This window comes from Dipteris shenzhenensis, chromosome 20, assembly GCF_047967505.1.
Source record: "Dipteris shenzhenensis isolate YYH24624 ecotype China chromosome 20, Dip_SZ_1.0, whole genome shotgun sequence".
Classification (NCBI taxonomy): Eukaryota; Viridiplantae; Streptophyta; class Polypodiopsida; order Gleicheniales; family Dipteridaceae; genus Dipteris; species Dipteris shenzhenensis.
Genome location: NC_141615.1, coordinates 16,610,057 through 16,682,145, shown reverse-complemented (window position 1 = coordinate 16,682,145; position 72,089 = coordinate 16,610,057). Strand labels below are relative to the sequence as shown.

The 72,089-nt window shown below is 44.3% G+C and overlaps 2 protein-coding genes across 3 annotated transcripts; both read left to right on the top strand.

Moving 5' to 3' along the window:
* Positions 1-30,758: 30,758 nt before the first annotated feature.
* On the top strand, positions 30,759-32,182 carry SLP2 (Calcineurin-like metallo-phosphoesterase superfamily protein). The gene has a single exon (XM_087391598.1). The coding sequence runs from the start codon at positions 30,782-30,784 to the stop codon at positions 31,958-31,960; it is 1,179 nt and encodes a 392-aa protein (XP_087247724.1). The 5' UTR covers positions 30,759-30,781; the 3' UTR covers positions 31,961-32,182.
* Positions 32,183-54,578: 22,396 nt separating this feature from the next.
* Positions 54,579-62,828, top strand: LOC147889348 (pentatricopeptide repeat-containing protein At5g27110-like). 2 transcript variants are annotated; one of them, XM_087391748.1, is made up of 4 exons: positions 54,579-57,018; positions 57,255-57,719; positions 61,470-61,576; positions 61,668-62,828. In XM_087391748.1, the coding sequence occupies exons 1-2, from the start codon at positions 55,114-55,116 to the stop codon at positions 57,345-57,347; spliced, it is 1,998 nt and encodes a 665-aa protein (XP_087247874.1). In that variant the 5' UTR covers positions 54,579-55,113; the 3' UTR covers positions 57,348-57,719; positions 61,470-61,576; positions 61,668-62,828. The 2 variants fall into 2 exon arrangements, with proteins under 2 accessions (XP_087247874.1, XP_087247873.1); XM_087391747.1 differs by having other exon boundaries at positions 54,579-57,719.
* The last annotated feature ends 9,261 nt before the right edge of the window (positions 62,829-72,089 follow it).

Sequence of the window (72,089 nt, the reverse complement as noted above, 5' to 3'; positions counted from 1 at the left end):
CCGAGGCTTTTTGTCACCTATAGATATATCAAGGTTGTCGTTTGTAGTATACGTGTAGCTTAGGACCTCGAGTCGTGTTCTAGTGAGAGACGTAGGCTTAAGTGTGGTAAGCAAACATAGTGCATGCATGTGTAAAAGAAACGTGTATCATCATGGTTGAGATAATGAAGGCTTTCGTCTTCACTGGGGGTTGCAGGGTTTAGGAGGAGTTTAAGGGTTAGAAGGAGGTTCCAGGGTTTAGAAGGAGGTTCCAAGGTTTAGAAGAGGTTCTAGGGTTAGAAGGAGGTCCAAGGTTTAGAGAGAGGTTCCAAGGTTTAGAGAGAGGTTCCAAAGTTTAGAAGAGGTTCCAAGGTTAAGGGTAGAGTACGTGGTGGAGAACTTGTCTCCCTTGTAGATCATGGAGGTTAAGGGTTGAGGAACTAAGGGTTTAGGGGGAGCATAGGAGTGGGAGAGGAAGAAGGTGTAAGAGCATAGGGAAAAGAAGAGAGAGGAGCAAGGAGGAGGAGGAGGGAGAAGGAGGAAGGAGAGGAAGGAGGAGGAGGAGGAGGGAGAAGGAGGAACAGGAGGAGGAGAAGGGAGAGGAGAAGGGAGGAGGAGGAAGGAGGAGGATGGGGAGAGGATGGGTTGCAAGGTTGGAGGAGAGGGGAGGAGGAGTTGCAAGGTTAGGACATGCTTTTGGACATGGAGTGCAAGGAAGCATGGACACTTGAGACACTTGCTTGGAATACCAAAGTAGAACTCAACACAATGCCCCAAAGAGTGTGGCCTTCATTCCATCATGGGGTATTTGTACAAGTTGGAGAGCTTCTCTCTCTGCATGTAGGAATTGTAACACATTCTCTCTCTACATGTAGAACTTGCATATAGAATATATTAAAGCAAATGCAAGTGGCAAGGAGAAAACATCACCTATCTCGCCAAACAAAAGAAGGTCCTAGTCTGCATGCTCTCTCTCTCTGTCTCTCTCCCTCTCCGTCTTTTTGCATCCATTCGCATCATCCCCCCCTCTCAAAAGAAAACACTAAATAAAATTTTCTCTTTTTTTAAAAAATTGTGGTGCCGCAAAGGCCTAGTTGAAGAGAGGTTTGCATATAATAAAGAATATAAAAGGAAAATTTTAGATAATAATCTAACATACTTTAAATAAAAACTAAAATAAAAACTAATTCCAATTTTCATTTATCATTTATCTATATATTATTAAAGCAAATGCAAGTGGCAAGGAGAAAACATCACCTACCTCGCCAAACAAAAGGAGGTCCCAGTTTGGAGCGCTATGGCTAATAGCTCAATGGAGTGCCTGCAAAAATAAAAAATAATATTTAAAAACAATACCTTTATAAAGAATGTTTGCTAATAGCTCAATAAGGCCCACAATACACATCCACTCATCATTGCTAAAGGTCAAGGATAAGAGAAATGGCTAAACATCATTTCCGATGGAATAGAAAATGAGTTACGCACACACACAAAGACACACTCACACATGCATATAATAAAGAACATAAAAGGGGAAATAAATTTCAGTTTGCAATCTCTCCTAACAAACCAATCTTTGTGCATCCATCCACATCATCCCTCCCCCCCCTCCTCTCCCCCCCCAAATAAATGCTTCTCCTTTTTTTTAAACTTGTGATGCCGCTAAGTTCTAGCTGGGAGGTGAACGACATAGATAGACAATAGATCAAGACATGGCACATAATTTATCAAAAAGAAATACTTTCCAAAACATCGCACATATGCATATAATAAAGAATATAAAAGGGAAAAAATGTTCAGTTTGCAATCTCTCCTAGCAAACCAATCATCCATCCACACATCCCTCCCCCCCTCCTCTCCCCCCCAAATAAATGGTTCTCTTTTTTTTTTAAACTTGTGATGCCGCTAAGGTTTAGCTAGGAGGTGAACGACATAGATAGACAATAGATTAAGACATGGCACATAATTTATAAAAAATGAATACTTTCCAAGACATTGCACATATGCATATAATAAAGAATTCATAAAGAGAAAAATGATCAGTTGCAATCTCTTGTAACACCTTCTTGTAACATATATCCAAGTAGAATACAAATATTGGGAAGAGAGAGAGAGAGAGAGAGAGACAGAGAGGCAGAGAGAGACAGAGACCGAGATAGAGAGAGAGAGAGAGAGAGAGAGCCTCTAACACACTTTAAATAAAAACTAATTCCATTTTTCATTTATCATTTATCTATAGATTATTAAAGCAAATGCAAGTGGCAAGGAGAAAACATCACTTACCTTGCAACAAGACCGGCTTTGTATCGATCTATGCTGCCATCAGATTTCCTTTTTAATTTGTAGACCCACCATTGCTAGGGCTTCTCTTTCTGTGGTCGTATAGTTGATCTCTGTATCATTGAGTTGTTGACTGGTGAAGTAGAATGGGTAGTCTTTCTTATGTTCATCAGGTTGACAAAGCACACTCCCAATTGCATACTTGGATCCGTCAATATGAACATGAAAATAAATATCCCAATTGGGAGATATAAGGATGGGTGTTATGATTAGGCGCCACTTTAAAAGCTCAAAGGCTTGGTCGCACTCTTCGGTCCCTAAGAATTCCACTAATAATTTGTAAAGTGGTCTAGCTATCATGGCATACCGCATTATAAATCTTCTATAATAGCCGGCATGTCCCATAAAGACCTGTACACCTTTGGAATTTGTAGGAGGAGGCAATTCCATGATGATTCTGATTTTGCCCATGTCAGTGGCAATCCCATGCTAAGAGATGATGTGTCCCAAAACAACTTCGTGGGTGACCATGAACTGGCATTTTGTTGGATTGAGGGAGATGCCATACTCCCTGCATTTGATTAGTACTGCTTCACAACATTTGAAGTGGTCTTGTTTATTTGAATGGATGCACAAATCATCCAAGAACACCAGTAAAAACTTATTTAGAAATGACTTGAAGGCTGTGAACATGATTCACTAGAATGTGGCCGGGGCATTACAAAGGCCGAATGGCATGACTCTATATGCAAAAATACCCCATTCTGTAGTAAATGTTGTTTTTGATTGGTCTTTAGGAGCGATTTGCACTTGGTTATAGCCACTGAAGCCATCCAAGCAGCTATATATTTCTGAACATGCCACCTTTTCCAACACTGTTTCTGTTAAGGGTAGGGGATAGTGATCCCTAATTGTGGCGGCATTCACATTTTTTAAGTTTACGCATATTCTGAGTTTCTTGTTGCATTTAGGCACAATGACACTGGGTGAAACCCAATCAGTGTGCTCTATCTCGTAGATGATCTGACATCTAGGAGTTTTTCCAGCTCGTCATAAACCATGGTGCCATATTTAGGATTTGTGTGATAAGGTCCACATACCTTAGGGTGAGCACCTTCCCTTTATGAGTGCTTTGAGTTTGGTTTCATCTTCTTGTCAAAGCTGTTTCCCAATGAAAACTAGTTTTTCTTCCTCCCCTTCAAGGGCGAGGTTTATTGTGCATGTTTTTGCCGGTCCCTCATAAATTAGAGATTCTCCAATGCTATCAATTTCTTGAACTTCAGATTCTCTTAGTGGTCTTGGCATTGCTATTGGTGCACTGCCACTTGTGTAATTCTTGAAGTATTCCAGCACTTCTCGAAGATCGACCTCTGATGGTGTTGAACTAGCTTGACATGTGTCATGTGTACTGGGTGGCGTAGTTGCATTTACTAATTTGTTAGGCTCTTCTTGGCTATCTTTTTCTGAAGTCTCTTGATTGAGCTTCATCCGTACATGTGGCTTATATTTCCGAAACTTCTTAAGTTGGGAACTGTGGGGTAACTTTTCCATTGGTAAGGTTTTTCCAAGTAAGGGTTCATTTGCTGCACATACTCCTTCCAGTCCCTCAGGGGACTATTCAAGAGGCGGTGGTTCTAATTTTGAGGGAGCTGACTTTGCAAGGTACAATTCAATGATCCTAGATTGGACTCGTTTGAATTTATTGAAGTGCTTGGCCTTGGCTTTTCTGCGATTTTCTCCTTCAGCTTTCTTGTCGGATCTTCTGCTATTATTCAACTTTGGAGGTTCAACTTTTGGGAGCTCGACTGCCATTAGGGCATGCAGAATGGCTAGGTCATTATCAAAGATTTGACCTTCAATTTTAGCATTCTCAGCCTCTATTTCAAGGTCCCAAGGAGAATCTGAGTCATCATTGGTATGGGTACCTTCGTGAGGTTCATTATCCCACTCCAGGTCAGCCATAAAGAATGGCATCTCTAGGTTGATTGGTTCTTCATGTGGGAGTGGAGGATCTACCTGTAGCGCCTTAGCATCTGCCTGTAAGAAGATGGGGTCTAATGAATGGCAGTTGTCGATGGTTGCCAATGTTTGTATCCAGTTATTGACATTGCTTTGTGAGTCCCCTGCTATGGCATGCTGTTGCAAGGGAGCTGATTTGCTTGAGATTGTTGTTGAAGATGTGTCATCCAACGCTCTAGGCACAATTGGTTTTATAGCTCCTGTCCCCACATTCACCCTGACTGCAGTGTCTCGATTCTGGATTGTCAGTCTATCAGTTCCCCAGTCATGGAGGATTGATGCTTCCCATAACCAAGGACGTTCCAGTAAGATTTGATAGGATTTTTTGGGAAGATCCAAGATTGTGAATTGAAGGGAAAAGCGGACACCTGCGATCTTTATGGACATGCCATTCACTATTCCCAAAGGTTTAGCCTCTGAATCATTGGCAAGGCGTATGTTGAAATTAGCCTTTTGCATTGGTGGGAGACCCCATTCTTCGTAGAGCTCCTTTGATAGGACATTTACACCTGCTCCACCATCCACTATGGCTTGGACTTCATTATATGCCTTGTGCATCAAAGGGCACAGTAATGTTGCGTATGTCATCTCTCTCACCCATCCGCACAGGGATATGTTCAATGTCATTCATAGGTGGAGGGGGATTTGCGAGTTCAATCTATCCTTTGAAACTCTCCTAGAGATTGGGACAATTTTGTAGGAGGATTCCGATGGGAATTGACACAGGGCAACTCAAGATGCTAGAGAGTGTGGCTCCTTCAAGTTGACGTGGTGGTACATTATGTTGTGGAGTCTATTGTTGGAACAAAGGCTTGAGTACAGTATCAATACTTTGTGGGGCCAAGTCATGGATTGGGTCTTGAGCTTGTTTCTCAGTCTCAAATTGAGCTTGTTCATTTTGTACCCATTGTTGAAGTGCCTGAAAACGAGCCTTCTCCACCTTTGCATTTGGGTATGGAGTTTCTTTTATTTGAGGCTCGAGAGTTGATGTGGATGAGCTCGACTGCTCATTGCTTGGCGGAGGTGGAGGCACTTGTGCTTTCTTTTTAAGAAGTCGCTTTGGTTTGATTGGAATGTTAGGGTCCTTGGTGGCCTCTTTCTGTTGGTGTGTAATTACATTTATAGGTTGTGATTTTACACTTGTCGGACCCAGACTTTGATGATCCACCCCAATGACGCCGATGGGGATGTCAAGCTTAATTTTTGTTTGTTCTAAGACCTTATTTTTCATGGGACAATCCATACAGGCATGTCCTATGCCACAATCTCTGCAGAGTGGTTGGAAAGTAGCTGGGCTACCACGATGAGGGCACTCTACAATCCGATGATTTTCTTCACAACCGTAGCACTTGATTGGTGCATGATATGTGTGGGGACGTACTTGATTTGCACAAACTGGTATTAGACCCTCTGCACCTTCTACATAGTACACTAAGTACTCGGCTTCATACTCAAATGGCAAATCTACTTCCTCGGCTTGTAATTGACGTATTGGAACTGCCTAAGGAGCTAGATTTGGTGCTCTTGGATATGGTCATCGATTTGGATTCCTGAGTAGTTATGGGACATGTGTTCGAACGGGAACAAGATTTAGCCTCGAGCTAGGGGTGCTTGTGCAAGTGCCGGTTGCTTGTATACTGGTATGGGTGGTGCTTGGTATTGTTGAGGTCGAGGCGGATTGTTGCGCATGTTGAAGATGCAACTATTCTCATCATGGCCGCCGACGATGCAGATATGGCACCACAACCTTGGTGGTGGATTTGCTTGCGCAGTGATCCTGGCTCTTAGGACCGGGCACTCATTTGCTGTATGATTGGCCATGCAATGTGGACACTAGATATTTTCTCACTGTGGATATGTCTGAGTTTGCAGCTAACACAAGTGAAGTTTTTGTTCCATGGCCTGCATCATCTCTTCTTTTAGCTTCAGGGTCATGGCCTCTAGGCGATGTTCATTTGATGTTTCAGTAGTGGCCTTTGATTTGTCCTTTTTTGAGCGCTTATCGCGTGTACTAGATTTGCCGTCATCACTGCTAGTGTCTGAGTCGGCCTGTCTGAGTCGGCCATGCCATCCTCGATGTCAATGGATACCGCATGAGCAGCACTAAATGTTTCATAGCTGCTCATCTTTTTCATATCCTTTCGGATTTTCTTTCTTAGTCCTGCAATGAACCATGCCATGAGGTACTTTGCATCTGGGCATGGCTCACATTTGGCGATTAATCTTTTCATCTTACCCAGGTACGTGCGTACATCTTCTCGGCGGCCTTGTTCGAGCTTCCTTAGTTGGAGAGCAGGATCATCTTGTAGCCTCTCTGTTTGAAAGCGTCTTTTAAATTCCGTCTGAAGTAGGTCCCATGTGGCGCGCTCTTCCACTAGAAGGTCTAGGAACCATTCAGACCCTTCATAAGGCCATGGGAAACCAAGCCACCTTGGTTTCATGGGATTGATCTCCACCTGCGCGGCATGCGGCATCAAAATGCTGGAGGAATCAGGCTGGATCTCCCCTACCATTATATTTGGGAAGTTCCAGTTTTCCTAAGGGGCATCTGCCTTGATTGTTATTATTTCTTCGATTAAAGAAATTGTCAGCCTCTGCATCAAGGTTGATATCCCCATCATTGTCGTGATGGCGTCCAGCCATGTTGGGGCGTGGAGGAGTTAAAGGGAGTGATTGAATTTCAGGGGGGAATTCGGGGTAGAGGATTGGCAAGGGCAGTGGTTGCAGTGGAGTTGTATGCAGATGTGGTAAGCATTGGAGTCAGAGGCATTGGTCGAAACATAGCTACATGTAGATTGGGCGAGATTTGCCAAGGGTGTCTCTGCCACAAGTGCGGGTGTGGATGAAGTTGTGTTGGGAGGGTTAGAGTGGTGTTAGTTTGTGTAGGGACCGTCATGTTAATAATGTGCCTAAGATTGTAGGGAACTATGCCGGTGCAGACGGATCATTAATCGGAGGTCACGACGTGAAGATATGAGCGAATTTGTGCGAAATGGGACCCACACAAGGGCGTGAATGAGCGAGTGCTAGGGATGCCGAAATGGTGTGCGATGGGCTGGAAACATACCCCATAACGTGGTGTTTCCGTGTGTGAAATCTGGGTTCAAACGGGTTAAGTTTGGGTCCCAAACGGATGAGTTAGGAGGGATTAAAGAAGGGGTAAAGGTTGCTTTTTTTGGGGGGTGTTTGGTCTTAAGGTTTGGTGTGAAGGGGCTTTAAGTCCAACTGAGGGGTTGGAACCAAGTGACTCTAGTTAGGTTAACTAACTTAGATCCTCCCAGTTACTATAACTAGGAGGTTAACCTAACTAATTTGACTAACTACAGTTAGTTACTGACTAAAGATTAGTTAGACTAACCTAACTGTCAGTACTAATCGAGGTTAAACTAACCTAACTAACCTAACCTAACCAAGGTTAATGAAACCAACTAACCGAACCGAACCTAGGTTAATGAAACCAACTAACCTAACCTAACCTAATCTAGCCTAGGTTAACTAAACTAACTAAGGTAATCTAACCTAACCTAGGTGCGACTAACCTAATCGAGGTTAGTCTAACCTAGGTTAGTTTAGTGGTTAGTTTTTTTTTTTTTTTGGAACTGTGTGGGGGGGGGTTCCCTGGCAATGGCACCAAATGTTGGCTCTTTCCTACTGCTTTCATAGGAAGAGTAGGGTTTTCTCAGTATGCAGGGTTCCGAGGCTTTTTGTCATCTACAGATATATCGGGGTTGTCGGTTGTAGTATATGTGTAGCTTAGGACCTCGAGTCATGTTCCGGTGAGAGACGTAGGCTTAAGTGTGGTAAGTAAACAAAGTACATGCATGTGTAAAAGGAACATGTATCATCATGATTGAGGGAATGAAGGCTTTCGCCTTCATTGGGGGTTGCAGGGTTTAGGAAGAGTTTAAGGGATAGAAGGAGATTCCAAGGTTTAGAAGGAGGTTCCAGGACATGGTGGAGAACTCGTCTCCCTCGTAGATCATGAGTTTAAGGGTTGAGGAACAAAGGGTTTAGGGGGAGCATAGGAGTGGAAGAGGAAGAAGGTGCAAGAGCATGGGGGAAAGAGGAGAGAGGAGGGAAGAGGAGGAGAGAGGAGGAGGAGGAGGAGGGAGGAGGAGGAGGAAGAGGGAGGAGGAGGAGGAGGGAGGAGGAGGAGAGGGAGAGGATAGGTTGCGAGGTTGGAGGAGAGGGAAGCAGGGCTTGCAAGGTTAGGACATGCTTTTGGATGTGGAGTGCAAGGAAGCATGGACACTTGAGACAATTGCTTGGAATACCAAAGTAGAACTCAACACAATGCCCCAAAGAGTGTGGGCTTCATTCCATTATGGGGTATTTATACAAGTTGGAGAGCTTCTCTCTCTGCATGTAGAAAGTGTAACACATTCTCTCTCTACATATAGAACTTGCATGTACAAGTCGTATGTAGAACTTGCGTGTAGAACTCGCATGTATAAGTTGTATGTAGAACTTGCATGTAGAACTTGCATGTACAAGTCGTATGTAGAACTTGCATGTACAAGTCGTATGTAGAAGTCGTATGTAGAACTTGCATGTAGAACTTGCATGTAGAACTTGCATGTACAACTCGCATGTAGGAGTTGTATATAGAAGTCGTATGTAGAACTTGCATGTAGAACTTGCATGTACAACTCGCATGTAGGAGTTGCATGTACGAGTTGTATGTAGAATTGCATGTAGAACATGCAAGTTGAATTTCTAAGAGGGATTATTTCCAGCCTATGCAAGTACAAGCGGAGCTTTGCCGCTACTCTACACACACATTCTATTCTACGTAAGTCCATGTTGGCCGAGAGACAACAGGAACTAAGGGTTTAGGGGGAGCATAGGAGGGGAGAGGAAGAAGGTGTAAGAGCATGGGGGAAAGAAAAGAGAGGAGGAGGGAGGAGGAGGAGGGAGGAGAAGGGAGGAGGAGGGAGGAGGAGGAGGGAGAAGGAGGGACGAGGAGGAGGGAGGAGAAGGGAGGAGAAGGGAGGAGGAGGAGGAGGAGGAGGAGGAGGAGGGAGGAGAAGAGGGAGAGGATGGGTTGCAAGGTTGGAGGGGAGGGGAGGCAGAGTTGCAAGGTTAGGACATGCTTTTGGATGTGGAGTGCAAGGAAGCATGGACACTTGACACAATTGCTTGGAATACCAAAGTAGAACTCAACACAATGCCCCAAAGAGTGTGGGCTTCATTCCATTATGGGGTATTTATACAAGTTGGAGAGCTTCTCTCTTTGCATGTAGGAATTGTAAGAAATTCTCTCTCTACATGTAGAACTTGCATATAGAACTCGCATGTAGGAGTTGCATGTAGAACTCGCATGTAGGAGTTGCATGTAGAACTCGTATGTAGGAGTTACATGTAGGAGTTGCATGTAGGACTCGCATGGAGGAGTTGCATATAGAACTCGCATGTAGGACTTGCAAGTAGAACTCGCATGTAGAATTCACATGTAGGAGTTGCATGTAGAACTTGCATGTAGGAATCGTATGTAGAACTTACATGTAGAACATGCAAGTTGGATTTCTAAGAGGGACTATTTCTAGCCTTATGCAAGTACAAGCGGAGCTTTACCGCTACTCTACACACACATTCTGTTCTACCTAAGTCCATGTTGGCACAGAGACAACAGTGAAATATATGAATATAAGTGCATAACCTTGAATGATCCTAGGTCCTTCAATTACATTTATTTAATGCGCGCTCTTTTCGAGTACATATTTATGTTAAATTACACGGCGCAACGGAATAGAAATCGAACAAAGAATAGAGAGTACACAGCAAACTCGAGATGAAAAATTTTTTCCTTCAATACTGATGTAGTACAGATGATGGCTCCGTCCACTCGTGTGCTCCACAGTGGAGCTTAGATGGTGATCTAGACAGATACTAGGTGAAGAGCTACTAGCTGGAAGAACTCTGCTATTGGAAGATGTGATCTGGTACAATGGACTAGGGAGGTCGCCTCTTTATAGCCATGAGGGCGGTAGTCAAATCAACATAGTCGGTGGAATCGACCAGTCAACCTAGTCGGTGAAGCCGACTAGTCAACCTAGTCGGTGGAACCGACTAGTCATCCATGGAATATTCAAGGAATATTTCCTATACCATCGCCTCGGGGGCTCTCGCCCCCGAACCCCCACCAGGGGGGCCGCTGGCCTCACTGGGACCCCCCAAGACCCAGTAAGAATAAGGGGCTCCCACACAATCACCTTTCTACCATCAATGGTCTCATTGATAGACCTCATCTAACATGTAAGTCAGGATCCATCCAGTGTCTCGGGCTCACACATGGCTTCTCCTCATACTGGGGCCTTACAACTTGAGCACCTTGGACCACTGGTGGTTACTAGGAGGGTGGGGCATTGAGCATATCTAACAATTTAATTATGATATTAGCGTATGCCATGCATGTAGATACACACATACACACAACTTACCTACATATATCGCTCATGTGCATGTAGTCACACCCTTATGTTGTTCATCTTAGTTCCCAATCTTTGTATTTTACTAAAATACATGTTACAAGAATGTCTTACCATATTCTTTAGGTTGCATCTACATACATGGCATTGAGTTTTTCCATACATATGTTTGCATGAATTTACACATATATGCATGCAATTATGCACTCATGTCCATGCACTTACACCCACAAAGCATTTACACCTACATATGTTTCATGGATGCAAATCTTAAGCGAAAAGGTGAAAGCTTCTTGCTACGAAATTACAATAGGAAGTTATAGGTTCTTTTTGCATTTTTCATTATCAAGCATTCCATTTAGCATGCATGGTGTTGAGATATGGTGCCATAGATTAAAGGAAAAGGTATGGTATAGGAATGTATTAAAGTAGCCTCCCTAGGACATGGACTACATGATGTGGAGATGTGGATCAAGGATATCCACAAGGAGAGATGTGGATCAAAGGATCCCACAGGTGATGACTATTCAAAGGGCTCGCTCTCTATATAAGAGGCCTATCATGTATTGTTGAGCAAAAGAAATACACATACACTCAAGATTTTGTTTATGAGTCCAAGCTAATCTATCTTGGAATCTAATTGACTTGAGGTACATGTCATGAGCACTCTCTTCATCATGTTTCCACATAGGTTCCATCCACTTTAGAGCGCTCCATAGATCCTGAGACATGCATGTTTTCTCATGGTATCAGAGCTTAGGTAAGGTCTCCTAGATCAGTTATAGGCATGCCTTAGGAGCTCATGAGTTCTCCTAGGTTAGTTTTAGTTTTAGATTGAGAGTTCTCTTCTACCTAGAGAAATTTCCATCATGCATTTTCAATCTTTGAGAGATTTCCATCCATAGAGATTCTTTGTGAGAGAGAGGTGTTTTGTCGAGAGATTTCATCTCTTTTTCGATTGAGAGAGAGAGAGATTTCACTCTAGTCTTAGGGAGAGAGAGAGAATAGAAACTGTTTGGATCTCAGAAAAGAAGATAGAGAAGTTTTTCTTCTCCATTTGTTCTTTGTTCACTTGGAGAGAGTGCTTGAGAGCCTGACCTCCAATGCATACACTTCAAACTCCCTCGACGATAGCTCATATGGATCTCTAAATGACCTAGGCGAGCAGGATCTACACGGGACTACGAGCAATGAATAAGGCAAGCAATGCAAGCAAGCGAGCTGCATAGTGAGCTCAAAGCAAGCAAGCGATTCTAGCCTCTACGGCCCAAAGATTATCAAGAAGGCTCCTGCATGCAAAAGCAAAAGACGCGACGCCCACAACATCAACAACAGCCAACCGCAAGCACCAAAGATCAACAAAGGCTTCAAGCCTCACAACCCACTATCAACGTTCTCTAACGGGCAGCCATCTCCTTCTTTGCACCAGCCTCGTCAACAAGCAGCGCCTGCGCGCAGCCTATCTCCTATAATAGCTCCCAAGGCTCCTAAGGCTGCTAAGGCCCTAAAGCCTCCCATAGCCCAGCAGTGGAGGTTGACTCTCCAACTCCTATTTCCATGCTGACCTCTAGCTTCAACGACTACTGACAGTCGCGACCTGCCCATCTCAGCTTCAATGACTACTTGCATCCACGACTTCTGGCTCTCCAATGCTCGAAATGTTTGCATGCAGACGAGCAGCCTAGCCACAACAAGATCCTTCAGCCAGAAACCTTCAATAGGGCGATGCTTCAACAACCTCTGCATATACTACAAGCAGATGCCCTTCGAACGCTCCAAAGCACCTCCACGAAGCCTCTGCACACAGGTGTTCCACCGACTGCTCCACACAGGTCGTTCCAATAATGCTTGCCCGCGATCCCCTACTCCGCAGATTGCTCCTAAGAATTGTGCCACAATGTACAAGAACGCATATAGAAATGACACCTTCCTCGCTAGGAACACGCTGAATGTCACAATAGGATGGATGTGTCCACCTGAGATTCTAGCGGTGCAGTAGACCAAAATGAGGATCATTTCGCCGAACGCCCAAGCTCCTACATGATTACTCCCTCCATCGACAACACAAGTCCATCACTGACCTTATCCTTCACTCTCTCCTAAGGTTCCCCACAATTGACACGTGGCAGTTATAACCAGGGTTAGTTAAAAGTACCCTTGGTTTAGTCTCTTGTCTTACTAAGGTTAGTTTAACCTTACCTTGCTCAATGGTCAACTAACTCACAATAACCATGGTTAGGGGTAGGATTAGTTAAGTGCCACCTAAGCACATAGCCCTTGCCAAGCACAGTTTGTAAGCAGCATGTGCCACATCATCAAAGGCCTCTTCACAAAAACTTTGACAAGGCATAACTTGCAATCTAGAAGGAATTTGCACACACTCCAAAAAGGAAAAGTGATCTTCTTTCAAGCTCTACGTGCTTGTCAGATCAAAATCATTGCTAGTAATTAGACACTGCCAATATCAAAAGAAATCAATTGGTAAGACCTTTGCAACAAATGACAAATCAAGGCATGAATGCACAAAGCATACCAAAAGCACAAGTGCATGAGATGACCATAGCATAGAACATGGCATTTACACATAAAGCATTAAGGCACATATAAGAACAAAGCATCATGCATCAAGCTACATTAAGCAAATAAGAGAACGCCATCGACATCAAGTATTGAGAAGCAACAACCTTGCCACCTTTAGCTCACGTGTTTGTAAATCAAGCCTGACCACCTTTAGCCCACGTGTTTGTAAATCAAGCCTGACCACCTGAGAGTAGCTATATGGGAGCTATATGAAAGCACCCAGGGGAGGTATTGACATGTAAAAGCTACGCTTAACCACCTTATGTAGCAAGGTATGCACTAAGGGGAGGTGATGGAATGTAAACTCACACCTAACCACCTTGCGGGTAGCCAAAGGATCATGGCACCAAGGGGAGGTGTTGAGATATGGTGCCATAGATTAAAGGAAAAGGTATGGTATAGGAATGTATTAAAGTAGTCACCCTAGGACGTGGACTACATGATGTGGAGATGTGGATCAGAGGATCCCATAGGTGATGACTATTCAAAGGGCTCGCTCTCTATATAAGAGGCCTATCATGTATTGTTGAGCAAAAGAGATACACATACACTCAAGATTTTGTTTATGAGTCCAAGCTAATCTATCTTGGAACCTAATTGACTTGAGGTACATGTCATGAGCACTCTCTTCATCATGTTTCCACATAGGTTCCATCCACCTTAGAGCGCTCCATAGATCCTGAGACACGCATGTTTTCTCACATACATACATACATACATATATATTTATATTTATAGATAGATAGATAGATAGATAGATAGAGAGAGAGAGAGAGAGAGAGAGAGAGAGAGAGAGAGAGAATAAGATATATGTGGTTCTGTTCGTAAACAGACAAAGGCAAAAGAAACAAGGTGTCATAGGAGAAAATTATGGGATTCAACACGCACGGCACGTCACAGTATTGCCAGATAAAGAACAATGTTAAAAAAACAAGGTTTTAGACACATGGGGCCAATTGTAGAGGTTGTTCATTGCAGACAACATAATCAAATGTAGGGACTTAATGATGTACACTGGAATGTAGATAATTTAACGTGTCTTGATAAGAGAAGTTTATTGCATTCAACACATAAGGCACGTCGCAATGTTGCTAGGCAGAGAACAATGCTCAAAAAACAAGGTACGAGTGGAGCTATGGAATGTATGAGTATGGAGTTTGCTGATAGTCTTAGAGAAGGGAATGCTTTTTGTACTGCAATTAGAAGTGTCAGAGTGCAGACACATGCAAGGATGGATTCTCACTTTCTAGAGCCAGCAGAATCTACTTTTTGCCCTGATGGTGCACCAAATGTGCAACATTGTGTTGTTGAGGGAAGAAATATAATAGATGCTCCAATAATAGGTACAACAATTCAATTGGATGCAGCTAGAGATTATGGGCAGTCAAGGGCATGAGAGCATGTTGTTGGCAGGAATAGGAATGCAGGTTTAGGTTCTAGGGGGATCCTATCTATCCTGCATCAATTTCCATTAAGGGATGACATACGGCACCCATCTTTGTATCCATTGGTTTCCAGTCCTGTTGTTCATTCACTTGGAAGTATGGATTGCATATGTAGTTTCTGTCATGCTCAATTGTGGAAGCAAGAGACCAGAAGTATGCATCTGGTTGTGGGAAAGTATTTTGTAAAGCTGGCCATGTGTCATTGTTGCCATTGGAAGATCCATCAGATATTTTAAAAGTTCTACTCCATGGAAGTGACGCTAGAAGCAGATCATTTAAGGATAATATAAGAGCCTATAATAGTGTTATGGCATTTGTCTCATTGGGAGCCCAAGTTGATCAAATGTTTTATCGGAATAGGGGTATACATAATTTTCGGATTCATGGCACACTGTATCATCGTGTCGGGAGTTTGCTACTTGATGAGTCTAGACAAGAGCTTCCACAGTTTGCACAATTATATGTCCATGATACAAATCATGAGTTGCAAAATCGTTTGGATGGGATGCCTGGTTTGAATCTTGGCATTTTGGAATTGTTGTAGAGGATGATGCATGAATGCAATCCGTATGCCAGTGCACTGGTTGCTATGGGGGAAGTATTAAGAAGAAATCCACATGCAAACTTGAAGATGGTAATTTGTGAGAGCCGGCCAACCTCAAGACAATACTTAGTCCCAACAGCTAGCGAGGTTGCCGCTATCATGCCAGGGAAAGGGGATGATTCTGATGTTGGGAATCGAGACATCCAATTTTTAAGACGCAATGGATTGATAACCAGAATATCAAATTTGCATCGATCATACATGTCAATCATGTATGTTCTTCTATTTCCCCAAGGGGAGGATGGATGGAATTTATATATCCCTTATAGAGATATTCCTACTCACGTATTATTACATGATGTACAAAGGAAAAATTGTGTGACACAGAGACAATATTATGCGTCTCTATGAGGGGGGAGATTATTGCAACAATATATTGTTGATGCATATAGTAGCATGGAAGAGTCCAGATTAGTGTGGATACGCAACAATCAATCTTCTTTACATGCAGAAGTTTATCAAGGATTGATGGACATGGTAAACGCAGCTGATGCGGTGCATAATGTATTGGGCAATGCTATCAAGTGTAGAGTTGTGTTGCCATCCTCTTTTATAGGAGGACTGCGGTATATGTGCCATTTATACCAAGATGCAATGGCAATTGTGAGAAAAAAGGGTAAACCAGATTTGTTTTTTACGTTCCCTTACAACGCAAAATGGTTAGATATGAAGGATTGTCGCTAGGTCAAAGAGCACAAGATCACCCAGATTTGACAACCCGTGTATTTTATAAAAAACACAAGGATCTGATGCAGTAGATTATAAAGCATGATTTGTTTAGAAAAGTTGTTTCAAAAGAGAGGTCTCACACATACTATTGATTTTGGAAGGTGCATTCAAACCTACTCAGGTTGGTTACTATGATCAATTGGTATGTGCAGAAGTGCCAGATAAAACCCTTTTCCCTGAGTTGCATGAGATTATTGACAATGCAATGTTCATGGCCCATGTGGTGCGCTTAATGTCTCTGCTGCTTGCATGTTTGATGGCAAATGCAGTCGTCACACTATCCATATCCCTTCTCTCAGTCTACTGTGGTGGGTAATGATGGTTACCCTATCTACATGCATTGAGATGATGGTAGAAAGATACGGGTGAAAGAGGGTATAGTGGATAATCGTTGGATTGTTCCATTCAATCCTTTCCTCTCTATGAAGTACAAGGCACATATCAACGTTGAAATTTGTTCCACAATTACTTTAGTCAAGTATTTATATAAATACGTGTATAAGGGACATGACAGAGCAACCGTCAGGGTGCAGATAAACTGTGTGGAAGGACAAGGACAACTACACAACCCAGTCAATTGTGGCATTGATGAGATAAACAATTACCTAGATGCACGTTATGTATCAGCATCAGAATGATGCTGGTGCATTTATGAGTATGACATGCATGATGAAAAGCCAGATGTACAAAGGTTGCAGGTCCATCTTCCGATGTTGAATAATGTGATATTCAGAGATGATGATGATTTGCACAATGTGGTGGATAGGGAACACAACAGAAAGACCAACCTCATGGAATGGTTCACTTACAACCGATTGCAACATGATGCAGATAATTTTCTTTACAGTGACTTTCCATGCAAGATGGTCTGGAACAAATCCAATAAAAAGTGGTCTAGAAGAAGGCAGGGCAATGGCATTGGTCGGATGTATAACATTTCTCCATCTGCTAGTGAATAATATTTCATGCATATGCTACTTAACGTTTGCAAGGGTTTTAAGTGTTTTGATGACTTGTGCACTTTTGATGGGCAAGTTTACCCTACTTTCAAGGCAGCATGTGTAGCTAGAGGGTTGTTGGAAAGTGATGAGGAATGGTTTATCTGCATGCAAGAGGCCGTTTTACATCCAAATAGCACACAATTGAGGCAGCTTTTTGTTGCAATTTTGATTTTTTGTGAGCCAACATCTCCAAGAATTTTGTGGGAAAGATTCTCAAACGATCTATCAGTTGATTTCTTCCATGCATTGGAATCAAGTATGGTTGACCATCGTGGATTGGCACGGAAGGAGACTCTATGGCACTTGGAGTACATTCTTCAACAACATGGGAGAAGGTTGGTAGAGTTTGATGGATTGCCTACCTTGGATAGATCATGTGTATTGGCAGCTACAAATGCTCTATTGCAAGAAGAAAGAATGTTTGATTTTGAGAGTGAGGCACGACTTGGTCAACGGATGGAAAGTACCTTAAATCATCATCTATCCCGTAAACCAAGATTGATTGTGTTGCAATCTAGCACTACGTTGGCATACAATGCATTACGCATGTAATCTTGCAAAATTTTATGTATGAAAGCAGAGAGGGGGTTTTAGGAAAGCTGGTGGACAAAATTACAACAATACCCTAAGGAGTAATCCTACATTGAGTGAGCCAAGCCAAGCGGTTCCAGTATTGGAAGAGATCATCAAACTTCAAAATTTCTTTTTTAAAATTAAAGATCCCACCTTGAGACCCAACAGAGCGAGTCTCCAACCCATTGTAGACGGGTCAGGCTACTTGTTCTCTTTATGAAGACTATGTAACTCTTTGTAAGAACTTGTATGCACTCTTGTCGCTTTTGAGGTAGGTCTAAGTTAAGACGATTCCGAAGAAGCAAAAAATTGCCATTTTCGCTTTTCAAACAAGGTGAATGATAATTAATCATTCAAAAGGTCTACCCAAGATAAAAAAAGCAAACAAAAAAGAATCCACTAGAGATGGTATAGAGGAAGACTGCAGGAGATAAAGGAGAGAGGGAGAGAGGAAGAGAGAGAGAGAGAAGGGGAGGGGAAAAGGCGGAGATGGGGCTTCTCTTCATTCACTCCAGTATTGGACAATATGTTAATACATGGCTTCTCTTCATTCGCTCTAGTATTGGACAATATGTTAATACATGGCTTCTCTTCATTCGCTCCAGTATGGACTTGAATGCAGACTTTAAAGTAGTTGACTCTCTCTCTCTCTCTCTCTCTCTCCTTCTTTATCTCTTGAAGTCTTACGTATTAACATATTGTCCAATAGGAAACATGCACTTCCAAAAATCCTAAAAATGCCTAATTTCTGCTTTCCCCAATTTGAAACGTTGCTAAGGCTACCTAGAGGGTAGGCCTTTATTTTATGATCCACTTGCTATTTTCTTCTCTACACATCCTACGTATTTTTAGCCCCACACACACACACTCTCTCTCTCTCTCGCTTTCAATTCATCATCTCTCCACCCTCTTTTCTGTACTACAAATCCAATTCGTCTTCTTTTTTGGTATTTTAGATTTTGGGTAGGCCTTATGAATGATTTATTATCATTCACCTTCTCTGAGTCTTCGGCCTTGTTGCCTTAGGAATCCTTAGACTTGCCTAGGCTTGTCCTACACCAGAAGTGCTTTGTTGTCGTCCTTGTTGTACAACTTCTCTCAGACCTCCTCTTGCAATAACAAGGTCCCAAGCACTTCGAATGTCAAGGGCTTGGTCCTTTCTCCTAGTCCCTTGATCCCAAATTCATCTAAAGGCATAAAACATGCGTTCCAAATTTGACCCAGAAGCATGATGTTCTCTCAAAAAACTGAGTTCTCCTTGATCAGATTTACATAGAGTCACTGTTGATCCCCAAAACTGTTTCAACATAGCTGTACGATTTCTTAGTCTCATATAGATCAGAGCAACATCGCGATTAGTAGTTTATCAGTCTACCAAGGGTGCACAAATTAGACCAAGTACCTAGCAATACCTTTCGAGATATATGCCAAAGGACCAAATCTGCATAAGTCCGGAGCTCCGTTATGAAGAAGAGGCTGTGCTCCTTAGCGCGTACAACAGATTTTTTTTTGCTGTCTGAGCTCCCCATCTCACACCAAATGTTAATCAACAGGCATAAACAAAAGCGTAAGCAACAGTTGACAATGAAAGAATAGCCTCATTGAAGGTCAAGCAACGATGGTGGGAATGTCAGCAGCAACAGATGTGAAAGAAAAGCAATGGCAAACTTGTTGACGGAAGCTGTGCAAGTTCAACTTGCAGGCGCTGTGGGTGATGAAGCTCCAGCCACAAGCACCATCCAAGCTGATGATCCTACCGACATCCTCGCGAAGTCTGGCACTCTCCATTCGTAGCTGCCACTCATCAAACGACATCTTAGCCAGGTCTGTAGGACCGCCATAGTCCTCACAGCGTCTCTGAGAGCAAATTTCTCAAGTTTCAGCTTCTCGTTTTCTACTCAGAGCACAGAGACTTTGGGTGATTTATCATTGTCCAAGAAAACTATAACTCCCATAATTCCTTCTCTGAGAACAATCTCTCCAACGCAGTCTTTGACTATTTGGAACCCTCGGCACAATTCGCCCCAATGCTCCCTTCAATTGATCTTCGCATTCTACGCTCTTGATTCTAGGCGAACCAACTATACCAAACACTTCAGCAATATGCCAAAATTAAAAAACAATGGTACCTTACGAATCCATAACTATGTCAACAATCTCAATGACATGCTTCTTTTTAACCGATAGAAAGAAGAATTTTGAGGGACAATCTCCAAGTGAGATCCTGAATAATCAACTTTGCACTCTTGTAGGCTCCACCCTTTCCAATTCTTCCATCTGCAAAGCTTCCTCAAGTTCCATGAATGTATCTCTAGGAATCAACTCCAGAGTTGCCTTCAACTCCTCCTATAGTCAACAAGCATCTCATTAAAGCACTTTTTCTCTACCTTGATATTCATATCCCAAGATTTAGCCACCCTCAGATAGCTCTGATCTCTTTATCCCAGTGAACAAAAGGATCTACCTCACTCCTCATGAGCAACCACTGTCTCTTAATCTCCTCACAATAACCCTCCTTACTCAAAAGTTTCTTATTGAATTTATGTGGTACATTGAAGGACCTACCCACTTTCCCCAAAATAGAAAAGGACTACCCCAAAGTAGAATGATATGATAGCCCAAACTTAAGCAATACATGTGCCCCCACGGGAGCACAAAGCCACCATCCTTTCTCAAACATAGAAAACCTGTTGATCCTACTTGTTCTAAAAACAACCACCTTTCATGTATTACTTTAGGAAAAGCCACTCAGCCCCTCAAGATCCAGCTTAATACCGTCAAGCAAACCCTTATCCAAACACGATTCCTCCTAAGTCTTTGATTTTGAACATACCTCTAATGCAATTAGATCTTTCTTCTCCAAACTCAATCATGCTCTAGTCCCCCCCCCCCCCCCAAATGCCCATTTTATCCCCATCATCCTCTCCTTAAGATTCCTCCAAGAGTCTCCCCAGACCTCAGCATCATTAGACACATACACACACTACATTGAACTGAAACCCCGCTACAACCACATACATAGCTAGGACTTGACCCTGCATGTCTCGAAAAAATTTTCTTCCCTCCTTAGGACTCTTCACTAATACAACAATCCCCCCTCTTCCCCTCATAGGAGAATTAACCAAAACTTAATACCCCACCTACTTAAATGCTAGCCAAACACCCTCATCAGGACCACATTTCACCTCTTGTAAAAATATAATATCTACATTCCACCTTTGAATAGCCGTCAGACAACCTTTTGCATGACTTTATCATAGCAACCTCGCCCATTCCATGAAATCAAAGACACTGCCAACTTCCCCTTCTATGCTCCCTTATTGAGCCAATACTTTGTAGGCATCATGCAAGAAATCGAATTTGTTCTCTTTCGCACTCCCTACATTCCTTGCCATATTCTTAATCCTTTTGGACACTTCCTTAACTGCTTGTCTATTTTGACCCTCCTCCCTTCTCAAATTCTTGTTCTGCAATCTTTGTTGCAATACTTGTTTTTTGTGATTAGCATTCAAAAGGACTTCCTCAACTTCATTCTTGCAAGTAGTGGATACTTTTGTACCTGTAGGGACAGTTAAAAATGTCCCTAATAGCATGTAGTAGTGGCCTTATCCACCACATCATTTCTGGGACTATGTCTGTTTTCTTACTGTTATCTGATTGAGGTCAGAATAGCATTGGATGATGTTATAAGCTGGTCATCACCTCCTACATGGAGTTGAGTTGTTGCTATCTGCTGTAATACAAACTATACGCAATATTTCCACTCTACAAACGATTGTCTTGGCTATTTGTGTGCTTTGTACTATCTCTTTCTTTTTCGACATTAGTCAGATTTAAGTCTGACCCTGGCATTCCCATTGCCAGGAGTGGATGTGTGTAGGTGTTTTTCAGTCTTTTGGAGACACCACTAATAGTTCTCAAACACCACAGAGACAATAGATCAACTTTGGAACCACAATACATGCCTCCACTTCTTAAACCACCCTTTGACGAATCTTCAAGAGCATTAACTCTGGACTGAGGGTCCACCTTGTTGGCCTGGATGGAACTCTGCCTTTTCTTCCCACTATTTTCCAAGAATCATTTGCCAATAAGGTCTGAGCATCTGAACTACGTCCAACATTCCACCATTCCTTGGCAAATCTTCCATGCATGTAGCTTCTTGACATCCAATTGTCATCTGACATAACTTAATAGCATGCATGTCACCTGACATAACCTAATCATGCACCTTAGTCTCTAGATGCGGTCCTTATGTTTGAATGATACCATAAGATGCGACTCCTTCCTGTCATCCATACATCTTTTAGAAGCTTCATCCATCTTTTTTTCCATGCTAGCTTTGTATTCTCTTCTTGAGTAGGACAACATCATGCACAATGCCCCATTTTCTTGCACAAATAGCAAAAATTGGGAAAGAGACAAAAAAAAAGCTTTTGTGTGACAGTCACTTCATCAAGAATTTTGAACATCAATGAAATATGAAAATGTTTTGTCTCGTGTCCCAAAGAATCTAGGCACATTTTCACTTGAACTCTCTCCTTGCATATAGTGGAATGAGCAAAACTCTCCACAAAGCATTAGCCAGTGCATCCATTGATTTCCCCATCCATGCAGGCATTCTTGGAAAATCAAGCCAAATTGGACATTCCCTAAAGAAGATTCGTTAATGCTAAACGTGGGGCTCCATGATATTGCAAGATAGCATCTCTCGAAAACATAAATGAACGACCAAAAACATTGTTTCTAATAGCTTGTGAAATGTTCCACAAAAGAAAAAACCTTTCCCCATAAAATTTATTGCATATCCATCAATCAGCATCTCACATTCAAACGCCGATAAATCTTGCAGCTCTCCCAAAGTCAAAATCTATTTAGTAAAAAATCGATAAATGATAGCGGAAGTGAGAGAGGGAGAGAGAGAGAGAGAGAGGAGTGCACACGATATAGCTACCTATACACACTGTGTATTGAACATGAACATGAAGATTTACTTGTGAACCCCTTAGGGTTTGGGTTAGTGTTTGCCCCTAATGCCCTAGAGGTTTGATGTAATTTACACCATCCTCAACACCCCCTCTTAAATTGCACTAGGTAAGTAGAGGATGCATGTACAAGGCCTTTTTTGTGGATTTCGCTTGGTGCATATGCTAGCATCCAAAACTGAAAAGAAAACTAAAAGAAATCAGAGTAGTAAGCACAATGACTACGTAGTGAAAGCATGTACAATGATTTGTACTACTCGTGGAAACTGTGTCCAAGCAGATGATGTGCCACGTATTAGAGGTGAAAGCATTAGTGATGGATGTTGGAATGGAATCACCTGAGGAGAGGAATGTGCTGGCACATATATCTTTGCATTCAGCAGAAGATGTGAGTGCCTCGTACTGAGGACTTACTTGCTAGAGTCAGATCCATGCATGAATGTGATGATTGTACATCACTAGAATCAGTCTTCACTGATGTAAGTGGGATTGCCTCATACTGAGGGCTTACTATCGAATGTGCCCCATGTTGAGGGCTTACCAAGAAGTGTGCCTCATGCTGAGGGCTTACCGAGGAATGCGCATGATCAGAAACTGCAGGCTGATCCATGCTAACATCCGAAGCATATGCATCTGATCTCTCTAGGCCAATGAGGCTCAAGCCAATGTCATAAACCGATACATACCTTGTGGCAATAAATGGTTGAAGAAGGTTCTCCTTCCACCCATAGATCTCCTTCGGAGTCATGACTGGTGTATCATCAACTGTGTAATGTGGATAACTCCATGCTGGAGGTGGTTTGGTGCTTTGTGCAAGAAGCTAGCGAGAGTGTCTACCCATGAGAACACTGAATGAGAGTTGCCAGTGGGGGGCTTACACTAAATGGTCAAAACCAAGTCATGTGAGAATTGAGTATGCCAAGGATCAAGCTTGTGATCGAATGACGACAACTGTGTGTTAGGAATAGCCACACGAGGCTATACAAGGCCGATGTGTATGTGTCGAACCAATGCCAAAAGAGAGTCAACAAATGTGACTGTACATGGGTGGCATATGTGCGTGCAAATGTACAACAATCCTGAATCCAAGAGGAATATCATTGCCAAGTGTCACACTGAGGTGCTAAAGTGCCCAATGCCAGGGGACTGAGCTGGAGTCGGCGGATGTGTGAAAGTATAAACCAATGATAGAACCGCATGGACTGACCCCGATGGGAACTAATTGAGTAATGTGGAAATGGTTGACTTGGCTTGGTGGATTTGGATCTCCTCCAGGGTGCGGTGCTAGTCTATAGCTAGACTACACGTCGATGCGATAAATGCAGCAAACGGTTCTCAACGCATAGAGCATGATCTGGCAAGGATTTTTACTTTTTGGATCACCGTGAAATTCCGCCTCAATCAAAAGTTATGGCTCCCGGAAGGATGGTCGAATTTTGATCCCAAGAGGGTGATCAAAATGATGATGGTGGCACATGTGATGATGTGGTAGGCTAAGGTCACATGATGTTACACAGGTGTGCCTGTGAAGAGGCAAGTGTGTCTATAAAGCACTAATGAGGTGGCACTACCACATGCGCAACTGAGCTGGCAGAGTTTTGAGGTGGCCACTGATGATGTGGTTGTCCACGTGGAGATGCTGATGTGGCAAATTGATGACATGGAGGATCAGGTCTAGCTGTGGTTAAATGACTGCCACGTGGCCTTACCCCCTGCCAAAACCCAGGTTCAGCTTGACCCGACCATGGTTAGATGTTATCATCCACGTGTCAAGTTATTATGCTTCACATTTCTTCTAAGATTCTGTCAAGGGTAGTGCCAACCATGTGCGTCGCTTGCATGGAGTCTACCATTCATTGACGAAGGTCGGAGAGACGCTGTCACGCAGGATCGAGTGGCTTATGCAACTATAGTGCATTGTGTAGTCACCTCGGTTGGCAACCCATTGAATGTTCTGTTGTAGAGTCAGTCGCACGCGAGTCGGTTGTTGGGTTGATAAAGGTGTTGTTGGGCTGTTGTAGGAGCCCGAGAGTTGAGCGCTTGAGGCTACAACTGTGTGAAGCGCCCGTGTGTGGCCCGTCGGAGCTAGGTTCTCCTGAGGAGAAGATGAAGAGTGCTGGTGTTGACGGAGGAGTTGAAGACATAGTCCATTGAAGAGGTAGTTGTCTGAGGCACCTTCACTGCCAAGCTTGATAGCCAGTTGTTGGCGTTGGTGGCTGGAGATAGAGGAAGTTGTAGAGACTTTGAGGCTCTATTGTAGAGAGTCACACAGAGGGTTGAGGCGAGCCTTGGAGCAGTAAGAGCAGTAAGGAGCCAGTCGTTAGACGTTACGTGGATGGAGTTGCACTGTGGTATGCGCATTGTGTCGAGGCCATAGGATTGAGTTGTGTAGGGGCTACTATTGGCGTTTGAGCAAAGAGTCGACGAAGGTGGCGCTACCTACTGGGCATCGTGGAGAAGCTTTCGTTGAAGTTGTTGTGGGAGCCAATCTGGTTGATCATGTCGGAGCTCCATTGGAGCTCGGTGTGTTGAGGCTGGCCGTAGAGGGAGTTGCACTGTGGTATGCGCGTTGTGTCGAGGCCATAGGATTGAGTTATGTAGGGGCTGCTATTGGCGTTTGAGCAAAGAGTCGACGAAGGTGGCGCTACCTACTGGGCATCATGGAGAAGCTTTCGTTGAAGTTGTTGTGGGAGCCAATCTGGTTGATCATGCCGAGAGCTCCATTAGAGGTAGGTGTGTTGAGGCTGGCCGTAGAGGGCGTGGACTCATTGCTATTGAGTCGGCACTTGCATGGTCGGAGAACTACAGCAGGGAGCCATGGCCTTGACGTTCAAGGTGAGCACTTGGACAGATGGCGTAGTAGGAGAAGGTGGAGGAGGTGGCTCAGTGTTGTTGAAGCTACATAGTGCTGTTGTAGCTGTAGAGGCTCACTTGAGCCTGTGTGAGTTGCATGGAGCTCTCCGCCTAGTGTGGAGTCGTAACCCTAGAGCTCTCTATCTCTTTCTAGAACCACAGTGGATTCTAAGAGCCTCATAGAGAAGAAAAACCTTACAAAACTCACAAAATGAACAAGAAGAAGAGAGCAGCACTAATAAGAAAATTTCTAAAGCTCCATGAAGCAGAATTGGACGCTTTTTGTCTCAAATCGAAGATAAGGATGAGCTCTACGTGAAGAGCTGAAGAAATCGTGAAGATGCCTCAATGAGAGGGCTTCTGCCTTGACGGAAGCAAGGGCTTAACGCCTTGATGAAGCAAGGGCTTTCACTCTCTTTGACGGAAATCTCTCTTAATGGAAGATGCCTCATGGAAGGAGGGTTTGGCACTCATGAAGGGACTGGGAGCACCTGGTGCTCTGATACCATGATAGCGAAAGTGAGAGAGGGAGAGAGAGGAGTGCACATGATATAGCTACCTATACACAAAGTGTATTGAACATGAACATGAAGATATACATGTGAACCCCTTAGGGTTAGGGTTAGGGTTTCCCCCTAATGTCCTAGAGGTATGGTGCAATTTACACCATCCTCAACAGTAAAGACCCCCATAAGCCAACTTCTCCACCTATGGCTATTCTCCTAAAAATCTTTTCTCGCAGCCTTAGACTCTCTCTCCTATAGCAATGTTACCACAAACTAAATTTCACACCTCCTCATTTGGCAAGGCAAAGAAATACCAAGCCAATTTTTTATCGATAGTCTTGCCATAAGACCTATGCTCTCCCTTTTGGGGAATCCCCTCAGCAACCTCTCCCATGTTCACTACACCACCCCTAGCCTACCCCAGCATCTCACACATCGCCTCACCACCCTAAATGAGACCACATCTAATTTCCATGAAACAAAGGTGGGACTGGTTCATGGAGAGGTTTCTAAAGAGGATTGACAAGTGGAGAGGATTTCAAGCCAATCTTGTAGCAGGTAGGAGGTTGGTACCCAATCATTATATTTTATCCTATATCCGTAATTTTATTTATCTTGTTGAATCTTGTTTGGACAGATTAATTAGGGTTTGTAGAACCTTTGTTTGGGGAGGGAACTCTAGAATTTCCAAGGTCATATGGTCTTTTTGCATTAAGCCTAAGAAAGGAGGTTTAGGAGTAACTGACATAACCACTGTAACTTGGATTATCAAAGCTATCTTAAACCTAGAGTGTGGTTGGGCACAAAATTTGTTGAGAAATATGGACTAGGTCAGGCCAATTAGAGCCCCTAAAGAGAAAGATAATCCCTTTCTTTCTTGTGTTTGCAACCCTGAACCTTGTAAAGTTAAGAGTACCTCCCTTTGGCAATCTATCTAGAAGGCCTTTGAGGAAATAAAGGCTTTCTTACAACTTTTTGGAAAAGGATCCTTCATGGCTATTGACTCTATATGGGTCTCACCCATTGTTAGAAATGCTCAACTCACAGAGGAACAAAAGCCAGTATTCTTTTTAGAAAAGGGTTGCAAACTTGGGGACAACTATGGAGCAAGGAGCATCTAAGGTGTAATACTTGGCAAGAGAATTTGCATTTACCAATCATAGCTAGGCATAGATCCTTAGCAGACTGGAGCTTTGGCAGGGGAATATTAGCTAGAAAGGTGGTACTATATTAATTTAGTACAGAGAGATTAGTTGGATAGTAATGCTCTAGTTCCTATTCCCACCCCTTCCTTTGACATGGAATATCTTTTCAAAACTCTGAATGCTAGATGGTCATTATAGGATAGTAGGGAAAAGTGGTATGAAATACATGGGAAGCTATGGACCAAGTAGGTCCTTGAAAATATGTCTTGTTTAGCTTGGCTCACTCTGCATAAAGCTGTGTGGACCAATGCAAGATCCCTCATAATAGGGAAGGGGGATGGTAAATGTAGAAGATGCCCTGGTATTCTTGAAGACATTTTTCACTTATTTGTTGCCATGCCCACATGCTAGAAAGGTGTGGAAGTTCATACAGATGGAAATTGGCGAGCCAGTTAATTGGAAGGCCATTTTATTAGGAGATGCATTTAAAACCAAGCATGAGATTTGGTTTCAAATAAGGGCTCATGCTTTATGGTACATTTGGATATCTAGGAACAATTTTCAACTTATTGATGTGGAAATGAGTATTGATGCTGTGTTTACTGCTGCATGGTGGGATAGGAAAAAAGGAGATTGGATTTTCAATAAGTGCTTATAACCTTGAACACACCAAGTTGAGTGTAGATCTTGTTGAACACATAAGCAAGTGTACCTTGGAAGAAGATCATGACACACCACCTCACTACCTCCACACGAAGACACCATTTCAAGCTGAAGTTGAGCATTCATCTGCTCAAAACAATGCTACTCAGGGACTTGCCGCTCAGTACCCTTCCTCAAATGCTATTCTACAGACCCAGGGTGTGACCTATCACATAAGCAAGTGTACCTTGGAAGAAGATCATGACACACCACCTCACTACCTCCACACGAAGACACCATTTCAAGCTGAAGTTGAGCATTCATCTGCTCAAAACAATGCTACTCAGGGACTTGCTGCTCAGTACCCTTCCTCAAATGCTATTCTACACACCCAGGGTGTGACCTATCACATGAACAGGAGATCTCCATTGACTCTTTATGGGGTGTACCATCACAAGCTACTGCTGCCTCCAATGCTAAGAGATCTGACTCTGTTGATGATGCTGTAGAGAATTTATCAATTCAAATCCCGTCATGCATTTATAGGAGGACCTAAAGTATCATACTGGCATCCACAGCCAGTTCTTTTTGTGATCACTTTTTGAAAGTTTTGCTTTGTTTTGTGTCCACTATTAAAGGACTAGTTGAACTCCAAAGAGACAAACTCTGATGATGTACAAATTTTTCTGAGATTAATATAATCACTTATTTTTGCTTTAAAAAAAAAGACAAAATCACCACCACCTCCTTCTCCTTCTCCTAGCCCTCCCCCTCCTCCAACTCCACCTTCTCCTAACTGTCCATGTTTTATGCCATCACCATGACCTTCTCTGCCCCCACCTTTAACTCTACCTTCTCCTAAATGTCCGTGTCATATGCCATCAACATAATCCCCACTACCTTCTCTAACCCCAAATTTACCTCCCTCTCCACCTCCACTTCAACCTTCTCTTGAATGTCCACCTTTATGCAATCACTACTACATTCTTGCTACTTTCTCTACCATCACCACCAAACCCACTATCCCTACAAGACTACCACCATCACCTTCTCCTCCACCTCTAGCTTCTCCACCATCACCACCATCTTCTTCAACTTTGTTGTCAACGTTGCCACTCCCACCTCACCATCCCTCCCCTCCCACCCTCCCCCCCCGCTACTGCCACAACCATCTCTTCCTCCTCCTCCTCCTTTTCTTCATCTTTCCTTTCTATATTGCTCCTTCCCCACCCCCTCCCTCCCCCTTCTTCCTATAGCAAGACCACACCCTCCTTGTCCATTTCTACTACAATGCTAATATAGTTTATGTTTATTATATATGCTTAGTCACTTTTATATTTGTATAATACGATGTTCTTATGTAATTGATAATATGATTATATTACATAGTATACAATATATTATATGGTTTGTGCAAAATCGTGTAATGTACTTGCAACCAGGTATGTGCATGTATACACTTTTTTGGGGAGTGACCATAGGAAGGCCTTAAGAAAAGAAAAATAGGTATTTTGTTGACATTTCTTTTTATAGCAGGCAGCCTAGGGAGATGTTTGTGTTTTCTCACACCCCCTTGAGCGACATATAATGAATCTAAGCCCTTGATCTGGTTTTATCTTATGCCCTTGATTTCGTTTGATGTAAAAGCTAAGCTTTTGACTAAAGCACTAAAAGCATAGAGGTGCTTTTCACAATAAAAGGCTATATAAACGTTTCAAACCTATTTGATTTGAAGAGATGGTCAACTTGATTTGCAAGTTTGGGCTTATTGGCATGTGAAGCTTTGGAGAGCCTCACAATGACCTTATGCTCTACTCTCACAAGCGTAAATGCTTGACTTACCACAATAATCAAACTCCCATTTTCCCAAGGTTGGAGAGGCACGTAACGCTAGCTAAGTGGAGAGTGAGAATGTTGCGTGCTCTACTTCAGACTTCCTCTAATTATAGTTGTCTTTTTGTGCTTTCTAGAATCTACTGAACGACTTGAGAATGTTGGAATCATTACACACGCAGATCCTCTCAAGGTCACATTGACAAGTTTTTCTGATATTGTCTCTCGGCGTTCGACTATGATTACGACTATTGACATTCAAGTAATATGCCAATTTCTTATCCATTCGCAAGACTTATCCTCGGCGCTGATATTATCGGCATTATCTCGGCACCTAGGGAAGGGCCCGTTCCCTCGGATTATAGCTCTTTGGGGAAGAAAGCGTGCTGCCTCCCCGTCCACACTGTGTGGTTATAATTATATATGATATATTACAATATAAATATTTTCAATTACTAGTCCATTCAAAATTTCTTGTTTTCAATCTGAATTCTTACAACATTCCTCTCGTTTAATGCATGTTATGAATGCAAGGAAGCAAGGAAATCCAAGATGGATGCAAGCTTGAAGGATGAGTGCAACGAGGATTAGTTATTGTATCACCTTATTCATGTATTTGTTGGACTTCAGCTTCCAAAATATGGGACAGCACAAAATCAATAACCCTTGACATTTGCAGGGAGGATCGGGTCCTATTGGACCTTGTGTCACATCTCATGTCCACTATTTTAGTCATTCTCTTTTTTCCTTAAACAATTGATAAAATAGTAGGATTCAACTTCAATTTCGAGTTAGTAGTTACTTGCTTCACGATGGAAAGACTACGTGCTGCAAATCTAGTTATTTTAAGGTGATTGGTCCAAGTATGCTCCATTGAATTGTTTATAGCCAGTTGTAAGGGGCTTTCAATGCATGCATTCAATGGCTCCATCTTCTTTAGCCTTCCCTCTCCTCCCCCCACCGCCCCCCTTCCTCTCTCTCTCTCTCTCCCCCCTTTTTGGCAGGCCACATGAATGAAATTCATCTTGTTTTTATAGTGGAAAACACTTCTAAAAGATGAGGGAAATGTAACCTATATGATAAGCATTATACAGGGAGATACGAAAAGAGCAATTGCCTCGGGACCCTCGACCTAATAAAAGGCGTGAGTGTGAATGTGTTTACTGTTAGAAAGTAAGTATGCCTTCTTCTTCGTCTTCTTCTTCTTCTGCATCTTCTTCTTCATCATCTTCTGGCGATGGCTGCAATGGCGTCCCCTCCCTAGTCTCCTGCTTCGTTGACACCTTCGTAGATTACCTCGTCGGTGGCCAGTTCCTCGGTCCCCTTCCCCCTTCCCCTTCCCCTCCCCCCACTCGCTTGCCCCCTGCCGATCGCTTGATCGCCATCGGTGACATCCATGGCGACCTCCACAAAGCCTTTGAATCCCTCCGTATCGCCGGCGTCCTTGACTCCCACCACCGTTGGATCGGCGGTCATACCACCGTTGTTCAGGTCGGGGACTTGCTCGACCGCGGCGGACAGGAGTTGCGCATCATCTACCTCCTCGAACGGCTCGGTCGGGAGGCTCGTCGCGCAGGCGGCGATGTGCTTGTCATGAATGGGAATCATGAGATTATGAACATGGAGGGGGATTTTAGATATGCAACGCCTGCAGCTTCGGAGGAATTCAGAAATTGGGCTCATTGGTATGCACAGGGGAATCGAATAAAGGAAATTTGTGACGGAGTGAAGCGACCCGATTTGTTTGATAACATTCCAGGCGACGTGCCGGAGCAACACAGAGCAAGATTTGCTGCGCTGAGACCAGGCGGTCCTATTGCTTCGCGTTTTCTGGCTTCTCATCCCACGGTTTTGATGGTTGGTGGGACGGTTTTCGTTCATGGTGGCCTTCTTCCTTCACATGTCAAGTATGGCCTGGAGAGAATGAACGAGGAGGTGAGATCGTGGATCTTGGGAGAGCAGGGCCGATTTGGGCCGAAATTTCTTCATGGCAGAGATGCAGTGGTGTGGGTTAGGAGGTATTCGGAGGTCATGGAAGCCAACTGCGAGTGCGACGTGCTGGAAAAAGCATTGGACGCCATTTCTGGGTCAAGAAGGATGATAGTGGGACACACTATACAGCAACCTTTCGGCATCAATGGTGCGTGCACGAACCAAGTGATTCGAGTGGATGTGGGAATGTCGGAGGGTTGTGGAAATGCACTACCAGAGGTCTTAGAAATTAAGAGTGATCAGCATCTAAGAGTTCTGGGGCGGACAACGGATCGTGAGATCAAGGCCAAGACCGAGGAGCGACATTTTTGGAGAGACGAAGCAGCTGGTCTGGCCTCCTTACTTGCTGAAAGTGGTGTGAAATAGTGGTTAGTGCAGATCACTATCTGTTTAGGAGAGAGATAGCAGCTGCTCTGGGCTTTCTAATCACTGCAATGTAAGGCTGATGACGTGGCAGTAGAACAGTGAACACTGATTGCATCCCTTAAGAGGGTAACACAATTAAGAATGTACTTCGTTGACACTTACTATTACTGCCTTATAGGCAGTCATGTTGTATTCCCTTTGCGTTCTAACTAATTTATTTCCTCCAGGGTTTGACGCTGATTTTCCGTTAGTTCTTTCTTCACGTGTCCTCTTCTTTTAAGTTCAAGTGTTTCTGGGGGCTAGAGACCTCTAGTGTGCATGCATGGACGTTCTCTGAGGAAGCATCTGCTTTTGGCTTGTAGTACATCGTCAGCTTGGGTTTATACCATTGCATTCCACCCGCTCCCCTTGTCACAGGCCCCGTCCTTCCACGGCCCTACAGTGTGTTGTCTAGGTTTTCTCTGTAATCAAATTGTCATTTGTGTTTTCGTGCCTTTTGTCCAATGGCTTCAAAGTACTCGAATAGATGCAAGGGAGTATCGTGGTTTTTAAGCATTTTAAAACTTCAGCAACTGTATTATCACCACTTAGGCTCTCTATCAAAGCAGTTTTTGGTCTTTTATAAAATGTCAGCGCCCTCCACCCTCTTATTTTCTTCATAGGATGTGATAGTGGAGCTACTTTGCCATCTTGTTTATGGAAACTTCCAACAAGGAACCGAAATTTACCCTTAACTATTATTAGTACTCATCACAAGCTCACTATATATTGTTTTATGAGTTTCAATAAATACGCAGAACTATCCAGCCATCCTAATAATGTTGAAGTCTGTTCATGTTTTGTAAGATAAAGGATCTTCTGGTCCACTTTTGCATTTAGTGAGGCTCCTTTTGTGTGCTTACTAAAGGCATGTATCTTATGCCCAATCTCTAATTCTGTCTGACTTGGGGGATGTCTAGGCATGTACCAACTACCAAAACAAAGGTACTGATACCGCGTTGAATAATGGAGAGCTTGCTTGTTACAGCTGACTCCTGCAGCGGAAGACTTCCCCAAGATGAAGTCACCATCTGCTTGACTTAGTTAATGAGAAGACCATCCTTCAAATGACAGATGATCAGCCAGCTGTCTCAGAAAACTGAGCATAACAAAATACCACCGTGCATGTGCAATCTGGTTCCTATGTCTTCTCCATATAGATCCCCATGGGAAGCCTTGCAACAGACTTTGGAATGAGAACCCATGACCTTTTCTCCCACAAGCATATCGCAAACTCTCTGCGCTGTTGGCTCCAAAGTCTCCACCTGAAAGGCTACAATTGGATTACCCCTTGCAACTTTTGGCATCTTGCAAGTGGGCCAGCCATCAATAATTGCTTTTTTAATTAAGTAATATGATTAAGTAGTCAGTCTGTGCAAGGAAACAGACACTGCATCTACAGTGATAACTTGAGGGGCTCCCTGTCCAAATCTGCACCCTCACAGAAGATGTGAGGACACAGTGGAGCCAGGCTACAGATGCCCATGTGATGTAACCACAATGCCTTGCCATATGCTCTGGGCCTCACTGCAAACCAAATGTTGTACCAAAGGTTTGTCTCCATGAGGAGTCCATGGATGATGCAGATGATCAGTAGTGCTGTACCTTGGTCCTTGACTACGACTGTGTACAGTGCTAGCCTACTTCTAGTCAGAACACTTCAGATGCATCATGCATGATGCATCCTAGACTATGTTATTTCTTTTTTTATGATACAGTACTGAGTATACTTTGGACCTTGGTGGCAGCTGGCTGCTTTTTTTTATATCATCCATGGGTGCTTTTATTTTGACATGACTCATGGATGCATTTCACCTTGCAGAATCCGCCCGAATGCCATCTCTACTCACAATATGCCCCAAGTACTCAACCTCCTTTGCCATAAAAGCGCATTTGCTGGCTTTTGCATAAAGCTGATGCATCCTCAAAATTTCCAGATGTTGATTGGGAGTGCATCATGCTGAAAGAGTCAGGAAAACATGGAAATCTGTTTGTTCCGGTAGGAGCTCCGAAGTATGGGCAAGGTGATGCCACAGCCCAGTGTGCTATCTGGGTGGTAGGCTTTGGAGCTGGCCTCATTTGGCATTCTTGATTGTCGTCAAATGTCTTATAGGGAGATGTCACATCAATCCATTGACACTCTCATGGTAGACGCTGGAGTGGGCATCCCCCAACGCCATAGATAACCCATGACAGCGACGGGTGAGAATCTGTGCCATTCTCAGATGGTGCAAAGAAAACTGAGAGTTGACCCACGAGTGATCTGGAAATAGACAGCAGAGAATGAAGGCAACAGACTGAGAGGTGGCGAAACCTGTCAAAAGGTTGGCTGCAAACATCCAGCATGTGCTCAGCTAATAAGAGCAGAAAAAGCTCACTTAGACAGAGCTATAAGGCCTGTTACATGCTGCTGTTGCTAAGGGCTTCATTGGGATAGTACAGCAGGCCACAAAGGCCTCTCTTTACAGGGGAAACTCCTCCAGAAGATAGCCAACTGGGATGTGGCCTAATTATCACAGATTGATCAGTCTGTGGTAGATCTGATCTGTCTGACCTGAACCACCTAGAGCTGGGCCCAACTGGGTCCCCCGGAATGCCAATTTATGGGCCTCACATGTAGCCCAAAACTGGCTACTCTTATACTGTAGTAGGCCCTCCAAAACAGCCTTGAAAAAGCTGCCACCTGTCAGCAGATCTGCTGCTTACCAGACAGCAGCAAATCTTCTCCCTTGAACTTCTACAAACTACCCAAAAGGTACACTACCTCGTGGTGTGCTCCAATGGGGCTCACAGGTGGGGTAGTGAGCTTCAGATTTGCAGGCCTAGGATAAATCTGAATTTAAGCTGCATAATGGCTTATTGTGGTTTCAGGACTTTTTTTTTTTGATTCCACACTCACTATAGAATGTTCGTGTTGAGAGATGCATTCATCTCTTGTGCTAGGACATACGGGCATCACAAAGAGCTATTTTTTTTCCGAAAAAACAGTGCTAATTATATTACTTCGAGAACAAGATACAAAAGGTCAGCTTGTAGCTGACGGGCTGCGTTCACAAATCGGACACAGCCCTAAAAGGTAACACAATAAATCACTCTCTCACGTCGGGATAAGGCGAGTGTGAATGAACAGCCATCGGGGTGGTGAGTAGCACCACCGAAGGCCCTGCGAGGTCTGCTCGAAGAAGAGGCCCTGAGTGTTCCAAGTCCGAAGGAAGCGTCTCCGCTTCTCTTGACCGGACTGGGAATCTCCCTGAATTTGGTCCCACTGGCCTCTGAGGCTATGAATAATCTCGCACCAAATATCAGTCATGACCTGGGCAGTCGATAAGGAGGTGCCACCGAGGATCTGCGCGCAACGCGAGGTCCAAATGTGCCACCCTGCTATGCTGCTGATAATCTCCCAGACTGGCTGCCTCTCCTGAACTCCTGTATCCGCCTCTGCTAGGTGCTGCGGGATACCCTCGAGCAGCCCCCATGTGCCCTGCGTGATAAGGAAAGTGGGGTCCTGCTGGCATGCCTCGAATAAGTGATGTAGACCAGGTGCGGTGCTGCACCAACAGAACGCGCCCCACGTGATCAAGCCTAGCTCTGCTACTGCGCGATTGAGAATCCCAAAAGTCCACCTCCACACTTCCTGGGCGCGAGTGCAGCTCCACAGGCAGTGCTTTGGTGACTCCTCAACCACATGGCAAATCTGACAGCGTCCGTCCTGGCCTATCTGTCTCAACCAGCTCCCCACCGGAAGACCTTTGTGGGCGAGAAGCCACAGGAAGTAGGAGATCTTCCGCGGCCGCCAGCTCTCCCACAAGGTCTTCCAGAAGGCCTGCAAAAAGAATCTGGAAATACCCTGTGCATACCAGCTGGGCCGCTGGGTGGGGGGGTGGCTCTGCATCCTCCCAAGAACTCGCCTGCCCAAAGTCGTGCTGTAGGCGAAGAAGGTCGGCCCCTGTCCTGTCACAACCTCTGGCTAGCTCCACTCTCCTGGGTCCCACTCAAGCTCTGACAAGGCCCGCCCCTCCCAGAGCCAGAGATGCCAAAGCTACCGCTGATCTTGCTCAATGCTAGGGTCGGTATGCCAGGTCTTCCCCAAAAGGCCTACGATCCGAACCCTCTGCCATGGGAGTAGGGGGTCGATGAGTGCATCCTCTCTCCTGAGTCGTCCATCCCCCATAACCGCGAAGAAAGAAATAGAGGAGTCGACCATACATCCTGCGACCACCAGTGGGATGCCACGGGGGGTGAACTGTCCCAGCCAACGGTCGTCACCAGGCATGAGGATCTGAGGCTCCGGTGGCACCAACCAATCAGCTGGGATCGCGCCGTCGATCTCCGTGCGTCTCGCCTGGGCTCCACGAACACCTCCAGCGGCGTCTGCGAGATCAGCCGTCTCCAAATATCTGTACGTGTCCCTCCAAACTCGAAGGGACCGGGCTGGCCCCCTCATCCAACCATCCCACCTGATGTGTGATCTCTCCCCCAACTGAAGGCCTTCGGCATCTCTGACCTGATCGTTCCAGATAAGTGGCTGGCGATCAATCTCCTCCTGACAGCGGGGAGGGGACTGAATGAGACTGAGGCGGAGCCGCCTCCAAACCATGAGGAGGCTACGAACGAGTGGGGAACGGGGCTGAGTAAGTGGGGCGGAAGTGAAGATCCACCTGAGGGACGGGAGCCACTCTCCACCTCGTCGCGGGACACAAGAACCGACCCCCTGCTGAAGTAGCATCTTCCACGTCTGCCCCCCCGGGGTCAAACCGCGGATGACTAACTTGCCTAGCAAGGCCTGACTCTGCAGCTCTGGATCGATGACTCCCAGGCCTCCCTCAGCCTGCGGAAGAATAACTGTCTGCCAAGCAACCCTGGCTCTGGTATCTCTGAGGCCATCCTCCCCGGACCAAAGGAAGTTCCGAACCAGCCTCCTAAGCTGTGCCACACTGGATCTCAAGAAACACCAACAGGAAGCCACATACCAAGCCGTGGCAAGGAGGACTTGGTTGACTACCAAGGCACGACCCCCGAAGAAGAAGCTGACATTTCGGAGGAGAGGCGCTGGCGCTTATGGGAAGGTTTGGAGGGGGAGGCGGGGTCGTCCTGCCCGTCCTTCAACACCTTCAGCAAAGGCGAGAGGCCTTTGGTACCATGAACGAAGGCTTTCTCGAGCCAGCTCGAGATCTCTGAGGTGGACATCCCGTAGAAGGCACGGAGTTTCTGAGGCGTCCAGGCTCTGACATCTTGGGGGAGGGGCCAAGACAGGGGGGGCCTGAGGATCACAATCAGTCTGAATCGTTTGGCGGCGCAACGCCACCGCAGGCGCACATCACCCTCGGACCACTGAGTCTCGAGAAGCTGCCCACCGGACGGGCCTATCCAGGAACAAATCTGAGCATGCGTTTGCTCCCTGAGAGCCTCCCAGACCGAGTCGTCTGTCCAGGTCTCGGTGCCGTCACTGAGGAACGTGAAAGCAAAACTAGGGCCATCCTTAGGGGCCAAGGCGGCTATCTTCCCATCCGCCCCTTTGCGGAGCAGGAAGATACTGATGTCGAGGCAAGCAGGGAAGGTCCCGAGGTCGGCCACATCCAGGTAGTCCCAGGGGCCAGATCTGTAAAAGTCGCGGGGGAGAGCTCTCTCCTGAGGCTGAGGCCCATCAGAGTCTGCCACTGAGGGGCTAGCGGCGGATAGAGAAGCCTGCTCCGGTGGTGGTGGAGACTCCGGGTGTCCTATCAGCGGAGGGGGAGGGGGAGGGGGAGGAGGCTGGGGAATAGGCAGCTCAGACTCCTCAGGGGTGGCTGGCAGAGGAGAAGGAGGAGGGGGAGCGGGAACTGCCCTCGACTGGGGAACCGACGGAGCAGCTAGCTCTGCGGGAGAACTGAAAGAGGCGGGGGGGGGGGAGGAATGGGGCTGAAAAGGAGGGGAAGAAGACTGAGGAGGACGCGGGGGCTGAAGCTGCGGGTCAGGAGACAAGGGGTGCCGTTGGGGGATGGGCTGGGGCTCGATGGGGAGAGGCTGGGGAGAGGGAGAGAGGGGGACCTGAGGCTGTGGAGGGCGGGCTACCGTCGAGGAAGATGCTCTCCCAAGTCCCTGGGGCAGCTGCCTATCGGGTCTCTGGGGTGCAGCTACAAGGCGGGGTAACCTCTGCCTCCTTGCCTTTATCAGAAATCTTCTTGTTCTTTCCCTTTTTTCTTCTAACCTCAGTCCAGCCGCCAGCTAACTCTGGTCCGGGCTCCGGCTGCCTCTGCTCCTCCTGGCGTGACTGTCCGGAGGGGGGAGGAGGGGGCGGAGCGGGGGGAGGCGGGGAGGGCCGAGAAGAGCTGGCGAAACGTGGGCAGGCAGCCGCCATGTGTCCAAAGCCGTGACACTTCAGACACTGTCCTGGCTGTCCGGTGACTACCATGCTCTGGGTGATGCTGCCGGCACCTGTCATGATCTCGATCACTGCCGAGAGAGTCGCAGGATCCGCCACAGCCACACGGACTCGGGGGGCTCCTGCCGTAGTCACCGCATCGGCGAAAGTATCGTGCATAACCCAGCCGAAGTGGGAACCAAGGTCCTTAACAATCGGTCGCAGCTCAGCAGCAAGACCAGGAAAAACCAGCGTCACTGGATGGCGAGGTATACGGAACCGGGCATCAAAATCTGCTGCGCTGAATCCACGGTACCACGGGACGATCATGATAATCTTTCCGTCCACTGACGTGGGGGAGCCAGCAATAAGGTTGCTCGCCGCTTTCGCACTGGAGAGTTTGAGCCAGAAGATGCCCCTTCCCATAAGGGCCACCTCCACAATATGGCCGTCCTCTAACATGAGAGTGGACTGGAGCCAGTCCCTGATGGTTGATCTGGAGGGGGAATGTCCAATGACTCTGCCGTAAACTGATGTAAGAGCAAAGTCATTGGCCACCTCCTGAACCCGAGATGATTGCTGCTCAGTCAGGATGACGCGGTAGGCATCTGGAGAGGGAGGGACCGTCTGGGCCTCCGGTTCCGGGCAGGGAGCCGCCATACCGCCAAGACAAACTGCGAGGCTTCCGATGAGGAAGAGGCTGTCACCCAAAAACGGGGGGGGGTAGAAGCGGGAGGGTGGAGCCTGGGTGTGGCGGGAGCGGAGGTGGCGCACGAGGTGGCGGACGGGGGGTGGGGGGGAATGGAGGGGCGGGGGGGGGTGGGGTGGGGCGAATGAGCGGGGGGGGGGCGGGGGTGAGGGCGGGAGGGGAAGGCGGAGGTGAGACGGGAGGGCGGAGAGGCGGGAGGGGGCGGGACGGGAGGCGAGGGGTGAGGGGGCGGGAGGCGAGGGGTGAGGGGACGGGCTGGCTGCGGGGGTGAGCGGAGTGGAGCGAGGGGGTGGCGGGCTGGGGCGGTAGCGGGGGTAGCGGGGCGGGTTGGGGCGGTAGCGGGCTAGGGCGGTAGGGCGGTAGCGGGGCGGGGGGTAGCGGCTAGGGCGGTAGGGCGGTAGCGGAGCGGAGGTAGCGGGGCGGGGGGTAGCGGGCTGGGGCGGAGGGGGGTAGCGGGGCGGGGCGGGGTAGCGAAGCGGGGGGTAGCGGGGGGGTAGCGGGCGGTAGCGGGCGGGGGGTAGCGAGCGGGGGGTAGCGGGGGGTAGTGGGGCAGTAGAGAAGCGGGGGGTAGCGGGCTGGGGCGGAGGGGGGTAGCGGGGCGGGGTAGCGAAGCGGGGGTGAGTGGAGGGGGTAGCGGGGCGGGGGTGAGCGGAGGGGGTAGCGGGTGGAGGGGGAGGTAGAGGTACGGCGGGGGAGGAGGGCAGCTCGCAGGAGCGCATCACAAAGAGCTATGAATGGATCATGCAGAGTTTCTATTGGGAAGGTCTTTGGAGAGATTCAGTGAAGTATCTCGCATGGACAACTAGCTACTAGCTGGTTCATTCACAGTGAGGAAGGACCTGCAATGTCTTCATTAGGGAAGAAGAGTACTGACGAAGACAAGCCAGGTATCCGCTGACTCATGGGAGGAGGACACTCAAGCATTTGCTATCATTGGCTTGTTGGTAGCAGATAGTGTGATTCCACTCATCCAAACGATACAGTCACAAAGGCGTGGAACATCATTCCACGTACAAGAGCTCAAGCATTATGAGGGTAATGAACCTCCAGTCCCAATGCTATTCTCTGAGGTTTAAGTGACGGAGATTTATCACAAGCACCTGATCATAGAACGAAGGTCGAGTCAACACAGTTATAGTAGTAATACTCAACCAACTCTCGCCTGTATCAAAGTTTTGTGACTGCACTTTATTAGAGGAAAAAACCATTGATATTTGAGGAGGTAAGATCCATGTTTCTAGAAGAGGAAAGGAGGCAAAGGCTTTACAAAGAGAGAGCCTTTATAGAACCTGGGAAAGGGAGGGGCAAGGCCATGAAGGGGAAGCCCAAGGATGGTAAGCCCACCAATACAAAGGAGCCCTCATCCAAGGCTAGTGCTAGTGGCCAAAAGGACGAGAAAATGATCAAGTGCTTCTATTGCCAGAGATTGGGGTGCAAAGGTTGCAGGAAGAAACAAGTAGATGGGGCTAAGAAGGTGAGTCCCATCTACTCAAAGCCCCAAGAGGAGACGATAAACTAAGCTCCTGATGGTTCCTTCTTTGTACGTTCTTACATGAGGTCTCCTTTGAGCTCTCTCTCTAGAATCATCTTTCCTAGCCCAATACTTGGCACTTGTCTTATTACTAAGGACCCTTTCTTTGAAGCCCTCTCATACGACTAGAATACCACCAAGGCATTATTTTGAACTAGAAGAGGGGATGCATGGGCAAAAACATGGAAATGTTCGATCTTGACCATGAAAGTGGGATCCTATGGCCATGATATTTTTCTTAGGCCTAAATCTAGGTGAGTTTAAGTTCCTTGCAAAGTATTGTGGCTATTGACTAGAATATCACCAAAGTGTTTTTATGAACCAGAAGAGGGGATGCATGGGAAAAAACATGAAAATGGTCATACTTGACCATGCAAATGGAATATAATGGCCATGATATTTTTCACAGGCCTCAGTTTAGGTTATTTTAAGTCCCTCACAAAATATCATCCCATTTGCATGACTAGAATACCACCAAGCCATTTTATGAACCAGAAGAGGCGATGCATGGGCAAAAACATGGAAATGTTTGTTCTTGACCATGAAAATGGGATCTGATGGCCATCAAATTTTGTGAAATACTCAACCTAGGTGAGTTTAAGTCCCTTTCAAAGTATTGTGGCCATTAAATCCCATTTGCATGACTAGAATACCACCAAGGCATTATTTTGAATCAAAGGAGGGATGCATGGGCAAAAACATGGAAATGTTCGTTCTCGACCATGCAAATGGGATATGATGGCCATGATATTTTGCATGGTTCTCAAATTAGGTGGTTTTAAGTCCCTTGCAAAGTATTGTGGCCATCAAGTCCCACTTGCATGACTAGAATACCAGTGAGGCATTATTTTGAGATAGATGGCATGATGCCTGGGCAAAAACAAGGAAATGTTCAGTCTTGACCATGAAGATGGGATCTGATGGCCATGATATATAGGTGAGTTTAAGTACCTTGCAAAGTGTCATGGCCATCGGATCCCATTTGCAAGACTAGAATACCATTGAGACATTTTTATAAACCAGAAGAGGGGATGCATGGGCAAAAACATGGAAATATTTGTTCTTGACCATGGAAATGGAATTTGATGAACATGATATTTTTAATAGGCCTCAATATAAGTGGTGTTTACTTCCTCACAAAATATCATGTCCATTGGATCCCATTTGCATGACTAGAATACCATTGTTGCATTTTTTATAAATCAAAATAGGGGATGCATGGGCCGTTCTTGACCATGAAAATGGGTTTTAATGGCCATGATATTTTGCATGGGCCTCATTTTAGGTGATTTTAAGTCCCTTTCAAAGTACTATATCCATCGAATTCCATTTGCATGACTAGAGAAGGAAGATGGTGAGGTGGCTAAAATAGAAGTAGAAAACGTGGACATCATTGTCAGTCACTTCAAAAATCTTTTGAGTACAGTGGACATAGTAGGTAACAAGGTCCTGGAGGCTAGAGACACGTGTCAATCAGTGAGACAAATCAAAGTGTAACTTAGACATAAATCATTTGGAAAATGATCTCTCCCTACAGGAACTTAAAGAGGCTGCCTGGTTGCCTTTTCAAATGGCTGATGGCAAAACACCTGGAGAAGATGGGCTACCTATAGAATTCTACAAGTTTTTCTGGGAGACTGTTGGATCTTCCTTACTGGCTGTTTGGGCTTTCTTCCAGATCACTTAAATGGAGGGGTAATTAAGCTTATACCAAAAGAAGCGGACAAGTCATTTCTAAAAAATTGGAGACCCTACTATACTAAATTGTTCATACAAGATTTATGCCAAAGCCATTGCTCTGAGATTGAGATGTAAAATGGACAAGTGGATCATAAAGGTCTCATAAAGAACAGACATCTTCTAGAGGCAATCATCAACCTATGGGAAGGCTGCACACATGCTGAAGAAAGCAAGCAAGAGACCTGTTTAATAAAAATAGACTTTGATAAGACATATGATAGACTTAATTGGGATTTTCTGCTACAGTCCCTTAACAGATTGGGACTGGGAACCAATTTCACCTCTTATGTAGCTCTACTACTCTCCAATGCCTCTGCAAAGGTGTGTGTTAATGGAGAAATGTCCCAGAGCTTCATGCTGAAAAGATCCATAAGACAAGGATGCCGTTTGGCTCCTCTCTTATTTACTATAGCTGCAGATGCTTTGGGATAGCTTATAAAAGATCAGGTGGCAATAGGTGAAATCAATGGTATGGAGCTCCCTTAGTAAAGCAGCTAGTAAACTAGCAATTCGCAGATGATACTACTCTGACCATTAAAAAAAAAAGATGCAGATATACAAAGAGCTATAGATTGTATGGATATCTTTTGTATTGCATCTGGATCCAAAATAAATCACTCAAAAACGGGTTATGCGCTGTTATCTAGAGACCCCCAAAATCTTCTGGAGCAGATGGGATGTAAGAGAATTCCTCATGGTCAGATCTTCAGACTGTTGGGTATCCCAATGGGTTTCAACGTTAAGATGAAAGACAGATGGGATTGGTTTCTAGAAAGGTTCAAAAAAAAAAAAAGACTCAAGGGTTTGTAGGTAAACTTAGCAGGAAGAAGGGTAGTACTAAATCACTGTATATACCCAATAGCTATCTTTTATCTCTCATGCTGGTGTCCTTCCAGAACACGCTTAGAAAAGTTTATAGCAATCTGCAGATCCTTCTTGTGGGGGGGGAGTGACACTAGAAGAAGAATAGGCAAGGTCAAGTGGGCTTTTGGCACCAGACCCAGAAAGGAAGGAGTCTTGGGTGTTATAAATATACAACTTGCAGCTTATAAATTAGTTGCCACTTGGATAATAAAAGCCATCACTACTCTTGAAAGTGATTGGGCTAACCTCCTTAGAAACTTCAAGTATGTTAGACCTTACAGAGCTCCTAGATGGAAGGACTATCCCCTTCTCTCAGCCATAGGGAATCCATAACCTTGCACAACCAAAGGGAGCTAGCTTTGGAAAACTCTATGGTGGGCCTTTGAACAGATAAAAAGCCACATTATCCTCTCTGGAAAAGGGAGCTTTATGGCTTTAGATTCAATTTGTGTTTCTACCTTCTTCACCAAACAACAGTTAAGTGTGATGACTTCCTGAGGGCATGGCACTTGGTAAAGACAGGGTTATCCTGTTGGGGAGATGTATAAGACAAGAGCAACTTCAAGTGGATGACATGGCTGGAGATAAGAAGAGAATTGAGACTCAGCAATGCAAATCAAGAGTTGATTATGAACAAAATATAGTTGTGGGAGGGAGACATCATTTGGAAAGGGGGCAGAACACATGTACTTTTGCTATGGACTCCTCTACATGCAAGAAATGTTGAGAAATCAAGGGAGTGATTAAGGGAGAATGAATGTAAGACATGAACAAAGCCACTGTTTGAATAGTCGCCCTTGGGATCCATGGCCCACAGGCACCCCATTTCACTACCCTTAGCTATAACTTATGCATGCCTACCATTCAAATTCACCCATGCATCCTACCCATTCCAACGCCTAGGACCTAGCATGTGTGAGTGCTCATCTTTTGTATGAATACCGATAGTCAAGTACACAATCCATGACATTCTGCCATTATACCTACCTAACCTACCTTCCATTTTAAATACATTTCATCAATTATCCTAATACAATCTAGGCCATAAATTTTGTAGTGACATGCCCTCTGTTTGGGGGATCAATTTTCCTCGATTGATAGGTCTTCATCTCGTCATGGTTTCATGTTCCATTTCACGCTTCACAATCCTACATTGATATTCATTAGCTCAATTCCTTTCTCCATGATATACTTGCAAAGCAAGTCAAACATTAGAATGTCTCCAAGTAATAATCAAGTTTCAAATAGAAAATAAAAGGCTTATCTTTGATGTCGAATGTGATGCATCCCTTGGCATCTTCATGAGCTTATCTTCCTACAAAAACTTATGCATGTTTACACGTTAGCATTATTATAATTAATATCTTTCCTACTTTTCACATGCATTGGTCAAACTTGATCCAAGTGATCAACTTGGAGCCCTTTCTACATACGTTCTTTCAAGTGCTCTTCATCAAACCATTGACCATCTTTAGTAAGATTGATCTCTGTCCATCGTCTTCCCTCAAAGCCGTGCTTACTCTTGCTTACTCTTTGCAATCCTTAACTTCACTTTTCTTCCCTAGGTCAGGATCTCTCCATCTGGCTTATCAATGTCGTTAGTCCCTTGATCTTATCATTCTTCTCCATCCTTTTTGGAGGCTCCTTAGAAGACATTTCTTGCTTTGTTACTAAGGGTTTCCCATGACGATTGTTTTGATATAGGGGGGGCTTTGAAGAAGCTTATGTTGCCACTTTGAACCGCTTCGCTATAAGAAGGTTTACTTTGCAGCTCCCGTAGGGTTCGCACCCCTTGAACGCCTTTCGTTGTCGCTTGCATTGGTCCATTGTTCTTTCAAGGGTCCTTGGCATTGTTCTGAGCTCATGGCGGTGGCTGTTGTGCTCTTATTAGGCATTATAGTTGCAAAATGATACATATGTCTTCCATGTTTAGAAGATGGTAGTTTGTTGCAAACTCTTGCCATTTGCAACAGAGCATATAAGAAATGTTCCAAAATGTTTTCATTTAGGGAGAGAGAGGGGGGGATACTGTGTTGAATTTAACTGGAGCAAAAGTGGTTGGAATTTGCAAATAATTGGAACTATCAATAGATACAACAATTGGAAAGCCAAGTCCCTATATATATTCTCGAAAATGGATGCTAGAAATTACAAGAACTAGCGCGGCTCGATGTTACAATCAATTTCTTCTAGTTGCCACGTGCAACTATTAGCGTCAATGTTCGTTAGCAAAAATAGCCAACAAGCCGTTTCTAGAGACATTTTCTCCATAGGGTCTAATCTAAGCATGCCCCTGCTGAGACATGGCTAACTAGAGTCATGTTAGTTGTCCAATCACCATGGTGAAAGGAAATCTCAAGTTGAGGTGTATTGTTTACTATATAATAACCACACTTATAAACTTTCAATAACATCCAACGCAAGGAGTACATATCTACTATAGTAGACCATGGCCTCTTTGTTTTTCCATCGCACACTTCTTGTGCTAACCAATTCTTGCTCACAAACTTGCACTTGCATTATAATCTCTAAAGCTCTTTTAGGTGAGCACCGAGGTAAAAAATTCCCTCTAAAAATTCCTTTAGAAGTTGCATGTCCCCAATCACAAATGCCAATTCGCACTTGCCCTCCAGATGCATAGTCGAAGAGAATGTTTCCGCCATGCAAATCATTGTGCAACCAACCTTGTTGTGCAAAGCTTGCAAGCCTAGGCAAAGAGTGTAGGAAAGCATTGGTGCAGAAGCAACAACTCGATGCATTCTATTAGAGTGCAAGCATTTCACATTCGCACTAGAGCCACAGATTCTGCACCCACTACAAGATTCATAGTAGAAATTATATAATGCCCCTCCATTAAAGTATGGCATAAATACCCAATGCGGAGGACCCATTGCCGCATAGCAAGCAATCGGGCCATAACATTTTGTTTTATTTGCAATGATGCTTATTTCATGAAGCCCACCAATTTTGCTTCTGCACTTCCCTTGAAGGATTTGGCAACAAAAGACCTAACTAAATCTAAACGTACAACTCCTTGTATCTTTGCCAGGAAAAGTTGCCATTCCAAATCTACCCCAACTATTTGATCAGTGTGAAAACCTCATAATTGTCTCATGCAACCAAACAATGTAGCTGCTTCTTGAATTTTTCACAATGAAATGATCCTCATTTACCGTCGCAAGGCAAGAATCGCTTGGTGGGCTTGACGCAGAGGCTCAATCCTAACCAAGTTAACACAATATTAGGGAATTTGGGAATTTTCAAATAGTTTGGGGCTTCCCAATATGGTTAAGACTTGGCCACAAGGTCAAATATGAATTGACTACTTCAAAGTGGAATCCATCCTGAACATGAACATCATATAAGGGAATCCTTCCAAGTCCCACTTTCAAAGAAGGGTTCAAGTTTTGGCCACATGGTCAAATATTAACCCTTTACTTGAAACCTTTACTTGAAATTGAGACTTGGGAGATTCCCAAATTCTCCAATATAGTGTTAGTTCCTCTACATCCATCTTTGCCTTAGCCAATGTAGTGATTCGAGCCTAGGCTGCACGTGTCTTTCATTTTGCCACCAACATGACATTATAAAGAGCCTTTCTTTTATTGCGGACAATGCGGTGCTATCAATGCAAGTTGCATGCTGCTTAATGCTTCCTATAATTGTTGTGATGCATTTAAGCAGCTCAGTTGACCAAGCCTCCTTGCTCATGCCCACATTTGTGAATGAATTGCTAGTGCTTCCTCCTGTTTACTAATTCTCTAGACAGTTGCAGCCTTGAATGCATCTAATGAATGACACACAGCAGCCGTTGGCCCATGTGATTTCTAAAGATGGTATTCACATCAAGCCAAGTAAAGTCAAGGCCAATTAAAAAATGCTTAAACCCGAGAACCTTACTTAGCTTAGGTCTTTTGTGGGGATCATTAGTTTTTATAGAATGTTTATTAAAGATTTTACAAAAACTACAAGCCCATTATATGAGATGACCAAGAATGTTTATTAAAGATTTTACAAAAACTGCAAGCCCATTGTATGAGATGACTAAGAAGGATACCAAGTTTCAGTGGACCAAGGAGTTGGTTGCAGCTTTCCATGACTTAAAGAAACATGCCATTCATCATGTTCTTGGAGATGCGTCTGGTTATGCCATTGGGGTTATTCTATCTCATCCAGAAGGTAACCTAGATTACCCAGTTTACTATGCAAGTAGATTAATGACCCAAGCGAAGTGCAACTATGGCACCATCCAAAGGGAGGCACTTGGCATGATCTATAGTGTACAAAAACTCTGGCATTATTTGCTTGGTAATCAATTCATCTTCTATGTGGACCACCAAGCATTGTTACATTTGATCAACAAAACAATCATTCAAGGTCACTTAGTTTGATGGATGCTTTTATTGCAAGAGTTCAATTTCAAGATCATTCACAAATCCAAAAAAACTCATAGCGAGGCAGATCATTTGTATAGGCTTCCTGCCTCAGATGCAAATCAAGGTATTTCAACTAAACTTCCACAACTATTTGCTGTTGGCTTTAGGGACATGATGGATGGATGCAATACCTCTCTCAGGGAATCTTATCCGAGCACATGCCTAAGGACAAGCATAGACATTTGGCTCTAAAAGCTTGGGTTTATACTCTAATTGGTGGCCACTTATATCACCAAGCAGCAAATGGTATACTTCGGAGATGGGTTTTGCCAAGTGAATGAGAAATAGTTCTCATCGAGGCTCATATCGGGCTTTCAGGTGTACACTTTGGTGGATAATTAATGGCTCGTAAAGTTTTGCAAGTCGAGATATGGTGGGAAACCTTGTTCAAGGATGATCATATTCAACATGCCAGGCGTGATGTGCGCCAGTGAATAGGTCTATTACTTCCAAAAGATCATATGCCTCTTCAACCAAGGCAGCCTTGGTTAGCTTTCTAGAGATAGGGATTAGATTTGAAGGGACCACTCAAGTCTGCTCAATATACGTAGGACGAGTATGTATTGGCACCTATAGATTATGCCACCAAGTGGATTGAAGCCAAGGTGATGAGAGATAACTTGGCCCAAAGAGTAAGGCCAAATTCTTATTTCAAAATGTCATCTGTAGATTTGGATGTCCAATTGAATTTTGTCGGTGACCAAGCGCTCATTACACATGGTGCAATGGCTAGGCTGAGTCTTCCAACAAACTTATCAAGCTCATCATCACCACGACGGGGAGTACTCATCGGCGTGATTGGACACCAAGCTACATGCAGTTATTGTGGACTTACCATACAACCTACAAGGTAACAACAAATTCAACTCCATTCTGTATGGCTCTTGGATCAGAAGCAATAATTTCTCTTGAATTCTTGGTACCTAGTCTCTGGGTTGCTGCCAAGTACCATCTTGGAGAACTAAAAGCTATCCAAAAACATTTACATCAACTTGCTGAGATGGATGAATTGCTCCTCTGAGCAGCCTGGTCACAACAAGTAATCCAATGATGACAAAAAGCTTGGCATGATAGGCACATTGTGCCCAAGCATATGAAGAAGGGGAGTTGATTCTCCTTTACAATGCCAAGCTTGGACCTCTAAAGCTGAACTTCAAACTTTGTTGGGATGGACTATACCACCTTATTGAAGTATTTGAAAATGGGATAATGCAACTAGCTGATCTCTAGGGCCAAGTAGTTACAAATCTCTTCAAAGGGAGGTGGGTAAAGCCTTATGAAGCAAAGACATCCCTAGTCACTGCTTCTTGGCCTAACATGCAGGTTGTTCAATGGACACATCAATGTAGTGCTAATGACAAATCTAATCTGATGGCTTCACTCAATGATGGTGTAGGAGTCCAAACTATTAGTTATAGCATGCAAACTAAAGAAAGGTGCATTGTTGCCTTCTTCTTCACATTACATTTTCTCCTTTCATAGCATTGTCATCTTCATCCTTTGGCTCTCTAGCTCCCTCCCTCTTTTGTGCTCTCGTCCTCATGGCTTACGCCACTTCCTCTGAGTCCTCCTAGCATGAATCCTCTCAACCCAACCCTTCTATTGCTAACACCTTTTCCGTTCCCAAAACTTCAACTTTAACCCCATCTGCTTCTTGCGTTGTCCGCCCTCATTCCAAGCTCCTCATCCTACTGATGCCACTCAGGAGCCTCTTTGCTCATGGCTTTGACGCAACCATATCTCCAGCTTTGCCTCCCTTCCATGGGTAGAAGTATGGAATTTCGACATTGCTCAGGGTATCGTGAGCACATATATAATCGATGACAATGTCTTCTTTGACAAAATCCGATGCATTACATTGAATCAAGAACTATATGGAGCTGTGTTTTTGCTTCTTGCTGGCCCACCTACAACTCTGCTATTGGATCATGCTACTTATGACACATTTTGAGCCAGGTACCTAATGCACGTCTCAAGGCCACACCATTAACAAGTTTGTTTATCCCCCAATTTTGTCCATTTTAATGTTTTCTTTCAGAGTTCAATAGCCTTAAGAAAAGCGCAGGCAATATTACACGCAACTTTGTCCAGTTGGCTGCTATGGCGTATAGGACAAGCCGGCCCGTAGATTGGTTGAGCATCTTCATGAAAGCTTTTAATTAACAGCAGCTAAAGAAAGTGGCAAGGGGTAGGCCCACAGTAAACTTGGCCCTCCATTATGTGTGATGTGCTACTGGTTTGATAGGTACCTTGGCCTACCCGTCCTACCAGTGTCATTGCCTGGACACCCGTTCCCCTGACCTTACCTTTGGTTCTAGTCATAGCCAATGCCTAAGCATTCACCTTTGCCTTGGTCTCCATATTTGGTTCCACCTCTATTGTTCTCTCCATCCCCACTACTACTGCATCCATCCCTGCTGTTGTCACTGCTGCCATCACCTTCTCTACCTTTGCCACTGCTATTACTGCAACATCCGAGCAATCTCTATCATTGCTTCCACTCCCATAATGCCACCTCTATCCACTTCTCCTCTTTCTTCTACCGCCTCCACCTTACTAATCCCCTCCATCACTTTTGTACTGAGCTTCAATATAAATACTCTAATTTTTACTGATAATGGTGCACATCAAATAGTAACAAGTGATCGATCCAATCATTACTAGTGGAATCTCTAGACCCGCCCCTCTTCCTCTAGTAACTGGCTCTCGACCTCTAATAGCTAAGCCTCCTACCCCAACATCCACCACTATGCCTCTTGGTCAGGAGCCCACAAGCACCCCACTTCTTCAATTGGGTGAGTGGCCTACGCATTCTAGTAGTGTAACCTCCCATTCGTGCTCCAAGTGTCTAGGGAGTGAACGAATTATTTTTTGTGGATGACTCAGACCAATACATAGGTTTGTGGTGTGAACTTTCAATAGAGGTTGCTATTGCCTTGCACACCCTTTATCAGGTGGGTTCAATATTGGGTACGGATGCACCACAACCACCTACGAATGGCATTCCAAGATCAACAAAAGGTTCAAGGCCAAGCACACTGCATTGCAGCTATAGCAGAATGAGGATAAGAAGCAGCTCATCAAGGCTGAGCAAAAAATTACCAACTTAAACGAAAGGAACATGACTCACATGCAACAAATAACAGACTTGGAGGCCACTCAAGCATCGATAGACATGAGGTTGCAAAGCTTCGATAAGAGAATCATCATTATGAAGACTACCTCCACTCACTAAAAAGGATCGAGAGCATGCTTCGAGAGCCATGATGAGCATGCTTGCAAATGGCCACAAAGGAACCTCGATGAGAAGGAGGACCAAACGAGTTAGGGAGGATCAGCCCTGGGTACCCCCTTTGCACCACCAACTCCAAGAAGGACTCCTCGCACCTCCGAGTCAAAGATGGTGGGATCCCAATGAACTCCCACTCTCGGTGCTACCTGAGCACACTATAAGTAGCATGTCTCTAAGCTTCGAGTGGCCGCTCTCTTTTGATGTTAGATGAGTCAGGAAGAGTAGAGCAGTTGTTTGATCAAGAGAGGTCCACTCCCCAATTGATGTTTCATGTGCAGGTACCCCTCCAGTGCCCCTTCATCCTTTAGTAAAGCCCTTGTCTACCCCCTTGGTAGTTTTGCCCATTTCCCTATATATGCCATCAAACATTTTGTGGGCCATCCCTAGTAGAGAAGACTTCTACATCACTAACTAGACCCTGGACATGGCTACTGAGACTCCCTTCCAAGCACCAATTTTGTACTAGCCATTAGCTTGAGTCATCCCACTAGAATATCTATCGGCTAAAATTTCTCTTTATGACCGGGCTATGCATGAATTCAACAAGCAGGTGAAGACCAAGGCAGCCAACCAATAGGCAGCATTCAAAACTGAGCACCGAGGTGTCATGCATAGCATATAGGAGTTGCATCGCCCGATTGCCTCAACTGTGCCATGGTACTTTGGGTCCGTGCTTCAACTATTACAAAAATTACTAGAGATAGTTGCAATAGAGAATATAGTGTTTTGGCAACATTTTGTACAAGTATGCTAGTCACATGATTACAAAGTTTTTCGAGCCGCACTTGTAGTAGAAGTGGTATAAGTAAAATTTTGCACACTTAGGTATTACAGACCTAGATGTGGTCCATGTGATCGAAGTATGGAAAGAAGAGTACCGCCTCTAGCCAGATAAAGTTCCTGTTAGTATAATGCCTTGCACCTATGGCCACTAGGCCCATTACTTGGTCATCCTGATCAGGATGCCCCGGACCCTCCTCTACTTTGACCACCATCCTCGGTGACCTTGCTTGATACAGCACCATGAAAACAAATAAGGCATCTCCAACGATACCTTGGGTTTTGCAAGTCATCCAATTTTGAAGATCAGCTCATTGCTGCCACTCTTTGTGAAGAGATCAACATCTACAAGGACACAGATGAAGTTGAGCCAAGTAAAAGTGTTGACCGCGGGTTAACAAGGAACCAGACCCAAGAACCAGGCAACCAAGCACCTTGGTTGGACCAATGAGCAGCCAAGGGCATCTCCGAGTGGTAAGAGCTTGCAGTATTGCTAGTCACTAGCATAGTGGTCCAATTAGAGTTAGTGGTTTACAAGGTTCCTTGGTAAGATCTTAGTAGCTCAGTTGCTAGAACCACCTGGTAGAGCAAGAATTAGTCTATAAGAGTCATGATGTAATAGAAAGACTGGCTTCTTGGCTCACAAGTGTCTTGTGTAAGCTGCTGCAAGTCCTAGTGAGTCTCAAGTCCTATTCTGTAAGTTAGTAAGTGGTCCTCCTTGAGCCAAGGTGAGTGTCTGTGCAGCTTCGAGCTGTTTGTATTGGCTAAGACCTTTGATTAATACATGTACTTTGCAATTGGTTGTTTCTTTGCTACTTGCTTACTCGTCCACCCATCTTCATACGGTTTTCATCCACACAACATAGACTCGTTAGTTCATGATGTTGTTTTACATCCAAGCACCAAGTAGGAACGTTGTGCGAAGCTACATGTGGAGTGCAAGAGAGAGCATCTTCCAACCAGGCACTGTGCATGCACTCGTCACCAAGCACTGAGCACTGTGTAACCTAAGCGGTGATCAAAACCAAGGGTCAACGTAGTACATCGTTAAAGGGCAACAAATGAAGTGCAACTACATGAAGAAATGTGATGATAAAATTGATTGGCATCGTCACCCTTACGGTGCACACATCTCAAAATTTGAGCCTTTGGATGTTTGTCTTTTCCTAGTTTTTAAGAAGGGCCTCAGATTGTTTGTCTTTTCGTGGCTTTTAAGAAGGCCTTAGATTGATAGGCTAGCGGGAACAAGGATAAAATGAAATTGGGTGGTGTGGCCTCAAGGGCTCCTATGAGAGCATTAACGAAGGCCTTCGATTGAAGAGGTCTTTATGTTTGTATGTTTTGTGGCTATTAAGAAGGCCCTCGGATTGAAGAGGTCTTTATGATAGGCTAGAGGGAACAAGGACAAAATGAAATTGGGTGGTATTATCTCAAAAACTCTTGTGAAAGCATTGAACATGGGGAGAACATAGAGTCATGTTTTAGAAACGAATTCAGAGATGTATCTAGGGAGGAGTAAGGGTGGGGATATCCCTCTATTTATCTGGGAAGCGGGGCCCTCCCTTTTTATTTATGAGGGTAAGAATTTAAAACCCTTTCAGAATAAATTTTCCCCAAGATCTCATGTAGCCTACTAGAAAGGGGTGAAGGATGTCTTTACACCAAATCCCCCATTCGCAAGGGATTTTAAGTTATATCTTTGATCTTAGCTTAACTTTTCACTAAGAAATTAATCGAATTTCTCCATTGAAAAACAAAGGCCAGGTTTTGCCTTAGATGGATGGATTGAGATCAAAGGCCTTTATAATAAGTAGATGGGACAAAATGGAACTACAGGAGAAATGGCTCGAAGATTTAGATGTGGAGAAAGTTGGCGTGAACCTTGGTGTGGAGGAACCCTGACAGACTCCCTCATTGACTGTATAGGAGATGCCCATCAGTAGGTAGCCAAGCTTAGCTGCCCATGGATGGGTGGTGCATAGGCTGAGCTAACAGCCATGTTGTAGGACATAAAAGCTGCTAGAATTAGGTATGTAAAGGCCTCCCTGAAATAAGCTTTTTTGTTATACCATTTCAACGCCCAACTATGGGCAACCTTTAGTGTGTGTGAATAGCCTAATGGGTTGGCCGCCCACTCACTTGGAAGCTTGGCTTTTGCTCTGTGTCCATTGTTGCAAGCTTGGTTGCCCAAGGAGAGGCTCTCCCTTAGGCTGGGTTCACGCCACATTCTGGCCAATCTCCAAAAGGTGGTGTGAAGGGCTAGTGTCCTAGTTGGTCCAATAGGAGGGACGGGCTTGAAACTGACACAGAAGACTTGTGTCTCACCCATGAAGGCCGCCCACTTCATGACCAACTCTTCCAATTGCTATATGATTGGCCCATTCCATCCCCTCAAAATGAAAGAAAAAAGAAACAAGGTGAATGATATTTAATCATTCATAAGGCCTGCCCAAGATTAAAAAAGGCAAACGAAAAGGAATCCATTAGAAATGGTGTGAAGGAAGGCTATAGAAGATAAAAGGGGAGAGAGAGAGAGAGAGAGGGGGGGGGGGGGGGGGGTGTTGGCGGGGGGGAGGAAGAAAAGGTGGAGATGGAGAAAAGGTAGGAAGACTTGAGAAGATAAAGAGAGAGAGAGAGAGAGAGAGAGAGAGAGAGTCCACCACTTAAGTCTTCATTCAAGTCCAATGAAGAAGAGAAGGCACATATCAACATGTTGTCCACCAATAGGTAAAATGTACTTCTAAAAATGCTTAATTTGTGCTTTGCCCAAATTGCATAGTTGCTAAGGCTAGGCCAAAAAAGATTCAATTGTTGATTTGGTTTGGAAGGGTGTGCAGGTCAGAATTTAGTGTGTGCAGTGCGTATCTTCGTTTGAGTGTATGTAGGAGAAATTTAAGAGTCTGAGAGAGGATGTTGTCGACGCTTGTCAAGGCCTTCCACTCTCCTTGTAAGTCTTTGGTGCCCTCCTTTACCTACTCCAAGGATTTGGCAATTTGGGAAGAGACCTTGCAAAAGCTCAGAGACCCGTGTCGCAGTGTTGCATCAATTGACACGAAGATTTTGGATACCCTGATGATCAGCTACGATGCACTGGCTACCAAGTTCCAACGAGGAGAGAAAGATGTTTCTGGACATTGCCTGCGTTTTGTTGGGACAGAAGGAGAAATTTAACCATGAGCTGTAACTAAATTTAAATCTCTGTTACACGAAGATTTTGTATTCTGTCAGGCTTGTTACGGAATTGTCGACAACATCCTCTGTCAGGCTCTTGAATTTCTCCTAGGCAGTGCTAGGTTGCTGCGGAGACTGGTAAATCCGGCACCCGAGGGACCCAATACAGTCTTTGCTCGTGACTATCGGGGAGTGATGTCCTGCCATGGCTAACCAGCGGGTGGAAGAGGCATCATTGTCGTTTTCTATGGATGGCTATGGTGATTGCCATGGCTGCTTTCTCTTCCCCTGCAATATTCTGCTTGTCCTGCTCTCACTCGTCCCGGATTCACGCTTCTTTCTGGGATCCAGCTCCGGAAAGGCATTTGGGTATATGCAGCAGCGGCCACCCGCGCAGCTCGCTGCCTCGCAACTTCATAATCCGAAACTTTGGACCTTCCCGGTCATTTGCGGAATTGGGTTCCCCAGCCCTGGTGACCTTGGATAAGTTTGATGATCCCCCATCTGGCCTTGGCCTCAAAATTCATACGAGGTACAAGGAATCGGAAGAAGAAGACTATACATTAATTCCTGGCAAGAATTACACTGCGCAAATTGTTGATGAGGAGCACACGCTTCGACTGTTGCATGAGGATCGTAATCAGCTCGATCGAGAGAGCCTTATTGCTCTGTTGAAAAGATGCACCCTCGTTTCAGAGGGCAAAATTCTTCATGACTATATTAGTAGAAGCGGGCTGCTGCAGGACACATTCGTAAGCAACCTTTTAATCAACGCATATCGCAAGTGCGGAGCATTGATGAAAGCGCGCTCCGTGTTTGACAGTATGCTGCAACGCAGTGTGTTCTCTTGGAATATCATGATCTCGGCGTACTCTCAGCATGGCCATAGCACCGATGCTCTTCAACTCTATGCACAGATGCAGCATGAAGGTGTGCAGCCAAACCAGGTCACATTCATTAGTATACTTAGCGTGTGTGCCAGCCCCGGATCGCTGTCGAAGTGTAGGGCAATCCATGCAAACATTATAGAGTGTGGACTTGAGTGGCATATTGTTTTAGGGACTGGTCTTGTCAGTATGTATGGAAGATGTGAAGCTTTGGAGGACGCACGCATGGTTTTTGAGAAAATGCAATGCCGCAGTGTAGTCTCTTGGACCACCATGATTGCAGCGTACAGCCAGCATGACAATGGCAAGAAGGCCCTTCAGCTCTATCAACAAATGCAGGAGGAAGGACTGGAGCCAAATGAAATAACTTTTAGCAGCGTTCTGAGTGCATGTGCCAGTTCTACATGCCTAGGAGAGGGAAAAGCAATCCATGCAAAATGTGTCGAATATGGTGTTGAATTAGAGATGGTGGTAGCGACTGCTCTTGTCAACATGTACGGCAAGTGTGGAGTTACAGACAATGCACGTTCAATATTTGATAAAATGCACCAAAAAAACGTGTGCTCCTGGAACGCTATGATCGGTGCGTATTCTCAGCATGGCTATTCCGAGGATGCCCTTTATCTCTTTAGACAAATGAATCACCAAGGTTTGGAGCCAGATAGAGTCACTTTCATCAGTGGTCTTGCTGCATGTGCCTGCCCAGCCGTCCTGGTAGAAGGCAAGGCAATTCATGTCACCATCTTAAAGAGAGGATTCAAGTCCGACGTTGTTCTAGGGAATGCCCTTGTTAACATGTATGGCAAATGTGGGGCAGTGGAGGAGGCTTGCTCTGCGTTTCAGAAAATGCTAGAACGTGACGTGGTCTCCTGGAATGCCATGATTAATGCATACTCTGCGCATGGTTATAGCAAAAGGTCGCTTGAGCTATTCCAACAGATGCAGGAGCATGGTGTGAAGCCAAATCGGGTCACATTCATTGTCGTACTCAGTGCATGTGATAGCCCAGCAGCCCTAGCTGCGGGTACGGCAATCCATGCATATATCATGCAAACTGGTGTGGAGTTGGATGTTGCACTAGGGAATGCCCTTGTGAATATGTATGGCAAGTGTGGAGCTTTAGAGGACGCATATTTAGTGTTCAGTGGATTGCAACGTGACACAGTCTCATGGAACGCTATGATTGGGTTGTATTCCCAGCATGGGCGTGCCAAGGAAGCCATTACATTGTTTAAAGAAATGCAATTAGAGGGTGTGCATCCAAATCAGGTTACATTTCTTGCCCTTCTCTCTGCATGCAGTCATGCAGGCCTAGTGGATGAAGGCCTTAGTTTCTTTGCATCAATGGTCAAGGATTACAGTGTTATGCCAAGATTAGGGCACTATAGCTGCCTGGTTGATCTAATCGGTAGGACTGGGCAGCTGGAGGAAGCAGAAAACGTTATTAACAAAATGCCACTGCAACCAGATCCTGTAGTATGGCTGAGCTTGCTAGGTTCCTGCAGGACTCATGGGGATCCAGAGCGGGGAAAACGTGCTGCGGATCATGTACTAGACCTGGATCCACAGAACCCAGCCGCATGTGTACTTCTCTCTAACATCTATGCCGCAGATGAATAAGAAGCCGTGGTGAGTTTCTCTCTGTTAAGATTGTGCCGTGGCAGTGAGAGCATGGCATATGAATTCTCTTGGTAATATTTTCAATGACTTATTGCTAGAGGATTTGCACTCACAAACCTTCCCAGCCCCTTGCTGAATGGGGAGATGTAGGACGTGACGCTGGATGAGTTTAACAATCCGGATGTGAAATGCCCAACGATTCCTTGGAGATACATATGTAAGAAGATAATACGTCAAGGTGTTGCTAGAATGGCACACTGCAAAGTGTAGATGAGGAATGTGCACATCAACTGGGTGTCACTGCCTAAGCGCTTGGCAAATGTTTAAGTTACAGCATCCTGATAACCAAGGTACCACACGAAATCATTTCAGCATTTGAAGCTTTTATTTCTGCATAGCATATTTGCAAATCGGCATTTAAGAAGTGCTGTGCTTTTCTGGAGCTCCATTGCTATTCACAAGTATCAGATCTTGTAAACATTACTTTGTTCATGACTTTGGTGATCTTTTAAACAGTTTATTTCCATGTAAGCTTGCATTTATTACTTTAGTTCCTTTTGCATCACTGTATATCCATTGAGGAAAAGCATTGTGCACACAAATAAGCAGCATCTGTGTTGTGACCTATGGTCCACATACATGAGTCTTGCATGATAGAGAGGAAATTCGAGAGTCTTATCAGGACAAGGGCTTAGAATTTCATGCTTGTTAGTTTGTCCTGCCCAAATAGACACTCTGGTCGCCGGTTGGGTGACTACTTCCATCAATGATTGGTTAGTCTTTACAGATTCGAGCCATTAAGGTTCAGTTACATGAACCTGATTTGAGGTTGAAGCCTCCCCCACTCATGATTTTGTATCATCTTTTGGGGGCAGTCCTCTACCACATTCCCCACATAAGGGAATGTAGTCCACAGGGTTTCTTGCATTATGACAAAAGCGAGCTGTTCTGACATTGGAAGCAAATAAAAATTTTACACGAGGTCCGCTAACCTGAATGTACCTTGCTCCTTGCCCCAAGACTTCCAAGATCTGAAAAGTTGCTGCATCATCCTACTAGGCCCTGAGGATGGATTGATCAGCCATAACCTTCTTGGAATCGTCTGCATACTGAGTGGGTGCTTCGGCTGCAGCATAGTGTGCTTTGAGCATCTGACAGTCCTTTGTACCAAGATTAGTCGCATGACAAATCATGCAGATGTACTAATTTCTGGTCTACTGTTGCCTCAGGAGTAGGACATACATTTTGGTAATGTCTAAATCCTTACATTGCACACACCAAACATTGTTACATTCAGTTTTAACCTGATCATTTTGATCTTGGCTCCTAGTCAAACTTAGCTGAAGATCATTCATCTGCTTTATCATGTGCCTAGCTTTTCTTCCTTTGCTTCCAATTTGGAGTTGGTTGTGGAGCATTAGTCTGTGTGCTAGCAGCTCCACTGGCCCAAATAGGAGCATAGGCTGGCTAAAAAATGAGTAGGCCTGTTGTGCATAAGGCATGGCCTGCTGCTGAGTCATCACAATTGGCATACAGGTATGTGGCATACGAAATTTGGGTAAATGCTACCCCATACCCGGAAAGAGTGAACTTGAATTACTGCCCATTAAGGGAGTTAACGTTGTTACTCTTGCCATTGTAGGCAGCATAGTTCGATGATCCATATGTTGGGGTTTGGTACAACAGCCCCCTTTCCATAAGGGTCTGCTAGCATTGTTGTGAGTGGCGCTTCCTGCAAGCATCAAGGATTCCATGTAGGCTGTTGTGGCACCATCGGCTGCTGCATCAGTGGCAACATTCATGGCATATTATCATTGGCAACCTTTACGGCATATTAGCAGAGCCAAACTGAGCACTCATTTTGGCTATCTCCCAGTTATCTGCAATCTGTATGGCAATATCTGAAGGTTGCGACGTGCTACATCCTAATGGGAAACCCATGTGCATTAGCATTCCCTTGACGAACCAGCTTACTTGGTCATCCTGCGTAGAAGGTGGTGATCTTTTGCCCATAAGCCTTGTGGCATAAGTCTGTATATTCCCATAGGGAAGCATGGCTATTCGTGATAATTCCTCTTTTACCTGATATGCATATGTATGGGCTGAAGGCATCTAGGAATACCATTCTAAGATCATTTGTCGCAAAGTGGCCTGCAGCAAACTGGGCATACCAGTCGCTTGCAAACCCATTCAGGATAGTCGGAAAGATCCCTAGCTTGTCGGCATCTAGGCCTTGATTGTTAGCCAACACCATTTTGTAACGTGTTGATATGAACAAGCTCCTTGAATATATTATTTCTTATCGTAGAATTGAGATTCACCATGACTTGCTGTAGGGGTTGTATGATTAATGGCATTGCTGTTGGAATATTGTAATATTTAAGGCAGCAACCAATGTATTGGTTAGTTAGGAGGGTTAGGGGCACTTTTTTCTTATAGGGTTTTCCCCTTAACATTGAGTGAGTTTTAACTCACCCTAGGCTTTACCTTAGGTTTTAGGGTTTTATCATGTTGATAGCCTTCTTGTATCTCAGTTTGCAATCAGTTGCGAGTAGCCAATTTGCTCTTTCCAGCAATTGGAAATGCCCCCAAGCTTTACTCTTTGTAGTCACCTAGGATGAGAATTGAATGCACTGTGTAGCAGCAGTCAGTCGATCCAAGAAGGCCCCCCTCCCATTGAGACCCTATATTTCTGTGCAATGCCTTGCAGATTCACAACAGATATTCCTGAACCAGGTCAGCCTCCTTTTGGCCGTACTCCAGCTACCCACATACTTCCTCTTTGTCCCCTCAACTTCTCGATACCCACACTTCAGCATACCCCTCTACCTCTTGCCGGGCATAATAGAACAAAGCACTTTCCTATTCTCTTAATTGGTAACTAGAAATGACCAAGAAATAGCTTTTTTTTTTGCGAGGAAAAGAGAGTTATTTTATTAATATATTTAAAAAATTTTAGAATATTTACAACTCCTTTGAAAGGATCACTCCAAAACTGGAGGAAAGAGAAGCAAAATGGTAAACACCATTTGTCATAAAGTAACCAATAAACCGAAGACCAGCAGTTGAAAAACCACACTCAGACAATTTCACTCTTCTTGTTTCTCGCCTTAGTGGGGCTGGGGCATGGCCTCCTGGATGTCTACCAGCAAGTTCCAGACTTTCTTGGTCACAGTGAGGTGTTCACAGGCCAAAGCCACATCCTTTTAAAGGTTATCAGTGATCTTCTCAATAAGTGCATCTGCTTCATCGATATAAAAATTTCGGGTCTGTAAGCAGCAACCAATGCGCAGTAAGTTTGGCAGCATCAATAAAATTATTTTTTGGCTGGCTGCTTTATAGGCCATAACATGCATGGAATTGTCTGCATAGCTCCACCCACAAACTGAGTGGGTGCTTAGGCTGCAGCATGGTTTGCTTTGAGCCAGTTGTGGTCTAAGGTCTTGTTAGTAGTTGAGTGAATTTTAAGTCACTGTAGGGTTTACTAGGTTTTTATCATGTAGATACCCCCCTTGTATCTCATTCTTGCAACTTCAAACCAGCTCCACGCTTTTGTTCTCTCTCCATCTCCAAACCTCACCCTTGGTATCAGAGCAGGCTGCCCCTTGCTCTCCAGTCCCTCCCCACTCCAGTCCAAGCTTGGGGGCTCACTTCTGCTCAATTCTGTCATGAAGAACTGTGATTCTGTCTCCAGAACTGTTGCCGTCTACCACCAATTTGTGCAGCTGCTGCCTCCTCCATCAGTTCTGGAACTAGACGATCAGTTCTAGAGCCATTTTTGCAATAGGTGCCAGTTTTTGAAGTCGACTGGTTTTTGTGCTGCTGGAGCACTTCAGCCTGCTGGTTGACCTGTTTCTTCCCTGTATCTGAGGTCTTCTACTTAGGTGACTCATTCCCACATCATTTGGTGCAGCCCCGAATCCCGACCTCAGCATTTCGGAGCTGTAAACAGGCCTCTGCTAAGTGACTGACAGCAGCTCCTCACAGTTGTGGAGGTCAACTTCATGAACAGCGATGACCATTTCATATATGTTCTGTGTTGTTGACAAATACCGGAGGAATGTCATGAATATATTGATTCGGAAATTTCCTTTTTGCAGGTACAACTTCTTCTGGCCTTAGTTTTGGTGGTTGTCATGCTTTACCACACACTTATGGAAGGAGTAGATCATCGATCCCCCAATGGTGCGACAACCAAGAGAGCAAAGTAAGTGTGCTGAGTCTTAATTGAATGATTTGCAAAGGCGAAGCTTTAGATTGGATTAATTGACAAGTGTCTTGTGAATCTTGAACAACAGAGAAAGTTAAGATCGCGACCCACATTTGGTTTGGAGTAAAGGTGAATGCATTTAAAGCACAAGACTCGTGCAAGAAGAGTGGTTTGGAAACACACAGCTTAGAGGAGGCGCTTATGTGTATGGAATGGATGCCAACCTGCCAGTTTGGGACTATGTTCATAAGCTGGGGCTTGGGTGGGGAAGCACTGAAGTGCTTTTGAACAGATGCAACTTGAGGGTGGATTTGTATGGCAAAAGTGGCTTGCATGCAGAAGCAAGGGAAGCATTTGAGAAGCTGCCAGTTTGAAAAGTAGTCTTGTGGAATGGACTAATTGCAGGATATGCTGTACCAGGGCTTGGTTGGGAAGCGCTGAACTTTGTCCAACAGATGCAGCTGGAGGGTCTCTCCAGATGCTGTCATGCGTGTTTTGCTGGTTGAAGCTCGCTACCATAGGAGCCACAGAAAAGGCTGAGAAATCCACATCAAGAGTGCCAGAAGGGGATGGAAAGCCTTTTCTCTTGGCAGCAGCATGGTGGATATGTACGCCAAATGTGACTTGCTTACAGAAGCACAATAAGTGTTCAACAAGCTGCCTTGTCCAGACATAGCCTTGTGGAATGCAGTAATTGCAGGATTTGCTGAGCAGGGGCTTGACAAGGAATGGCTGAACTGTTCCGAACAGATGCTACTGGAGGGTCTGTTGCCAGATGCTGTCGTGTGTTTGCAGCTTGAAAGCTTGTGGCAGCATAGGAGCATACAGAAGGACCGACAAATACACGCTGAGATAGCCGGAAAAAGGGCTAGAAAGAAATCTTATTAGTTGCAGCACCTTGTGTGCCAATGTGGCTCGCCTGCAGGTGCGCAGGAAGCGTTTGACAGCGCCTTGTTTGAGACACTGTCATGGACTGCACTACTTGCAGCAGAGGCTTGATGAGGAAATGCTGAACCATTTCAAATAGATGCAACGGGAGGGTTTATGTTAGGGACTGGCCTCATTCTGCTGCTGCTGCTGAGGTCTAGAGCACTAGAAGACTTGGATGAAGAACAAGGCCCCGACCATTGACCAGGACGGTCAAAAGTCAATGTTGAAAAAAAGTCAACGCGTTGATTATTAGACCAAAAAGTCAAACTTGTCTTTTTTTGACCTGCATTGTTTTTTGAGGCTTCCTAGCAGTATTTGATGGCGCTGTCATGCCACGGGATGTGGATGCCTGTGACAACCAGTGTAGTAATTGATTAAACTTCTTTCTCTTTAGCTTGTCTTTGTGTTGTTACTCCTGACTGTGCTAACACCTGTGCGGGTCCAGGATATCTTAAGCCTGTGAGGAAGGCTAGGACTAAGACCGAGGTCGCACTTTGGTCCGGGAGGTTGATTGGTTGATGAGGTGTTGAGGGAAAGGGGGGGAGAGGAGGCGAGTGAGGGGAGGGATCAGGAAGAAGAGGCTACAACCATTGGGGGGGGCGGGGGAAGAGGCAGGGGGGTGAGGGTGATCCTTGTCCTCGCTGTAGTGGCAGGAGGACGGAGGGGGAGGGGACAACCGCAGGAGGTGGGACGAAGTGAAAAGAGGGGGGATGGAAGGGGTTGGGGGGGGGGCATTGAGTGATGAGGGAAAGGGGGCTAGGAAGGGGCAGCTTGAGCATAAGCTTGGAGTGGACTCTTGAACTAGTTGTGAGTCTGGGGGGGTGGTTGGGAGAATTGGGTTTGTCGAAAGATTGAAGAAAACCTTCCCCTTGCTTGTCTATGGCCCACTTGTGGGTGCTCCCTCAACCTACTCCCCCTAAGTTGTGGGGGCTGGTGAGGGTCTCACACCGGCTGTTGTTGATGTCATACTTGGCTCTACTCGATCCGCCTTAGTTCAAGCCCCCTCAAAGGGCCCAACCCAACGAGCTATGTCTCGTGCCTTTGCTTATCTAGGTGCGTAGGTTTGGCTATACGGCCATTCCGTTGTCCTGCAGGAGGTGGTGGCTATGTGGCGGCTCGACTTGTATTGTTGTGCGCACATGCTCTCGCAAGGTGCTATCAACCTTCATCGAGGGACCTCATCATTTGCCAGAATCAAGGATATTGTGGACGGAGAGAACATTGCGCTAAAGCATCCTTTAATGAAAGACAAAATAGAGTGATACTCCTTCGCAAGGCTTGGGAACCTGTGGGTCATTCGAAATTGTAGCACATGGTGCGTCGAGTCCATGTCATCAATTGTGAAGCCACGATACCGTAGTATGATGAAAAATAGGTGTGGGTCAAGGAAAATTGGACTTTGCTTCAAAAGGGACTAGATAATAACGGGGGAGCTCAATGGAGAAGAAAACTACCTCTCCCATAAATGGTGACCTAGTGCCAAGCTCGCCTGTGTGCGTGAGGCCTACAGTATAGTCCACTAATGCTCTGTCTTACAAAGACCAAATTGCCATTTGCATTGCTGCTTGTTCTTTGGAGAGAGGGAAATCTAAGCGGTCATGGGAGTTGAGGGAGCTGCCATAAGAGCCCCTATGGCGGACCAAGGGTCACCACGAGATTTATATTCCCCAAGGAGACAAAGCATAATTTTTTTTGTTGCTAGGGCAAGCACGAAGAAAAGGTCAATTTGTAACTCCTGCTTCACGTTAAATTGCAGCATCTACCTCTTGACTTATAGCAACCTTAAATATCTTGAAAGACCTAAAACCACCAATTTATGATAGGTATGAAAAAGAGTAAAGTGAGGACCATAGTTCAAAGACGTGTTGCAATACTTAGAAATATTAAACGTTTCAAAGAAGTAGAAGAGTTTCAAAACTCACGTCAACAAGGGTCAGCACTAGGTGACTATGCATTAGGGCGCGTTGACCCCAACACTAATAATTTCATCAAGGTTTTTGTTAAGGCATCATAGGTCCTAATTTGCCCCAGCAAGGAGCCCATGCAACACACAAAAATCTCCATAAGTAGCTAAAATACCAAAGTCAAGAACCAGAGCCAAAGTCACAGGGATAGACCCTTAACCTGATGACCTGCATGGTTACATGCTATCCCAGTAATGTTGCGCAATCTTAGATGCTATCCCAACGACTCGTGAGGATTCACATCCAAGCCGACAACTCACGGGGATATACCAATCCCTACGACCCACAACGTTACTCATTAAGCTGATGAGCGGTGAGGATGTAAGAGTAAACCGACAACTATATCCCAACGACTTGGTATCCTGATGATCCGCAGGGATGAGCCTTCATGCTGTCGACCCACACAGGTAAAGATCTATCCTGATGACCCCAACCTTACAACCCGTAGGGTCATAGCTCTATCCTAATAACCCGCAGGGTTAGCCCTAACCCGATGGTTAGAGGGATGTAAAATTATATAAGAAGACCCCCTATCCCCTTGGTCGCTGGCATAGCAATTTTATTGAATCTTTACCCAATTTTTTACAAAAATTTCAGCTTTCTATTTGCTTACTTCACCTCCAAATTCAGCTTCCTGCTTCCATATGTCCTTTCATTCCTCAAGCTGACTCCCTGCTTGCTAGCTTCCCGATGACCCTCGGTGATGACGATTTCTAGGAGTTTGAGTAGGGGCTAGGCCTCATTCCTCGATGCTCGCAAGGAGAGCCCCCACCCCAATAGCCTCCATCAGAATGTCTTTTGGCATCAAAGAAGAGGAGCTCTGTGCCGATGCTGAGACCTCATAGGGAGAACATCAACATGGCCAACCAAGAAAAGGGCCTTGGAGAACCCAGAGGTGGTAGTGCTAGAAGGGGAGTACAAGATCTCTAGATCCCTAGCACACTCTCCCCTGGGTAGCAATGGATCATCGACCTAGACAGCCACGTTGTGCACTCCCAATACTACTATTGTGGCCAGGAGTACAACCTCTACTACCACACAGTGGCTAGCTACCAATATCTCTACAAACCCAAATTACAACCCTTCATATGGGCCATAGGATTGCAACAAGTAGCCAACAAGCTACCCTGTTACCTCGACATGCAACTGCTCGATGAATTTATCTCCACGTACGACACCACCACCTAGAGATTGTCATCATTCATGACTAGGCTAACAATTCCCGCCACTACCACTTCAATGACGATGTGGTGTAGGTAGCGTTTGACCTCTAGACACTTAGAGAAAAGTATGTCAATGAATGCAGCTTGGAGACAGCTCCAAGTGGTGGCCAAATATGACTCAAGAAGAACCAAAGGTGGAATCCTCTACATGATTTTTTGAAGAGAGAGCATAAGAAGCCAACAAGGGTAGTGCAGCTCCTGACAAAAGTGGTACATATGGACCACTGCCAATATATTGTCCCTAACACATTGGTTTGCCTCACACAGCAGCAGGTGACCAACTGGTCGGATTATTATTACAGCCAATGGATGAATTGACGCACTTCACCAACCACTTGGGGAATCCAATGATATTCATGCCGATACTCCATCACACCTTATTGGCTGAGACATGCCCCGTGATATGGTTTGGCTGCCAAGGAACTTGGACATGACCTTAGAGACGCAGTGGAGATAGGTTCTCGTTCCATCTCTAAAAACAAACAATCGAAGGGCTTGCCTAAGGGAGACTCATCTTCCTCCCAAGAGCAATAAAAAAAGCATTAGGAAAAAAAGGAGCTTGTTTTGGGCCCTGAAAGAAATTCAGAATTTCTTCTTTTTTTGTTTGTTCAAAATATGTATAAATAATAAAATACTTAATAAAATATACACAAGTGTTGTAAACATGTTGGAGGATAGAAGAATATATTCTTCTATATTCAATACTCATATCCCACAAGCTTTTGCATTTAATGCTCCTACAAGCCACATCTTTCTCTCAATGGTTTTCTAGCCACCTTCGCGATCTGTTTAGCTTCTCTATCAAGACACCATAACTAATCTCACCATAGCCTTGTTTTTCAAAATTTCCAAAGATTACCACCATAATCAACTCTTTGCTTTATAAAAAGGCAATGAGATTGCAAAGCAATGGAATAACATTGCTCTCAAAATGGCAGCGTCAACTACAACACTACAAAACAAGCCAACAAGATAGAACAACACCATCTTCATACTGATTTAGAGAAAGAATATGCGCCTCTACCAAAACGATAGTACCATAGGTGCCATTAAAAGAGAGGACATGAGGAGAGAAGACTTACAACATATTGCCTTATGGTGTGATGGAAACATTTATCCAAAATGTCTACTCATAAACTCTACTCCTTCATTTTCAAATCCGACAACATTAGTGACATTTGTGAGTGACAGAGATAAAGGTATGCAAAGGTCCTAATTGAAAGAGCAACTACAGAATGAAATCGAAGGACATACAAAGACGAAGGAGAAGTTACAAAAAGCAAGATCAAAAGCAACCCCATTGGGGGATAGGATTATAAAAACAAAACTTTGCAATCTTGCTTGAAAGCGGGAGGTGGAGGGTGCAAGCGGCAAGTTCAAGAAGAACGGTAAGTTTTTTTAATGCTTTTGCTATTCGGAATGTAACTATGTTCAATCTTGTTTTGTAGATGGAAATCGAGCAAAACTCTTATATATGCATGCTATTTGTAGAAAAATTTTGGAGCCTCAAAAGGAGAATTTTGATCCGAAAGCTCTTCTAATGAAATAAATGAAAGGTCTATTTCAAGTACTATTGTGAAAGGGGTGATTTAAGAAAAGAAGTTTTAAACCATCAAACGTGATGTTGTGCATCAGTTTGTGGAAAGAACCAAAGTTAATGTGAACTTAATCCAAGAGGCTCTTGATGAGAGTGGAGCTAGAAGGAAGGTTACTCTTCTATTTTCAAAGCTGTATCATCAACTTTAAAAGATGAGAGGATCAAATGTGTGCTTCTTCCAAATCTTGAAGAAGTATGGAAGTTAAGAGGTTTAATCAATTAACAACTAGATGATTTTATTAGTTCCATATTGAGGGCATATATGAAGGTAACAAGGGTAGCACTGTGTATAATCATTGGAATAATATTTTTGTTGATCTCGAACAATTACAAAGAAGAATGGTTAAATTCTATGGAATCGCATTTGAAGAGTGCTAGGGACAATTTATATTTGTTATTAAGAAATTGTTAAGGAGAGAGAGATTGAAATGGTGACCATCATGCTAATGAATAGAGCTCTTGATCCATCAATAACAAAAGCAAACTTAAAATATTTCAGTGTACAATCAAAGAAGCATATTTGGTGGTTGGGCGCATTTGAGGTAAGCACAAACTTGGACTTTAAATGATTTTTCATATTTATAATGTGTTGATATCTAATTATATTTATAATGTCTTAATGCTTTAATAGAGTTGCATTTTCCAATGGCAGGTTAAGACAGAGGACCACCAAACGCTATTTTGGGTGTTCCACCATACAGAAAGACAGTCATAAAAAACCAAGTTCAAGGAGGGCAACTTCATGTCAAAGGCAAAGGTGATTTCGAAGTTGATTGGCACATGGCAGGGGACCTCAACACCCTCAAGGCCTCAGGAAGTAATGCAAAATCTCTATGCCTTTAATACAAGGAGCTAGCCCATGTCATGGATCCTAAATGGTGGAGGAGAGCTCCTAATAGGGATAAGATTGAACTAGAATTCAAAGCAGTCTCGGACATTCCTTTGTGCAATATACATATATGCACATTGCATGCTTTATGTTGGTTTTTATATGTGTTGGATTTGCTTGGAAGATTTGAGTAGAAAGCGTAGGAAAAAGCAATTGCTATATTAGAAAAAGTATTGTCGAATATGGGTCTCCATGGAGGAGATGTTCATATCATAACAGAGCTTAAGAAGTCAACAAATGGAACGGATGTTCCTATTATAATGTCAATTGGTGGAGTCAAATCTAGAAGGTTTTTATCATAACCACAAAGAGAAGGGCATCTTGCTAGACAATCAAGATATGTTTCGAGGGTGAGATATGGCCTTTAGAAGCTTGTGCATAATGCTATCAAAGATGATGAGGCAGATGGTGTTGCTAGAAATGTTAAAGCAAAAGTATGGAAATCATTAGACAAGATATTCATACTTTGTGACAGAAAGACATGGACCAAGAGCAATTGTCTGTGCATTAGAAGAGGAGCTTAAAACTTTTGGAAAATCAAGGAAGCAAGCTTGGAGAAGTTGCGACATAACTCATCACATGGTAAGCAAAGCTAATTTGTCTTGTAAGATAGATCTATTTGGTACTTGCTAGCACAAAATAGTGATGACTTAATCTTTTCTGTGATTGCAGCATATTATCTATAACCACCTTTCATATTTTGTTAAAAAATATGAATGCCTTGCAATTTGGTTCAACAAGGAATGGAGAAGTCTCATTACATTGCAAGAAATGCATTTTTTGACACACAAACACTACGGAGGAGCACGGAAGGCATATAGTCTCAAAGAAGTATTTCAATGGTGCTATAGAGGTATAATACAAAGGTTACAAATAAAGAAAAAAGTCCCGTTATCACAAGTTAAACTTGCCTTCAACATGCACAAAAGAAACTAAGAAGGTAAATCCTTGACGATTCAATAGTTGCACAGAAACACGTGGAATGGAGGCAGTCAAAGTGGATCACAAGTGGAATGATAAAGCTTAAAAGCTTATAAAGAAATGCAACAATATACAACCCATTCGAGCATATATGATGTATTCTAAGAAATTTAATACAAAGTCAGAGTAGTTCGCTATCTTTTATTGTAGTCCTTTGTAACAATGGAAAATATAATATAATTGTTTTGTACTCTTTTGTTTATTCCTCCTTGAGCTCTATCTGCTTAGACTTCCATGTGCTAGAGTATATGCAGTGTAGGTCACAAGGTACCCTGCCCTTGAGCAGCACTATTACCCAAAAGTAGATAACTTTTCAATTAATATCACTTTGTCTTTCTGCCAATCTGCCTAGTAACCACCAAGAAACTCTGTTAAACATTTGGAAAAATAGACAGCAGGCTCTCTATCATTGCTTAACTATCTATGATAAATTAGAATCTTGGCAAAAGACATCTCCTTAATATAGTGTGAAAGGGTACACAATTGTCCAAGTCCCCTTTCTTTGCTCCCAATGGATCTTCTAAGAAAACTATCATCTTCAATATATAGTTGCAATATCAAACAAATAATAATGAGAAATATGTACACATGTCATAATAAAAATGATCTAGCAAAGAAAAGGGTGATCGCATATCTTCATGTTCTCATCATTCTACATAATTTTATCTATCCAAAGGTCAGTGCTGCTTTCCAAGCTACTCTCTGTTCTTCTCTGCTCTTGTATCTTTAGCTAAATATTCATCTACATTTTGACTTGATTGAAGGTCTCATCATCAATCCCCTCGACATTTGCAGCTTTTTGAAAGCACGTAGATAGTGCTTCCTTGGGGTCAAACATATCAGACTTCTAGAATCATCAGTTTGTCATCTTCAATACCAACATCTTTGTCTAGACTACAAGCTTGAGCAATGAACACGATGGTGTAGTCTTCCCTCAGGTCAAAGAGGACAAGTATGTCTGATAGCAAATAATACTCATGACCTTGAATAGTGAAGGATGGAAGCATAATAGGGATAGCAAGAGTACATGTCTCAAAATCCAGTCCTTCAGTAGAGACTGCTTCTTTAAGTGTTTCTGACTTCAAAGCTACAAGATCCAAAGATGCAACCTCTTTACTTAATATCTTGCTGTTCTAATTCTTGTGCCTTTTCAAAATTTTTGTCTTTTTCTTCAAAATCGGTTTCTTCCTGGGGATTTTCCTTAGCCTCTTTTGGCATGCCTTCATGAGCTCCATAATAAAGATGTAGGAACATAGCAAAAGAACAGCTCTCTTCCAAGAGCCTGCATCTTCTAGCACGAGTATTGCAATTTGCCTTATATATTTGGGTAGGGTATCAAATCTCCTGTTTAGAGGAATCCTAAGCTTTTGTTCCTTAATCAGATCCTTGACGTGCCTTTGACACTTGCCTCCTCCTTTCCATTTATCATCTCTTTCTTGCCTATACTTTCCTCTCTCTAGTAAGATGAACTTTGTTTCTGTAATCTCCTCTTCTTTGGCAAAATTTGTGATTTTTTTGCTATACCTTGCATTAAAATTTGAAATACTTCTCTCTCTCTCTCTCTCTCTCTCTCATAATAACAACAAAGGGTAGAGCAAGCAGCCTCTTAAAGTAGCTTCACATGAAATAGTTATGGGGTAGGGGAGGGACCAAAAATGGCTATACAAACTAGATAGAGTAACTTCGAGTCCACTCCCTCTGCATTGAGACTTCAACAACCAGTTCTATCGCTATTTTAAAATCATTATTGATCTCCCCCCCCACCTCTCTCTCTCATGCTTTATAATCTTCTTTTGGACAACCCAGTCATAAAAAATATGCAATAGAAGGAAGTGTGTAATAGAATGCAATTTGCAGGGTTGGGAATTTCTTAACCTCTAAATCGTAATCTTTTGCACACTTTCTTGAATTGTAGACTTTGGAGCCCAGGGTTAGAGAGGAGAGAGAGAGAGAGAGAGAGAGAGAGAGAGAGAGAGAGAGAGAGAGAGAGAGAGAGAGAGAGAGATCTCAGTCATGCTTTCTAACCCTCTCTGTGCAAATCTGCATTCAGAAATATGAAAGACAAGGAAATGTGCAACAAAATACAATTTGGAGGGTTGAAAAATTCCGAACCCTCCAAATCACATTTTTTTGCATACTTTCCTGTATTGTAGATTTTGGAGCCCAAGGTTGGGGTGAGAGAGAGAGAGAGAATTTTACATCCAAAAGAATGCCCACAATTTTATACAAACAACTCTCTTTCTCTTTCTCTCTCTCTCTCTCTCTCTCTCTATATATATATATATATAGAGAGAGAGAGAGAGAGAGAGATTGGAGTGAAGAGAGTGGCCAGTGTGGCTCCTGTCTTGCATGCACATAGTTTTGTGAAGGAAAGAATCATGCTCGAGCTGAGGGAGGTTTGAAGAGACGATGGTGCTAAATGTGTGATATGTGTCTAAAGTGGAACAAATGTGCAACAAGATTGGTGAGTCGAAACTGCTATAGACCAATGGGGTGGGGAAAGAGTCGCAAGTGAGGACAGAGGTGGATTACAAGGTCTCATGCCCCAACAAGGCACCAACGAAACTTGAGAAGAATTGTCATACATTGAGGCATTGTCTGGCGTAGTGCAAGGAGGGTTCTCTCTATTATCTGAAGCCGAAGTTGAAGCTCTGCTCAAGCAAGAGCTAGGGAAGTAGAGAGAAAGAGTCTCTAAGATAGTGGTAAAGTGCATGCATTGGTTTGTATGGTTTTGGTCGATATGGTCAAGCGGGAGTTCAAGTGTCTTGCTAGAGGTTCACATGTTTTTCACTAGCAGAGTTCCTATGTTGGGTGAGCCTAGTCAATTTCTTCTATTGGAGTGTGATATCTTGGCATCTTAGTTCTCTGCGTGGTTTGTGGGAAAAGGGTTCTTTTTGGTGCATTGTGTTTCGGAGTCTGTGCAAAA

Coding starts and splice junctions, on each gene's coding strand:
- SLP2 (XM_087391598.1), top strand. CDS start 30,782: ATGCCTTCTTCTTCGTCTTCTTCTTCTTCTGCATCTTCTTCTTCATCA.
- LOC147889348 (XM_087391747.1), top strand. CDS start 55,114: ATGGCTATGGTGATTGCCATGGCTGCTTTCTCTTCCCCTGCAATATTC.